The following is a 69660-nucleotide window of genomic DNA, read 5'->3' on the forward strand; positions in this document are numbered from 1 at the left end:
GGATGGTACAGCCTCTACACACCTAGGCCATATGGCTCTAATCTTATGGGGCCACTATCAGATCTGCAGTCGGTTGTTGATTGAAACATTGTCATATGGCACATGACTGTACATTGCTAATAAAGGTGGACATCTGAAGGCATATGTTGAGTTTCCAGGACAAGCTACAGTCAAAGGCAGGTTAAATTTGTTCCCAGAGATGATTGCAGAATCCAGTTTGATGATGGAGATGATGGTGAAGATGCTGAGGAGAACCAGATTGAACTCGACACTTTACATTCCAATTGCCTGGAAGATTGTTGCACAGTTTGGATCACAGCCACAATGACGAAGACTAAAACATCGTTAGCATGAGTGAAGTTTGTTTAGCAGATTGATTTTTGATGCTTCCTTGAATGTATTCTGTTTCTTTAAAAATGTATGATACTGAATAATCTTAAGTCAAGTGTTAAATCCACTATGTTCTTTTGTTGTAATGGAATTTACTTGGGTTAAAAAAAAGCCACATCTTCTGTTTAGGAAAAAAGTGTTAATAGTTTTCCTGCTATGACCACTTCTCTTCGAGTATATGGATGTTTTGAATAAATACTATGCCCTACAATTATCATGGGTTACGTGTAAATCCCTAGTTTTGACTGGCCTGTGCACTGATCAGAGTCTCTCTGTATGCTCCAGCTGTTTTAATGTCCTCATGAGACTGAAAAAATTTAAGGGAGGCAGAAATCTGCATTTGATATCATGATGCATGGCTCTTTTTTCGTATCTTAGTAGCTTGTGGCTTTTTTTTTTTTTACTAATTTTGATCACATACATTATTTTCATACTCTTATGTTGTCAACATAAAGAAATCAACAAAAAGCCGTTTCCAAATACAATTTTGAGAGGTTGGGTTTGAATTTGTAAGATTAGTAGTTGCAGAAATTGAACACTGGGTGGCACCCAACCATCATCAGAACTGACATATCAGGGGCGGCCCAGTGGTTAAGTGCACACTTTCCGCGTCTTGGCAGCTTAGGGTTGGCAGGTTCGGATCCCCAGTGCGGACACGGCACCACTTGGCAAGCCATGCTGTGGCAGGTGTCCCATGTATAAAGTGGAGTAAGATGGGCACAGATGTTAGCTCAGGGCTGATCTTCCTCAAAAAAAAAAAAAAAAAAAAAAAGACACATCCGTTCACTTTTTTTTTTTTTACCTAATGTGAATGGAAAATTTCACAAACAAAAGAAATTTTCTTTATATATTTTGCTAAAAATGGAGGTTTTAAACTTTTTCTTTGGAAATAATTTCAAAGTTATAAAATGTTGCAAATATAAAAACAACACCAAAAACAGTCATACACCCGTCACCTCCATTTACCTATCATTAACATTTTATACCATTCACTTTGACCACTATCTCTTCTTTCTAACTATTTATAATTATTTTCCTGAACCATTTGCAGACAAGTTACATACATCATGAGTTTTCACCTCTAAATATTTTAGTGTGTATTTCCTAATAAGAGGGATATTCAAAGCAGTGTATCTTTTGATGGCAAGCATTTAAAGAATATTTTTACAGTACAGTACAAAAGATTGAGATAAAAATGTCTTCTTTTCAAAAACATCATATGTTGTCAGCTACAATTTTGTGTGCTTTCTGTATACTTAAATTATGATTTAGAAATGAAAATAATTTCATATTATCAAATTATCTTTAAGCCAGGAGGAGAGGAAGGAGCTACACCTTAGTGAAAAGATGGTCTCCAATTTCTGAAATAAAAGAGCCACAGGTAAAAATTATAAAAAAGAAAATGTCATGCTGCTGAGACAGACTTTTTCCTTAAAAAAAACCCAGAAATCTCAAATCTCAATCAATCTAATAGAAGGCAGAAATGGAAGTTAAAAATAAAGCAAAATAATAATAATAAAACACATGGTAAAGAGAAAACAATAAATATGATAGTAGAAATAAATCCAGAAACATCACTAATTATAATACACATAAATGAACTAAAGACAATTTTTTAACTACATAAAAACATAATCAGAATTCAAGTATATGCTATTTAAATAGATATGTAAAAACATAACATAGAAAGATTGAATACAAAGGGATAGAAAAAGACACTACACAAACAGCGTCCAAAAGAAAGGTGCGTATACAAATACATATATATGTATCTCTTCAACGTGAAATATAATAGATTAAGTCAAAAAGCATTATTAGAGATTAAGGTGGATACAATGTAATGAAAAAAAAAAAACCCTATCCAAAAGGTGTCCCTGAATGTGAATACATCTTACATAGCCTCAAAATATTTAAAGCAAAAATGAACGGAAATATTAGAAGAAATTTACAAACCCATAAACTTCTATCAAAAAGTTAAAAAATTAATAAGAATCTAGATTTAAACAACACAATTAGCAATTTGATCAAAGAAACAAACACAGAACTGGCACCAAAAACTAGAAAAGACACACTATTGTCAATCATATATAGCATATTATAAAAAGTAACCACGAGGTACAGTGGCTGGGGAAATATAAAATAGAGCAACTTCAGCGGAAGGGAATTTGATAATACAGATCTTCCTTTATTTATTTATTTATTTATTTATTTATTTATTCTTTTAAGATTGGCACCTGAGCTAACAACTGTTGCAATCTTTTTTTTTTTTCTGCTTTGTATCCCCAAATCCCCCCCGTCATATAGTTGCATATTTCAGTTGTGGGTCCTTCTAGTTGTGGCATGTGGGATGCCGCCTCAACGTGGCCTGACGAGCGCTGCCACGTCCTCGCCCAGGATCCGAACCAGTGAAACCCTGGGCCTCCTCAGCGGAGCGAGCAAACTTAACCACTCGGCCATGGGGCCGGCCCCCTTTCTTGATTTATGATGGGGTTACATCCCAATAAACCCATCGTAAATTGAAAATATCACACATCAAAAATGCATTTAATACGCCTAACCTACCCAACATCCTAGCTCAGCCTCCCTACCAGAAATGTGCCTGGAACACTGACATTGGCCTACAATTGGGCAAAATCATCTAACACAAAGCCTATTTTATAACAAACTGTTGAGTATCTCATGTAATTGACTAAATACTGTACTGAAAGTGAGAAAAAGAATGGCCTCACGGGTGCAGAGGGTTTTGAGTGTGTGGGTTGTTTACCCTTGTGATTGTGGGGCTGACTGGGAGCTGTGGCTGCCCGTGCCCAGCATCACAGGGGAGTACTGTACCGCATGTCACTAGCCTGGGAACAGATCAAAACTCAAAATTCCAGGTACACTTTCTCCCGAACGCTTATCTCTTTTGCATCATCGTAAAGTTGACAAATTGTAAGTCAAACCATCATAAGTTAGTGACCATCTGTACCCACCTGCATTTATCCTTTGACCCAGAAATCTCACAGCTGAGAATTTATCTTAAAATATATGTGCAAACAAATGAAAATGTATATACATAAGGCAATTTATTTCAGTTCAATTTGTAATAGCCAGAGAGACAAAAACAACACGAATGTCCATGAGTAGGTTACTGATTGAATAAATCACGGCACATACTGATCGTGCAGCTGTAAAAGGAAGTGAGGAATATTTATATAGCGATATAGACTGACGTCCAGCATGTATATGTTTTTATTTTATTTTCCAGGATATAGTTTAAGTGAAAAAAAGCAAAGTGAAGAAAAGTATATGTATGCAATGCTACCATTTACCTAAGAAAGTGACGACCTCTGTATCTATGTCTATACTTATGCCTCCATCTGTCCATCTATCTATGGAAGAATTAAAAAAACCTTTTTTCCAAAGATTATCCATAATCGAGCAATTCCACTGCTAAGGGATACCCAAGAGAAAAGAAAACACATATGTCCACACAGAAACTTGAACATGAATGTTGACAGCAGCATTATTCGTAATACCCAAAAAATGGAAACAATTCAAACGTCCATCAACTGATGAAGGAGGAAACAAATTGTGTTATATTCATACAATGGAATATCATCCAGCCATAAACACGAGTGAAGTATTGATTCATGCTGCAAAATGAATGAACCTTGAACACATTACGCAAGTGAAAGAAGTCAGTCACAAAAGACCACATATTGGATTATTCCATTGATATGAAAAGTCCTGAATAGGCAAATCCAGAGAGAAAGAAAGTAGATTAGTGGTTGCCAGGGGCTGGGGAGAATGGAAAATGGGGAGTGATTGCTAACAATATGGGGTTTCTTTTGGGAGAGAAAAAATATTCTGAAATTAGATAGTGATGATGGTTGCAAAACTTTGTAAATATACTAAAAGCCACTGAATTGTACACTTTAAAAGGCGAATGCTATGGTGTATTAACTATATCCCAGTGTAAAAGTCTTGAACCTTATTCCAGAGAAAAGCAATAGAGGAGAAAAGACAGGAATAGGAACTGGGTTTCTCTGAATATACATTGTTTAATAGATTTGATTTTAGAATCATGTAAATATGTTACCTAGTTATGAAATCAAATTAAAAAGCAACCCCTAAGGGTCTATTTCTGGCATGGTAATGTAAGGACTTTTGTAGTCCCATTCCACAGTGAAATTGGTGAAAATCACTTTAAAAATTTCAATTCTCTAGAAATGGTCTTTAGGCCATACAGCAAATGAAGAAACAGTTCTTCAAGAAAATCTGCTAAACCTCAATCAGAACAGTGAGTCTGTGGCATCTGAACCACGACCTGCTCCCTTCCCCTCCGAACTCAAAGTGATGGAAGCTCCACTCCAGATGGATGCAGCCAAGAACACAGGACTCCCCTCTTCCAGCCAGCTCCCGCTCGTGGGACAGAGGCTGTACTTTGGATTTGGCACACTGAGAATACGGGGCTCTGATTCCCCTCACCCCAACTCATTCATAAAGCAGAGTTTCCATGCCCATACAAGAAAGCCAAGAATTTCAGTGGCTACAGAGCAGAAATTTAAAAAATAGAGAATAGAAAAACAACAGAGAAAATTAATAAACCCAAATTTTGGTTCTTTGAAAAGAACAACAAAGTTGACAAACCTATAGCTAGATTGATCAAGAAAAAGAGAGAAGGCTCAAATGTAAGAGGAACACTACTACTCATATTACAGAAATAAAAAGTATTATGAAGGAATATTATGAACTATTCTGTGCCAATACATTTAGATAACTCAGATAAAATGGACAAATTCCTAAAAAAGACACAAACTGAGTCAGGAAGAAATAGAAAATCTAACTAGACCTAACTACATAAAGAGATTGAATTTGTAATTTGAAAAACTATCTACAGAGAAAAGTCCTGACCCAGATGACTTCACTCGTGAATCCTCCCCACCCCCCCAATTTTATTGAGACATAACTGACATATAACATTTTATAAGTTTAAGGTGTACAACATAATGATTTTATATACGTAGATGTTGTGAAATGATTACTGTTCACTAGTGAGTTCTACCAAACATTTAAAGAAGAATTAATACATAAACTCTTCCAAGAAATAAAAGAGGAAGGAACTCTCCCCATTTCAGTCTACGAACCCGTATCACCCTGATACCAGAATCAGACAAATACATCTCAAGATATGACAACCATCCAAAATCTCTTATGAATATGGGTGCAGAAGTCCTCAACAAAATACTTCAAACTAAAAATCTCTACCTGAAAAAAAGGCATCTACAAAAAACACACAGCGCACATCATATTTAATGGTGAAAGACTGAATGCCTTCCTCCTGAGATCAGGAACAAGATGAAGATATCTACCATCGCCACTTGTAGTCATTATTGTACTGGAGGTTCTAGTCAGAGTAATTAGGCAAGGAAAAAAAGGCATTCTGATTGGAAAGAAAAGAAGTAAAACCGTCTTTATTTGCAGACAACATAATCTTGTATGTAGAAAAATCTTAAGGAATCCACTAAAAAACAATTAGAACTAAAAACTGAGCTCACTAAGGTTGCAGGACACAAGGTCAATAGACAGAAACAAATTGTATTTCTGTGTAGTAGCACTGAGCAAACAAAAAGGAAATTAAGAAAACAATTCCATTTACAATGGAATCAAAAAGAATAAAGTACTTAGGAACAAATTTAACAAAAGTGCAAACTATAAAACATTGTTGAAAGAAATAAATGAAAACCTAAATGTGAAAAAGACATCCCATGTTCCTGGATTGGAAGACTCAATATTGTCAAAATGGCAATGCTCCCCAGATCAATCTACAGGTTCAACACCATCCCTATTAGAATGCCAGCCGTGGATCCTAAAATTCATATGGAAACTCAAGGGACTCAGAATAGCCAAAATAATCTTGAAAAAGAAGAAAAGTTGGGTGACTCATACTTCCTGATTTCAAAACTTACTGCAAAAACTTACTACAACTTACTAGCAAGACACTGTGGTACTGGCATACAGCTAGCGATATCAATCAATGGAATAGAATTGAAAGTCTAGAAATAAAACCCATGTTGGGCTGGCCCAGTGGCACAGAGGTTAAGTTCACACGTTCTGCTTCAGCGGCCCGAGTTCGCCAGTTCGGATCCCGGGTGGGAACATGGCACAGCTTGGCACGCCATGCTGTGGTAGGTGTTCCACATATAAAGTAGAGGAGGATGGGCACGGATGTTAGCTCAGGGCCAGTCTTCCTCAGCAAAAAGAGGAGGATTGGCAGCAGTTAGCTCAGGGTTAATCTCCCTCAAAAAAAAAAATATATATATATATATAAAATAAATAAATTAATTAATTAAAAAGAAAACGTATATATGGTCAATTGAGTTTTCAAGGAGGATGCCAAGACAATTCAATGGGAAAACGATAGTCTTTTTAACAAATCATGCTGAAACAACTGGATAGCTACACACAAAAGAATAGAATTGAACCCTTAGCTCATACCATATACAAAAATTAACTCAAAGACCTAAATGTAAGAGCCAAAACTATAAAACCCTTAGAAGAAAACATAGGGGTAAATCTTCACAACCTTGGATTTGGCAGTAGGTTCTTAGATATGACACCAAAGCACAAGCAACAAAAGAAACAGATGAATTGGACTTCATTTAAATTTAAAACTTTTGTGCTTCAGGGGGCCGGCCCCGTGGCCGAGGGGTTAAGTTCACGCGCTCCACTTCCACGGCCCAGGGTTTCGCTGGTTCAGATCCTGGCTGCAGACATGGCACCGCTCATCAAGCCATGCTGAGGTGGCATCCCACATGCCACAACTAGAAGGACCCACAACTAAAAATACATAACTATGTAACTGGGGGCTTTGGGGAGAAAAAGGAAAAATAAAATCTTTAAAAAAAATCTTCTGTGCTTCAAAAGATACTATCAAGTAAGTTAAAAAGACAACCTGTAGACTGGGAAACAATATTTTCAAATCATATATCTGATAAAGGACTTGTATCTAGAATTATATAAAGAGCTCTTACGACTCAATAATAAGAAAAACCTCAATTTTTTTTTCCTGAGGAAGATTCGCCCTGAGCTAACATCTGTGCGAATCTTCTTCTATTTTGTACGTCAATCACTGCCACAGCATGGTCACTGACAAGTGGTGTAGGTCCACGCCCAGGAACTGAACCCAGGCCACAGAAGCAGAGTGTGCCGAACTTAACCACTAGACCATGGGGCCAGCCCCTGGAAATAATCCAAATTTTAAAATAGGCAAAAGAGGTCTTATATTGTGTTCTTACCAAAATAAAATAAAATAAAAGTCAGCAAAGGATCTGCATAGATATCTCATCTAAGAAGATATACACATGGCCAATAAGCACGTGAAAATCATTAGCCGTCAGGGAAATGCAAATTAAAACCACAATAAGATATTGCTTCATACCCACTAGGATGGCTAGAATCAAAAAGATAATAATCACAAATGTTGATAAGGATGTCGAGAAATTGGAACCCTTAGACACCGCAGGTGGGAATGTAAAGTGGGGCAGCTGCTTTGGAAAACAATCTGGCAGGGCTCAAAAAACTTAAACATAGAGTTACCGTTTGAACCAAGCAATTCTACTCCTAGGGACATATCCAAGAGAAATGGAAACATATGTGCACACAAAAACTTGTACACAAATGTTCATAGCAGCATTACTCATAATAGTCAAAGGTAGAAACAACGCAACTCTCTCCATCAACCAATGAGTGGATCCACAAAATGTGGTATATGCATATAGCGGAATATTGTTCAGCCGTAAAAAAGTGTGAAGTACTGACACATGCTACGACATGGATGAAGCCAGTCACAAAATACCACATGTTAAACGAATTCATTTATATGAAATGTCCGTAATAGGCAAATAAATAGAGACAGAAAGCAAATTAGTGGTTGCTTTAGGCCATGGAGTTGGGGAGGTGGGGGGTTGAGAGGTGATAGCCAAAGGGTACTAGGTTTCTTTTTGAGGTGATACAAATGTTGTGATTGTGGTGATGGTTGCATAACTCTGAATATACTAGAAACCATTTAAACGTATACTTTAAATGAGTGAATTGTATGGCATGTGAGTTAGACCTCAATAAAGCTGTTAAAAAAAATTTTTTAAAGCAAATCCTGAAAACCAAAATCATATAGAACAAATGAACCTGACTGTGCATCAAATTAGTGGCATGACCACAGAGAGAAATTTCAGGTGACTTAACAGCCAGTAATTGACTCTATATCCCTCATGAAATATTGCCTAAGGGCAAAAAGAACTGCACAGAAGTATTTTTTAAAAACTGTTTTCAGTAATCATATTGTTAATAATAAAATTGTTATTGTATTTTGAAACTATTGTATGTTTAGTAGGACAAAGCAACTAAAAATTGTATCAATGTTGTTAGGAACTAAAACTTTTAATCTAAGAAGAAAAAGGATACAAATATAAAATAAAAGAACTAAACGAAAACCTGTAATCTTACATTTGAATTGGAAATAGCAATATAAATTCCTGATGTATTTTCTCTTAAAAATACATATTTTCTAGGTTTGGTCACTATAAGTCTTAGAAGCAACGAGAACCCAGTTGCCACGAGCTGCCATATTGCTCAGATGAGCTGGGGCATGTTCATGGTGGTATGGCCGTGGACTCCCACCGACTTCAGGCTGGGACCTCTGCAGACCACATCCTGGTGAAGAGAACCACAGCACTCTGAGCAAATGGCTGACACTGACTCCAAGTCTGGGGACGGGAATGCCTCAGGGCAATCTGGGCATCTCTGTGTGCCAGTCCCTTTTCTATGAGCTCCTTAAGTTGAGAAAACTGAGATTTACATAGATTGCCCAAGGTCACATGGATACAAAGTGACAAAGAACAGATACAAACCCAGCACAGGAAAAAGTTGCTCAACCTTGCCAGTAATCAGAGAAATGTGTATTAAAACAACACGGAGACTTACCTTCCTATTTGAAGGGTAAAAGTTAATGTCTGATAAAATGAAACTTAAGTGAGCTCTTGAGGAAATAGGAACTCTTACGCATTGCTGGTGGAAATTTAATTTTTTGGAACCTTTTTTGGATAGTGATTTCACCATACCCAATACATTTGAAGATGCACAAACCTCATGCCCAGAAATTCCACAGCTAGCCTAGAGAAACTCTATATACATCTACACCAAGAAACAATGTATAAATGTCAACATTCATTACAGCCCAGATTTTGACAAAGAACAAGTAGAAACAGCCTCAACATCTCTCAGAAGGAGTCTAGATGAGTAAACGTGGCTTATTCATAAAGGGTATACTCTTTGTGGCAATTGAAATGAATGAATGAATTGGATCCACTGGAGAAACCTCAAAACAGTGTTGAGTGAAGGTAAAATTGCATATGAAATGTATGCTTGATACTACCTACGTAATTCTTAGAAGTCCACAAAACAAGAATATGTATGGTTTATGACTTTGTATATGTGTAGTAAACGTACAAAAATATATATGAATGGCCTACACTCACTTCAGAAGGCAAAGGAGTGTTTTCTTCATATCTTTAACATTTTATTTATATATATATTTTTTTTTTTTAAAGATTGGCACCTGAGCTAACAACTGTTGCCAATCTTCTTTTTTTCTCCTCAAACCCCCCTGTACATAGTTGTACATCTTAGTTGCAGGTCCTTTTGGTTGTGGGATGTGGGACGCCGCCTCAACATGGCCTGACGAGTGGTGCCATGTCCGTGCCCAGGATCCGAACCCTGGGCCGCCGCAGCAGAGCGCGCGAACTTAACCACTCGGCCACTGAGCCCGCCTCCTGTTTATATTTTAAAAAAAGAGCTTTAAAGCAAATATGGCAAAATGTTAACAACTGTGGCATGTTGACGATGGCATGTAGACATCATGTAATATTTTCTGTACATCTGAAATTTTTTATAATTAAAATATTTAAAAATCCGAAGCACAATATTCTATATTAGGCACAATTTGCTCAATTAAAAAAAAAAAGTGAAAGGTAAATGGCAATGTGCTAGCTTGGACTGGATCCTAAGACAGAAAAAGGACATTAGAGGAAAAACTGGTGAAATCAGAGTCCTAATTTAGTTAATAGCATTGCTCCCGCATTAACTTCTTGGTCTTGACAAGTGGACCATGGCTATATAAGATATTTACATTAGCAGAAACTGAGTGAAGCATATGAAGAAACTTTCTGTACTATCTTTTCTACAACTTTTCTGTGAATCTAAGATTATTTTTAAAATGAGTGAAAGTATCAAATCAAATTCCATATATTTTGTCTAAATGATTTTCTGCTTTCTTTTCATGGGAATTCAAGCCTTTTCAATGGCAAGTTCTACGAGCCTGTATATTTGCCAAGTGCCCTTGTTATGACTGAGGTGGCCTTACCTGCAGGTGACGTTGCCGCACCTCCCCAGTGATGGCCATCTGGATGTGAAGTAATAGGAGGGCGTCACAAGAGCCTCTGAAGCAGGGGTAACCCACGTGGAGAAGAAGTCTTTGAAACCAATCTAATCCCTGGTTTCTCTTCACTTTTCCAAATGCAACAGCTCCTCCATGAGAACCTGGGACGTGCAAAGTATTTCATGGTGGGGGCTAATTAGCTGAGTATGATTCACGGTCCTGTAAGTTTTGAGAAGCCATTCAGAAGGCAAAACTTTGGAAAGGTAAAATTATGGTCCCAGATGCATAAAGAGCAAGCGATCCTAAGAAAGTCAGTGACTTCCTGTCAAGTCAAATGTGGAGGCACCCTTCCTTTTTGTTGTCAGTGAGGAAAGCCCCTCACCCTATCAGAGATCTCTTGGGTTTTGCAGTTCACAAAGTTAGTGGAATCTTATTTGCATAGAACATTTTTAACTTTTCAAAGTGCTTTTACCATCATTAGGTTTCATAACAGTTGCGTGAGACAGTAGGGTGTTTCCTTTTTCTTAGGTGAAGAGAATGAAGCCCAAGGAGGGTGGGCAGGGGGTGGGGGGTGGGGGAGGGTTGTCTAAGGCCAGGAAACCAGAACTCAGAGGCCGCCTCAACAAGCGTCAAAGTTTAATCTGCCGACACAGCACCTGGGGATCCTGTGAAAATGCAAATTCTGGTTCAGCGGGCCACCAGCGGGGCTCGAGATTCTGCCTACTTGACAGGCTTCCAGGTTATGCTGGTCCCCTGGCCACTCTGAGCAGCGGGAGACCGGACGGCTGGCACAGGCTGGGTACTAACTCTGCTGGTCTGCTCTCCCTGTGTGTGCCTGGCGGTGCAGATGGACTGTAAAGCAATGTTTGGCAAAAGAAAGGGATCTCACCTGATGCGGTTCTCAATCAAGCAGAAATGACTTCAAGATTTCGGGATGGTGTCATGCTCTTCGGGTGGCACCGTCCTTCTCCGTGTGACCCATCTGTAATTAACCGGTGCGTGGCACACGAGTCACGGAGGCTGGAGATAGGCAGAAACACGCTTGGACACTCCCAGGATTTACTCACCTTTATGAGTTGGGTTTTGTCCGAAGTTATAATCTGTCTCAATCCCGGATGCATTTGTGCCCTAGAATCTTACAGTTATTCACTAATTGGTGCCCCACGCATCAAACAGAAATAAATGGGCAGCGCCCTGGTGGCTCCCCCACCCCTGCCCCAGCCCATAGAGCTCCTCGGCCTGGAGCTAAGCGCCCTCCCCAAGCTCTGCGCGCTGTGGGCCCTGGGAGTCTCCTTCACCCGACGTATGAGATCTGGTCACATCCTAAATGGTAGTCAATCTCTTGTGGCCTTGTCGTAGGGAATTCCTTTGTGAAGAGAATGAGCTGTCCCTTCTGGGGACTGGATCTGGTTTGGGGGGCACAGAGCCATTCTGGGTTCACTGGCCGGTGTGGAGAGGGGTGCACCCGTGCGGCACCCTTGCCCCTTCCTGTGCCCTAGGATGGGGCTGGGGACAGGGCAGCTGACAGCCCCCAGCACTTGTTCTAAACAGCAAGTGTGGTTGCTGGACTCCTTCCTCGTAACTGGACAGACTGGTGTGGCGAGGTGTCAGCTTTCTTTATAAAGCACTTTTGGTTTCCTTAATGACACTTATTATGAACGGTTCTCAAATATGACTGAAGGACAAATATCACCGTTGATGTATTTACTGACATCAAGCCTATCCTGGGAGAGTTGTGGACTGAATTCTGGTGCTGAGCCAGCCCCTCGCCAGAGTTGCCAGGATTGGAAGTGGTTGGGATGACGGTTACATCACGGGTGGATGATTTGACAAGACACATTCTTACTTTAAAGATTATTCTGATACGATGGGGCATTTGTTGCTCTCTTTCACTTTATCACTCAACTGAAATGTTGAGCTCACCTGTGTGTACAAAGTTTCATACTAGCCTTGGGGGTGGTAAGAGCAGATGAAAAAAGAATGAAAAAGAAGGAAAGATGGCATTTGTTCTTAAGGATTCCATACTCTAGCTGAGAAACTGAGAGAGAAAACTAATAAATATGATAACATAATGGTAACAGGCCCTCCGGGACCAGTTCAACTGACCCCATCTTACCAACAGAGTGATTAAGGGTTGTCAGTCAGAAAATTTGCAAAGTCACACAGCCAGAACATGTGCAAAAATGTCTTGCCCCGAAATGACTGCGGAGCCAAAGATCCGCCTCCCCATGGAGCCAAAGGACCAGGACACAAGTGGAACTTGAAAGTCGGACTCTTATCAGAAGCAGGGGGTCCCTCGTTCAGGAAGACCCGGTGTTAAAATTCCTTCCCCACTTCATCAGAAATGCTTAGGGCCTCATTGTAAATGTTTAGAACTCTGTCATAAACGTTTAGAAGCCCACCAATCAAAACCTGTCCCGCCAGTGTTTCTGCGTGCCAGTCGGTTCTCCCTAAACTCTTAAATTTTGCCCCAAATCCTGAATCGGGGAGATAGATCTGAGGGCACACACCCCCTTGTCTCCCTGCAGATGAATCTGACAGAATAAAGCTGACTTCTTTCCCCAAAGGCTGATGTCATAGTTAATTGGCTTCTTACGCACATCAGGCAGAGAACCGCAATTGTGTGCAGTAACATAATCAATGCTCACTAGTCCAGAGTCATCAATCCCAAAGAGAGTGTTTCTGACTCATATGGCGAGGGAAACCTTCCCAGAGGAGGCGAAATTTAGGCTACACTTTGAAGGATAGACAGTTTTGTAATGTCGGGAAAATGAGCAAAAACACTCAAGGAAAGCACGAGGTATCTGAAAAGGGAAAGTAGACTCTTGGGGCTGGAACAGGGCTATGGAGGGGAGCCGTGGGGGACAAGGGTGGGAAGGTAGGTTGGGCCATGTCGTGAAGCGCCACGAAAATCAAAGCTAAAGAGTGATTTCATCCCAACAGCAGTGGGAAGCCACTGAAGTTGATTAAACCTTCAGATTTTACCTTCACGGAACACTCACAGCGGTTCATGAGATTAATAAACCACCTCCTAAAATGAAATGAGACAGTCCTAAAGAATCTTAATTCCTTAGCACTCAGTATATTAAAGAGCCCGTTTGGTTATGATCACAAGACCAGTTTTCTAATCCTTGCCCCGCTACTGGTTCATCGGTGATGGCAAAGAACTCTTCTAGGCCATGATTTCCTCAGGAGTAAAGTAAAGGTCAATCAGATCATTGCTCAAGTTCCTTGCAGCTCTAAAATCAATTATTCTCATTCCACTGTTTCAGAGACTTTCTCCACAGCAGTGAGAAAAGAATGATATTGAAAATCATAGTTTTAATTATTTAAACTTGCGGATTTGTTTTAATTCCATCTGCATCCCAAAGTAGAACTTTGCACGCTGGAAAAGAAGCCACACAGGGTTTATTCACTGAAACTTAGATATAAAATCTATCTATGAAGGGCACATGACTGCATGTTTTTGACTACTGGACTATCAAATGAGAATTATTTTTCAACATCACAGATGAAAAATTTTAAAACAAAATACAATAAATTATGGCAAAATACTTTTTAAAAATGTACTCGAATATGTTACAGTGGATAACATTATTGATTCAATCTTCATATTTTGGGGCTGTACAGGAAATGCCAAGAGTAAACTTGTCACTTATTCATCTTCAAAAGAAATTGCATCCATAAAAGGACAAGTTCTTTTTTTCTTCTTTGAATTGGCAACATGAAAAAAAAATTTAAGAGCTCTTCTAAAAGCAGAAGCGAAGAGCTCATGAAAACAGAAGTGTTCGTGTGGAAGTTTTGCAATCATTCCTTTGGCTCCCCGAGGGCACCGTGGGTCAAGGAAACTTGCTCTGTTTCTACTCTGCCTGCACTAGCTCCCCAAGGACAGACACCGTTGACCTGGTTTTACTTTTCCTTGGAAATACTTATCACAATTCTGGTCGCTTCATTTTATTGTCTTTCCCCCACTTAAGTGCTGGGATTCTGTATTCACAGCTCTAACTCCACATTTGGCCCATACGTTACTCAATATTCATTGAATAAATGAATTTTTTATTTATCTGCAAACTGAGGCACTTGGACTAAATTTCCCATGTCCTTTCTATCTTTATGATTCTGTGATCTACATGAATTTACTTTGAATTATTTAAGTCCAGACAGTTGAATTTTTCCCTTCAGCTTAATTTCCAGCCTTTGATTGCTCGTTAGTACTCTTTCCAAATTAGGATATTTTTGTCCTGGTTCAACTGACGAGAAAGCAGTACTAGCAGGGAGAGCGGGCTAAGTTCACACAGGAAAGGGTTCTCTGAGGGCTGACGGACGATTTGCAGCTGAACCCAACTCCTACCTCTTAAAGTTGTGGTTTACGTCTAAAACAATAAAAAAAACAACTAAAAAGGTAGGTAAGGACAAATCAAACTTCAGATCAATTTCTAAGTGGAAAATTTGATGATGTTCTAAATTTTACAGATGCTAAAGCACAATGCCATTTTGTTGGCGTGGCTCCCAAGAACATAACTGGGAGCTGCACGGTAATCCTCGGTGCCAGTAAACCTCCAGGAACCTCAGGGAGAAGAGCCAGGGCCTCAGCTGAACCCACAGTTCTTCAGCGTCCTAAGTCCAAGCCCATTACAATGCACTCCATTACAACGAAAATCTTTACTTTCTTTGGAAGCCCACTCTATTTTGAGCAACACTATATACAACCCAACAGATACTATGAAATCACTGACAGCTTCTTGAAATGTTATAGCTAAATTACAAAAAGTAATTGGACAATGTAGACAACCCCAATAAAGTATTTATTCTCATACTGTGATCAACATTTGATGACATATAAAATTCAGTTGGGAAACAGAGATCAAAAGAACTGTGCTTTTCCCTTAAAGCAGACTCAATGCCTTGAGCGTAAATCTTGGATGGGGAAGTATTTAATTCATTGTGCTTTTTATGTATTTTTCTTGCTACCTATTCCCAGTTTTAACCTTAAATCTGTGCCTCTGGGAACTATTTCTTTTAACTCAAATACAACGTACTACTACTCATTCTGTAAAATCATTGTCTATTAACTATAAAAAGTACACTCAGATAAGAACTCTGTAAAATCACTTCCTTTTAGAAGCCATCAAATATTCAGGGAACTTTATTTTTAAAGGATAAATCAAATAAGACATAGCTTTCATTGTTCCAAACATGCATAATCCATCCTTAGTATAAAATGTACTCAATCGGTAAAGTACACATGAAATACAAAGGGAATGCAACTTCACATATGTAGAACGATTGCTAGCTATAGCAATTTAACAGTCAAATTAATACACTGTGCATTAAGACAAAAACAAAAAAACCAACATCTTAAAGCCAATTATAGTACACCAAGGGAAATTCTGCTATGGAATGGTCTGACTCAAAGCAAAGAATAAGGCACCTGCTATGAATTTAGAGTAACTTTCATTTTTAAAGTTACAATGAAACAGAATGTTAACCAGGACACTTGTTTCAAAGAGGGAAACAAGTACAGGGGTTGATTTCCTGGGTGAGAAAGGCAGGTAACAATGTAGATGAAAACCTGCTGGCGCAAGGTTGGCCGATTCCTTTTCTATTCCAGAGTACTCAAGTTCCTACACATCCTTACCAACTCCTCTCCCTCGCTCCCCCCACACTCGGGGGATCAGAGGCGCTCTCTGAGACTCACACCGTGTGTAGACTAGGTAGCACATTTCCCTTCAGGTCCTCTTAAAACAGCTTATTTTAAAAGAGATATCCTGAGGCAATTAAAGCAAACGAGCAGCTTTCTTTCCGATTCATTAATACATAGACACTTCTCAGGCTTTTTTCATCAAGTTATGGGTAAGTATTTAAATAGCCAATGCTTGCAATTTTCAATAGTACCAAGAAACCCAAAACCTGCCTTATCACTCACCCTTACCGTTAGTAAAAAGAAAGTTTGATCAATCATAACCTATAAAGTCAAACAAAGGGAAGACTAAAGACTGATCCTTGTCAGTAAATCCATTTAATTGCAGATGACACTTTAGTCTACCTAATACCCTAACAGAATTCTAATCATAAATCTAGAAAAAGCATTCCCAAACTAAGTCTAACTTTTTAGTTGATGTGCCCTTTTTGGTATTGAAAGTGCTGTTAACATGCTAACATCTTACGGCACACTGGACTCAACAGTATGTCCTGACGAGGCATCCATTTTTAGTAGTATTTTCCCTTAAAACGTTGTCTAGCATAGTAGACCCCGCTTTGATACATTAAAGTAATTCCGGTGCCATCGATGGTGACACAAGCAAACCTTCTCTGACTCTCCCCCACCACGGCAGCTTGCAGTGAGACTGAAGTGACTGAAGAAGTTGCAAAACGCTAACCCACGTTTTCTTACGGCAACTTAGGTTAGCATGTTCCCTCATGCAAAATCCAAGGTCGTGTCATAGAAATAATATTGTTAACACAGACATTGTGGTTGTTAGCATCTGCCTTTATATTAGGCATTTACAAGCTTTTAAAATTTTTTAGGTGCTAAAGATTGTGGGAAAACTAGACTGCCTAGTTGTTCCGTTTATCAGCACTTTATTACAGGACAGTTAGAAGACCCTGTATGGGAGTGTGCTTTCAATTCAAGAAACAGTAATAAAGTGCCTAGCTATATGAAAACCATGAGATTCCGAATTTTAAATTAAGCTAATTGCATTTACACATCAGGATTAACAAAATCTAGACCCTGTCTACACAGATTTAATCTAATTATCTATACGGTATACTGTTTCAATAGCCACATTAAAAAAAAACTTACTCTTTACTGACTGAATAAGTAGGGTCCACTACTGTAGCTTAACAATCAAATTTTATTGCTTTATTCATGTGGTGCTTTTGCAAGGCACTGTGGTATGGACTAGAAAATTGGAATGACTCGTGAAGAAACCTTGGAATGACACACGAAGGATGGTATGAAAAGTCATTCTGAGGCAGGATGCTTTACTGAATTGTTTTTAACCAGGGTATCAAACATTGGGAATGAGTTCAAGTTAAAATTCACAGGAGAATGGAAACATCTCAAGGTCAGCCACTTCACATGCCCATCCTGATACTTTGAATAATCTGGAAAATTGCTGTAAAGAGAAAGAGCAAATATTAAAACATGCTTTGAATAAAACAGATCTTGCAACTGACAAATATTTATTAAGGTAGTTCAAGACTCCAAGAGCACCCTTACAGTTACTGGCAAATGCTACGTAACTTCATTGTAATAAGAAGTGAAAACAGGCTGGCCTGCATTAATAAAACAATTAAATGTCCGGAAGTTATTTTTCTTCAATCTCAGCTTCTCTGAATTTTGTCTAACTGTCCAAGAGAGTTGACAAATAAGCAATCATTTTAGAAAGAACTTTTAAAGCATCAAAGCAAACAGCTTTTTCTAGCATACAATTATTTTGGTTTATCCCTAAATATTAAATGTCCTTTCAAGGCCTGGCCTACAATGTATGCATGTTTCCTCATTCTCACAAAGCTGAAACTCAATAATCTTTAGGTTACATAAATTGCTTGGCTCTTGGCCATTTATCAGGGAAAGCTTCCAACTGGTAAGTTTAGGAGACAGGCAAGTGCACAGTTTGAGAAATCTCAGTAACCTGAGAATGTCAGAACGTGGAAAACAGAAACACGGACTTCCACATCGACAACTCGCACGTTAAAATAACAAACGGAGAGAGGAAAGACATTTTGTAATCCATCTGCCGAGACACGAGTCTGTTCCTCTAACAGCAAGCTGCTCTGATAACTAATTTTTCCTACCATATGTCAAACGTTTCTTTCATCAATCTCAAAACACTGGTCTCATACATTAAATTCCCAAGCAGGTACATTTCCTCTGGAGTGGATCAATCCTTTGTACTAGCTTTACTCTATAGAATAAACCCAACTTTGACATAAAGACATCAGATCCTGGGTTGTATTAATAAGTCCGAACACCCATATGGACACGATACTCACAGGCTTCTGTTCTGCAAAGGCACTGATAATGGGGCTACAAAACACTCTCGACTCTCACCCCCGGGGGTATTTTTGTGTCGGTCTGGACTTCTCCCAAGTCGACCATTCCTAAGGACCCGACCTCCTTTTCCTGGTCTCCCGTGGGCACAAACCAAGCCGGGAGAAGTTTCTGGAGCACATATGTGGGACAAGCAATTTGGTTCAGAGGGAACCGAATCATGTGGCGCTCCCGGCAGGTGGGTTGAGGACCACGCGGGGAGGATCCACCACTGATGGGTCACCACGTCATCCCAACCCGTCCCCACCACCCTCCCGCAGGGAAGCCCCCCGAACACTCACCAGAACCACAAACGACGAAAATAAAGAGAGCCAGCAGCCAGGGTCCCACGGACGCCTTCTCTTCGGGAGCATTTCTCTGCAAAAGGAAAGGCCGCGGGTTCACACGCGGGGCGCCCCGCGGCCCGGCCCCCGCGCCGCCCCCCGGCCCCCGGCCCGCTCCCGGGGCTGCGGCGGCGCGCGGCTCACCGAGGTCTTGGCGACGTTGCCGCGCTGCGTGATGTTCTTGCTGTGCTTCTCGTTGGCCATCCGGATCCGCTGCTTGGCGACCATCTTCGCGGCGCCTCGCCCGCCCGCCCGCGCGGCCGCTGCGGCGCTGCGCTCGGCTCCCGGGCCGCGCCGCCGGGCAGGAGCTCCCGGGCGGGCGCTGGCTGCGGCGGTGGGCCTGGGCGCGGGGGGCGCGGGGGGCGCGGGCCGCCGACCGACCGACGACGCCGACCGGCCGCCGAGCGAGGCCGGCGCGCGGGAGCAGAGGACGGGCCGCCGGAGTCCCGCGCCGCCGCCGGGAGCGTGGAGGGAAGAGGAAGGCGACGAACGCAACAACCGGACGATGCAGCCCGGCGCCGCGAGCTCCTTCGGGTTCGGCTGCCAACGTCAGCACCGGCCGGGCCCCGCCCCGCGGAAGGGCGGGCTCCGCCTGCCCGGGGGGAGGGAGAGCGCCCGCCCCCGCTCTGTGGAGCGTCGCCCTGGAGTTGCGCGTGCGCGGCCGGGCTCCTTCTCCGCGGCGCTCTGCAGCCGGAAGTGGATTGGCCCCGAGGCTGGTGGCCCCGGAAACGCCAATCCGCCGTCTCCGCGCCTGAGGAGACGTGTAGGGGCCGGGTTCGGCCCTCGTGAACTCTGACCCGAGCGGACGGGTTTCTCTTTCCGGGACAAGATGGCGCCGTCCACGCCGCTGCTGACAGGTAAGTTGTGAACGGGCAGGGGACTGTTTCTTCAGAGCAGTTTCTGTTTGTGTCTCTGCCCGTGGGGGCTACCCGAGAAGCCTTGGAATCTGATGCGCCCTGTCTTGCGCGCTGCGGCAGAGGCTTAGGGCCTTCGGGTTTCTCGGTGTAGCGTGGCCATCGGAAGTGAGGCCCCCGCCTCTGGCTCCTCCGTTCCCCCTCCCTTTTGCCCATCCATCATTCTTCCCGGCCGCTTCCCGTTCTGCGAGAATGGAGGAGGCGGGGTGCGAACAGCAAGTGCTGGCTGACTTTGTTCCCCTGGGCCTGCAGTCTTGGGGTTACACGAACCCTTGTCTGGTGACAGGCCTTTCGCTCTGTAATAAGCTGCTGACCTAGTCCTCTAGAATGACCGACCACACGTTAAATACGCCTGAATTTAGGGAATGCCGAATTCTGTACTCCTTGCTTTAATGAAATGTGTAGGACTTAATGGGGAGAGTGGAGCTGTGGAGGTGTAGGTTTCAAGTGATCAAAGTGAGGTCTGAGGTGGTAGCTGTGGGCATTATAAGGTAATCTAGCAACGTTTGATGGTGAAATGGTTATGAGCATTTTAGAATTAGAACAGTAGAGGATTCCTGAGGTTTTGAAGCTGAGGCTGTGGGAGAAGATAATAGACTTCGTCTCGAGCAGTGTCAGGGAAGGCTTAATTAGGGCGATGGCTGGGAGTCTTATATAGGAGTATCAAGTAAGGAGAGGGAAGTAAGGGAGGGAAAAGAATGGAAGGCTTTGGTTGTTACCAATAACTTATATAGAAGAAAAAGAAGTCAGCATGAGAAAGGTTGTCTGCTTTCGAGGACGGGGCTTATTTCCCGAGACTTGAGCCTTAACAAGCTTTTGTACCTTTTGCCACTGTACATTTTAAGATCTTTGTTATCAAGCATCATGCCCACTCGTATTCAATCCGGCTGCGACAGTTCATTCATCAAACATTTATCAAATACTGAGTATATTTTGTTAGATAATATGCCAGGCAGATACTGTTTAAAAGGCATAATTACATAATTAAATGAATTTTTTCTCTAGCTTCATAAGGTAGCTCGTATGTTATTCATAATTTTGAAATACTAAATGCCTATTTGAACTCTAATTTTAAAAATTAGAACATTTTGAAGTCCGATTAATTTTCTCCCTTTTAAAAATCATGACAGTGGCTCCTCACTGCTTGCAGGGTAAATTCCATCCTGTTCAGCTTAGCAGGTGGAACCCGTTGTAGTCCTTGAACAGCTCCTGCGTTCGTTTATTTCCTTCCCACCCCATTCTAGTTTGTGTTCCATCAGTACTGAGCTGCTTATAGAGCCGTTAAACAACCTGCTTCTTCAGTCTGGAGCTATTCCTCTTGATGGCTAGTTGCTTTACATCTTTTAAAGTTCATTTCAGACATTATTGGTTTGTGAAGCCTTTTCTCGCTTCCCAGATAGCCAGTCACTCCCTAGGCTATTTTTGTACCTCATATATACTTGGCTTTTTTTCGCTTACCACATAGGATAATTACCTAGTTGTTTACAGCTTTTCTCCCCCACTAGGCTGTACTTCTTGATGGCGGGGGCAGGGTCTTGGTCATCCCCACCTTCTGGAGGAATAAATTGATGAAAGATAACCACTTCTTATAAAGTCTGAGTACACCACATTAAGCTATCTCCACATTCTTTCTATTCACTCGTTCACATTCAGTCACTTCTAATTAAAATGAATCCCTCATTAGAAAGTTGTACGTAGAAGAAATTGTTGCAGTTATTGAAACGAGTTTGTTTTGAGTCCACATTTTTGCTTTTTATTAACTTGTGATACAGTTTATCTTCTGTTATGAACCTGATTTTGTGTTTCTTCTAATAAACTTTATATGTCCATTTATTCGAATTTTCATAAGAAGTTGCTCAAACTGATTAAATTCAGTAGAGCATCTTAGTGGTTCCAAAATGCCTTGCAGCACTTTCTCATAGTACGCTTCTGTGTAGGGAGGTGTGAAATAAAATATGTTTTAAATAGTGGTTTATTTGTATGGACAAAAGTATAATGAGTTAATATGATTTTTATGATGACTTCAGTTGATAAAAATAGACCCATCTATTGTAAAGCATCATTGCAAAGAAGCATATTGCAAAGAAGATTTTCTGATTTAATGGGATGAACAGTGTCATCAGTCTTTAAAGTAGCTTTGATGTGTACTTTTGTCCGATGGAATGTGTTTTTAACTTAGTGCAAAAATCTTGATCTATTCAACTTTTTATTTTAATTTAACACTTTTGTCCAGTATTCCCAAACAACTCCCTTCTTGAGAAATGTTGAAAAGCTTTTGACTGTTTTAATTTCTTGCCATATTGTGAACAAAGCATTACCAAAAACGATGGGCTTTTTAAAAGCCTTTTATTTTGATAGAATTTAAGACTGAGAAGTTGTGAGAACAGTGAGGAGAGTTCTCGTGTACTCTTTGCCTAGCTTTCCCCGTGATAATACGTAGCTTATATACCCATAGCCCATGATCAGAACCAGGAAATTGACAATGGTGCAGTAGTATTTACTAAACGGCAGTCTTTATGTGGATTTCACCAGTTTGTCTATGTGTGTATAGCACTAAAGAAATTTTATCACATGTGTACATTCATGTAACCACCACTATCAGAACTGCTAGTAGGGGGTATAGAATTGCTCCATCCAATACAGAACTGCTCCCTCACCACACAGAAGATTCTCCCCTTTCATAGTCAGACCCTCCCTCCATCTCTAACCTTTGGCAACCACTGATCTGTCCTCCATCATGATAATTTTGTCTTTTCAGGAGTGCTATGTAAACAGAATCATAGAGTGTGCAACCTTTGGATTTTTGTTTTGAAAGTTCTTTTTTAGAATGTGAACATGTGCTTGTTGAAAAGCAGTCAGTTAATTTGACTCAAGACTTTGCTTCTCCAGAAACATACTAAAACCAGAAATTGAAAACCACATGAGATTGAATGCTACTTGAGCAGGAGAGACATGGCACTTTTCACCCTGACTTTTCTGCGAAGTGTTGCCTTCTAAGATTTTGGATTAATAATCTGCATGAATGAGGATGGGTTAAGTGGAGATTTTTTCCCCCTATTCCTGTCGTAGTCCGTTCTGGCTCCTATAACAAAAGTACCATAGACTGAGTGACTTAATAAACATTTTTATTTATTTCTCGCAGTTCTGGAGATTGGGAAATTCAAGATCAAGGCACTGGCAGATTGAGTGTCTGGTGAGCACCCACTTCCTGGTTCACAGACAGTGGTCCTCTGCCATGTCCTCATGTGGCGGAAGGGACAAGGGAGCTCTCTGGGATCTCTTTCATAAGGGCACTAATCTTACTGATGAGGGCTCTGCCTTATGACCTGATTACCTGCCAAAGGTCCCACCTCCAAATACCATCACATTAGGGATTAAGTTTCAACATAGGAGTTGGGGGGCAAGTACATGTGCAGTTTATAGCAACTCCTTTGAAGTCTTCCACCTCAAAGGTATGAAATAGAAATTTTAGAAAAGGAAGACCCTGTGCTAGTTGCCCTGAGTACACTGAGAGTTCCCACTGCTGTGGCCAGAAGGCTCCCTTCATGGGTTCTGAGGTACAGCTCCATTGTAGTATAATGTACAAACTCTTTGAAATTTTCCCAAGTAAACATTGTGGTTGGTGATGACAGCAAAATCAATCAATGTGGAGGACCAGGGTTACTAGCTGCAAGTGTCATGAGAACACAGGAAGCTGAGTTGAGCTGGGAAGGTTTTTGCTTTTTCTTTTTTGCCAGTCACTTCAGGCATATGTTCTTGGGGGCAGCAACGGCAAGAGTGTGGTTTGATTGCATCACATTTTCTAATTACAGCTGCACCTTCATGGGACTAGGCTAACAATGTGCTGTTTTGTTTTCCTAGGCCTGTGTGTGAATTCTGAAAGAGAGCTCTTCGTGTGTTAAATTGCCACTGCAGTTTGTGGGAGGGACCTCATTAGGCTGATAAAATTTCATGTGATCTAGGAATAAAGTGTAATCTGCTAACTAAACTCCCTAGTTTGGGAAACTCATTTTTGATTAATCCCTCAAATAAATGTTTGTTAAAACTTTGATTACAGTGTTAAGAAAAGAATGGTCTCTTCTAATCATAGTGCATCATACATGATATTGCAGCAGATGATTGATGTGATGAGAGACAGCACTGCTTTGTCTGTGTAGTAAGAGAATTGTGATGTACACTTGCTCTTAGCCAAAAGGACAAGAAGTGATTGACAATTTTGATGCTAAAGAATTAAACTTAAACTTTATAGGGACCGGCCCCGTGGCCGAGTGGTTAAGTTCTCACGCTCTGCTGTGGCGGCCCAGGGTTTCACTGGTTTGGATCCTGGACGTGGACATGGCACCGCTCATCAGGCCACATTAAGGCGGCGTCCCACATGCCACAACTAGAAGGACCCACAACTAAAATATACAACTGTGTACCGGGGGGGATTTGGGGAGAAAAAGCAGAAAGGAAAAAAAAAGATTGGCAACAGGTTTTAGCTCAGGTGCCAATCTTTAAAAAAAAGAATTAAACTTCATAGTTTTTAAATCTTCTAGGAAAACATTTTTTAGCACAAAATGATTTCTAAATGTTATTAGAGATTTTTAGAATAGATATGTTCGGTGTTTCATTCAAGAAGTGGCAAGACTGAGCTCCTTTGAAATCATTATGTTGAGCGCAGTGATGGATTCATTTCTTTAAATCCCTAGTGCCTAGCACATGGAGCTATGCAGGAGCCAGATCATATAGAGCCTTGTAGGCTGTGGTGTAAGGAGTTTAGATTTTGATATATGCAGAACACCTTGCTTGGCTCCAGAATATTCAAGGGCAAACTACCCACAGCAGTTTAGCAGCGCTGTCTAGTGCTCTGTTTCTGGTGAGACGTATCCAGTTGTGTACTTGTGGATGTCTAACAAACTCATCATTCACTTGTGTATTTATTTTCCATTCTTCCACTAGAAAGGAAGCTCTATGAGGACATAGATTTTTATCTTGTTCATCAGTGGTTCTTTAGTTTCATTCTAACTTTACATGTTTTGTTTTTGTTTTTTGTTTTTTGCTGAGGACGATTAGCCGTGCGCTAGCATCTGTTGCCAGTCTTCCTCTTTTGCTTGAGGAAGATTAGCTCTGAGCTAACATCTGTGCCAATCTTCCTCCACTTTTTTGTTTTTTAAAGATTGGCACCTGAGCTAACATCTGTTGCCAGTCTTTTTTTTTTTTCTTTCTCCTCAAAGCGCCCCAGTACACAGTTGTATATTCTAGTTCTGGGTCCTTCTAGTTGTGGCATGTGGGACACCACCTCAGCGTGGCCTGATGAGCAGTGCCATGTCCACGCCCAGGATCCAAACCGTGGAAACCCTGGGCCACCAAAGTGGAGCATGCGAACTTAACCACTCAGCCACGGGGCTGGTGCCCACTTTTTTTATATGTGGGTTGCTGCCGAGCGTGGCTGATAAGTGGTATAGGTCGGCGCCTGGGATCTGAACCCGTGAACCTGGTCCACCAAAGTGGAGCATATCACACTTAACCAGTAGGCCACGGGGCTGGCTCCTTCATTCTAACTTTAAATTATTTACTTTAGGACTGAGAATTATACTATTTTCAATATCTGAAAAGTGAGCTAGTTAATTCTGAGGTAGGAAATCAGTGTTCTGGGAACTGTGCCTTGAGAAGGGAAAGGAAATAGGCATCAGAGTTGGAGCCAAGAGTGGCCTCTATCTACCAACTTTGTTGCTTTCCCAGTAACCATGAGAAGAGTGGGAGATTTGTGATTAGCTGGCAGAAAAGGAAGCAGATGGAATTGTAGCCATGGACCTCAGTAGAACTTTTTCTTCTCTTCAGCTCTTGTACTGTTGCTGCTAGCACGAATTCCAGCTGATAAAGTGGTAACTCCTCACCAAGTCCTGTCAGTTTTATCTTCTAGATTTTGAACATTCGTTCTCCACTTTCCATTTGCACTGCCCCGGCCTAGTCCACGTTTCCATAATCTCTCCTGTGGGACTACTGCAGAGCCATGTTGAATAGTCTCTTCACGTCCACTCTTACCTCCTTTCAGTTCATTCTCTACTCTGTAACAGATTGACCTTTTCTTTTTTTTTTTTTTTTTAAGATTTCTATTTTTTTCCTTTTTCTCCCCAAAGCTCCCTGGTACATAGTTGTGTATTTTTAGTTGTGGGTCCTTCTAGTTGTGGCATGTGGGATGCCACCTCAGCATGGCCTGATGAGCAGTCCCATGTCCGCCTGCACCCAGGATTTGAACTGGCAAAACCCTGGGCCACCGCAGCGGAGTGTGAGAACTTAACCACTCAGCCACGGGGCTGGCCCCCAGATTGACCTTTTCAAAATGCAAATCTGGCTTTAAAAATCTGCCTAAAACCCTTTTGAAGTTTCTTAGGCTGTAGACCAACATTGCCTAACTTACACCACAAGATCCTGCTGAGCCTGAGCCCTGCTTTCTTGTCCAGCTCCAGATCCTTCCAGCCACCCAGCCTTTCCATTCTGCTGATGCTCCGTCGTCTCTCTTGCCGTGGAGTTACGCACTTGCTGCTTCTCTCTTTGCTTGTTAACTGCTATTCCTCCTTCACATCTCAGCACACTAATCCCTTACTCAAGGATGCTTTCCCTAACCTTCCATTTTTAGATTAAAGCTTCCTGTTATTCACTCTGTTAGCCTCATATATCTTTCTTTTGTAGCACTAAACACAGTTCTAGAATTCCATATATTTGACTTATTATTTATTAATGAGATCAGGGACAAGGCTGATTTTCCTTCCTCTTGTATCTTCAGTACTCAACATAGGATCTGGGAAGTAGGTTTTTGCCCAATAAGCATTTGTTGAATGAGTGATCAATTTATTTGGTTCAGCTTTAGATGCTTCTAATTGAGTCATTTAAAAAACTATAATCTAGTTCTATAGGTGATTTTGCTTATTTAATCTTTAACTTTGTTCCCACATAATTTTTTAGGCTATTACTCTCATTGGGGGCTTAGTAAATGAATGTTTCTTTCTCATCCCACTTGGTCTCTTCCTTTGGGAAATTGTAAATATCTTAGTAATGCCTTACATGTTTTAAGAACTTTGAGTATGCGCTGTATTTCCCTTTATTGTCTTCTGTGAAGCACACAGCCACCCCGTGTTCTAAGATTTCCGTTTTTACACTGAGGGCTCAGAGTCAGAGGTGGTGATGTATCCAGGCTTCCACAGCCAGACGCGAGCAGAAGGCTGCCTTTGAGTTCATGTCCCGCTGCCACAGCACACCTGCTTTTCACTGGTGACGGTTAAAGTTAGGAGTTCTTATTTATAAAAGTTACTTGAGAGAGTAAGCTAATACAAAGAAGATTGAACTTTGACTCAGCTTCTAATTGTTTCTAACATCCATACATTTTGAAAATGATCTTAGAAAAAAATGTGAAAACTTAGTACTAAGATGACTTTTTTCCATTTGAATAAAGAAACATAGTATGAATGTTGCACATGCATAGATTTCCTGTAAAAGATAAAAGTGGATTGATTGGAGTAGTCTCCTTAGAGACTAAATGAGTATGATTTATAGGAAGAGAAATAAGAGGGATCTCACCTGCCTTAGGCGGTTAGGACTGCTATAACAAAGTACTGCAGACTGGGTAGCTTATAAAGTGCAGAAATTTATTTCCTGCAGTTCTAGAGGCTGCAAGTCTGAGATTAGAGTGCCAGCACGGTCAGGTTCTGGGGAGGGCCCTCTTGCAGTTGTGGACTGCCGACTTACTGTATCCTTACATGGCAGAGAGAGAGCTGGCGAGCTCTCTGGGACTCTTCTTATAAGGACACTAATCCCCTTCCTGGGGCCTCCACCCTCAGGATCTAGTTACTTCTCAAAGGCCCCACCTCCAAATACCATCACAATAGGATTAGGGTTTCGACTTGAGGATTTTGGAGAGACAAACATTCAGTCTTTGCATTACCTATTTATTTCTCAGCAGTTACATGATTTCATGCAATAAGTAAGAAAAATGTGCCCATTTAATGCTAACATTCTATAGTTCTATGAAATGTTTAATAATTTCATTAATATTTTGACTGAAGGCTTCTTGTTTTTTAAAACATTTGTGATAACTGAGTATTGTTAACAAAGCCATGGTGGTTCTTTCCATTTTATTTCTTTAGTCCGAGGATCAGAAGGACTGTACATGGTGAACGGACCACCACATTTTACAGAAAGCACAGTGTTGCCAAGGTATGGTTTATTTTGTTGGGTGGTGTTATAGGGAACTATACAATACATTCTAAATTGTTTTTGTGGTTTTATTCTGAATAAGAAAGAAAAAAGACAGATAAGCTAGTTTCTTTGGGTGTATTGTATAATATTAACAGAAGACGGAAAGAATGCATGTTCTCTATCAAGAAAAATGATCTTTAGATTTGAAAATACATGCAGTTGGCCCTTCGTTTCTGCAGGTTCCACATCCTTAGATTCGACCAACCACGGTTTGAAAGGCCTACGATGGTTGCGTTTGTATTGAACACGTACAGACTTTTTTTCTTGTCATTATTCCCTAAACAATACAGCGTAACAACTATTTATATAGCATTTACATTGTTTTAGGTATTATAAGTAATCTAGGGATGACTTAAAGCATATGGGAAGATGTACGTAGGTTATATGCAAATACTACGCCATTTTATATGAGAGACTTGAGCATCGGCAGATTTTGATATCCCCAGTGGGGGGTCCTGGCACCAATCTCCCGCAGATACTGAGGGACGACTGTAATAGCTTCAGAAGGTTTAAAAGAGAAAGTGTAGACCATAGTGTAATTGAGGTCAAGCCTTTAGCTCAGAATTTTATCTTAGAGAATGAGGAAATCTTCCAGACTGATCACCAAACCACTGCCTATAATCGTCATGAAATCAGAGAATGAGACAGATATAAGAAAGGAAGGAAATACTAAAATATATATATAATATATAGCTAGATAGATATAGATATATTTTTCCCAAAAAGAAACAATGAAAGGGTAAGCCAAAAACTAATAAAAGTGATTATCTGTAGGGGGAGAGAGAGTTGCAGGATGCAGGGGGCATGTCTGTGAATGAATTTTGGTATATATAGTTTTGACTTTGGATCATGTAGTTGTTTTAAATTAAAAAAGTTAAAATGGAAAACAGAAACAAGTGAACCTAGCTTTATAATAAGTTGGTGGTATAACCTTATGATGACCTGCAAAATTCTTAAATGCATTCAATAGTTTTGTTGTTAACTGAAAGTTGATACTGTCATTTTAAATCTGTTGTAGGATAAAACAAATAGTTACAGTAATGTCATTAGGAAACAAGATTTTCTGTGTAAGAGTAAAGGGATGGACTTGCATATATCAATATGAACTCATGATTTCTTTTCATAAAATCGTTTGTATTTTCTGGTTCTGCCCATTGAGAAGGTCTAGAAGCAGCAATGACCTAGTAGCAGTGAATCCCGCTGCCTCACAGATTGTGATCTTCTCAACACCGTTCTTCTCCAAAAGGAGCCAGTTCCTTGGGGAAGTGGCCGACTCCAGGTCTGAGACATAAAATGTAGGAGCTGAGCTAGAGACGTCTAAGCCAGAAAACAAGGGAGCTATAAAAGACGGCTGGGGCTCTGTTCAAGGGTCACGGGAGTCAGTTTGAAGGGGTCACACGAACCTAAGAGGGATAGTTTGAGCATTAAGAAGAACTGTGACTAAGAGGATTAAGACATGTCAAGTATATATAATCACTCCCCCAAATCCCCTCCCTCCAGATCTTACTGGTCAGCACTGGAGGTTGATGGGGTCCTTGCTGAGCACCTTGAAAACTGATAGAGAGAAGGAATCAAGCATTTATCTCGCCTTTCCTGTACAGACTGTTTTTCAGAGTAACCAGATTGTTGATGAGGAATACTTCTTTATGAAGAATTCCAGTTAATAAATGCATAAAGAATGATGGGATTAGATAATCAGCATTTTGTAATCCTAAAGAAATCACATATCAGTGGTTCTCAAACTTTAGCATGCATCTGAATCATCCCTCCCCAGATTTTCCGATTCATGAGATCTGGGGTGGGGCCCAAGAATTGGAATTCGGAACAAGTTCCCGGGTAATGCTGATACTGCAAGTCTGGAAACCCCACTTTGAGAACCGCTAATGTCAAAAGATGCTGAAACTATTAAATGAACTGTTGATGAGGAACTTGATAATCAGGTTGGCATCACCTGAATCTGTTGACCAACTTTTATTAGACCTTGTCCTCTAGAACCTTGTTAGAGGAAATGTGGGCCCAAGACCAGCCATATTGGCATCACCTTGAACCAGTGCAGAAATGTAACATCTAGGCCCTACCCAGCTTACTGAATCAGAATCTTTATTTTAACCAGATTCTCAGGTGATTTGTATGCATGCTAGTATTTGAAAAGCACTGCTCTAGAAAACAAGAGTCTGTGTTAAAGCTTTTTGCTGCATTGCATTGGAGTGTGGGATCCCAAGGCAGCAGAAATGAGAGGAAAAGGGAAAGAGGCAAGGAAGAAGTGAAAGCAAATATAACATGGGGTGCCCTGAACTGGGCACAGATTTGCAAAACACAGCCAGGTTGCTTTGTCATGCAGTGTGTCTCCAGAGGGGCTCTGGGGAGCCGCAGTGCCTCAGAACAGTCTGTTGTGGAGAGGGACGGTAAGAAATGTGCATGCAGCCGGAGCCTCTCTTGGTCTGTCTGGGTTGAATCTGAGTGCTGAGCTCCTCTTCCTGCTACTGCAGCAGGCATAAGGGAGGCTGCGCTGGAAGGTGGCCCTCACTCCTGGCGAATCTTGAGACAACCAGTGGTGTTAGGAGGTGAGGTGGCCAGGTGTCTGCATTGAATAGCTGTCCCCTGGCAGCAGGAAGGGTTAGATGAAGCTGAGGAGGCACATAATGAGTGCAGTACAATGGCAGCATCTCTAAGAGTAGAACTGGAAGACATTACATGTCTCCTGGGGAAGTGCAGTAGGAACTACATGGTACTAACCTTCTGTGAAGGTTAAGAAAACTTGATTCTAATCAAGCTTTTAGATGAATGGTTCTCAAATTTGGAGGCATATTAGAATGACCTGGGCCTCTTTTAAAAACCGAGATATCCAAGTACTAGGTATTAAATGATAGTAAGGAGTTGGTAATTTTGCAAGATGAAGTGGCATAGTAGTGATTGTGTTTTTCAAAAACGTCCTCATCAGTCTGAGATGCATACTGAAGTATAGAGTAAAATGATATGACATCTGGTTTTGCTTTAAAATATTCTGGCATTAAATATGAAAGTAGAGAGTAGAGTAAACAAAATGGGCCATGAGTTAATAGTTATTTAAACTTGGTGATAGGTGCATGGGTGGGTTATCATACTTTTTCTCTATTTTTGTCTATATTTGAAGTTTTTTATTTGAAAGATCGTACTAGAAGGAAATAGACAAAATTTCCCAGTTGCCAAGATTAAGAAAAGAATTGAATTCTGGATAGTCTATTAAGCTTGCCTTCAGTCTTAAACATAATGCTTAGAATGGCATATTAAAAGGACACTTTATAATCATTGAGATAAATGGGGTGATTATTAGAGTCAAAATGAGCTTGCTGAGAACAAATTGTTTCAAGCTTATCTCATTTCCTTTCTGAGTACAATTTCCAGACATCAAGAAAGAACTGTAGACGTGATTTTAGCAAAGTATCTGAAAAATGAGAAAGTCTTTTGGTTGGATGATGGTAATGACAGTTGTCGTTGGTTAAGAGCTGTGAAGTCAGCTGATTAATGAGTTGATTTTAGTTTGAGGGAAGGACTGTTAAGGATCTTGTTCAGAGCTCATTCAACATTCTTAGAGTTAATTCAGATGATAGTTTAGGATGATATTTTATAGTTTATCCATTACATAAATCTGTACAGAATGACTAATATTTTAAAAGAGAAAATCAAACTGTAAATAGATCTCAGTAGGCTAGAATAATAGGCCAAACCTGGGTGGAATTTTATATGATAATTGTAAATTATCTGCCTTAAGGTTCAGAAATGAGTTGACAAGTATAGGATGGAGGACATCTTGATCATAGCTGTTTATGTGAGAGAGAGAAAAAAATGTTTCAGTAACTACAAACTGAGTATAAGCTTCTATTGTTGTGTGATTTCAGAAACACAAATGTCATCTGCAGATAAATTAACGCAAAGATAGTATCCAGTTTAAGGGGGATGCACTGGTCAGCTCTCAGTGCACTATTTAATAGTTCAAATATTTATTGTCCACAAAGTTCTCATCTGTTGTGACCACATGTATGGATATCTGTGTGTACACACATCCACGCTTCTCTTTGCGTCTTCATTATCACTGGGAGAGGGACTCATAGTAGCCATCTCCAGTTGAGAGATACAGTACTTAGAGTTTTGATCATTTGATAGCGTATTGCCAGGAAGTCCAGTTTCCACAGGTCTGTTTTTGTACAGAATCCTGCATCTGCATTTATTTAATGTGAAGATCCTCTTGTTGTTATGCTTTCTGTCTCTACTCATGAGAAATTGGTAGAAGGTCTTTATCCTTCAAATCCAGGGGCACTTGTTGGCCACTCGAGGATATTCTATCCATCATTGTTTTGTTACGCAGGTGGTCTGGGACATTCTTCACAAAGTCTCTATGTTGAAATCCTTCGGCCCTCTCAAGATCAGGGCTGACAGCTGGTAACTTGCACATTTCCTTAAATTTTGGGATTTTCACACCAACTGGTTATTCACCCAAAAGGGCTCTCTTTCTTTCTTTCTTTCTTTTTTAAAAGATTGGCACCTGAGCTAACATCTGTTACCAACCTTCTTTTTTTTTTCTGCTTTTTCTCCCCAAATCCCCCCAGCACATAGTTGTATATTTTAATTGTGGGTCCTTGTAGTTGTGGCATGTGGGACGGTGCCTCAGTATGGCCTGGAAAGCAATGCCATGTCTGTGCCCAGGATGGGAACATGTGAAACCCTGGGCTGCCGAAGCAGAGCGCGGGAACTTAACCACTCGGCCCCGGGGCCGGCCCTCTTTCTTTCTTGAGATTGATCTGTTGGTGTGAAATCAGTTTCCAGCTTACTTTACAGTGGTTGTTGGCACTGCAGTTTAAGAGAGAAAGTATTTGGTAGACTAAAGCATTTTGGAATTAATTTCCGAAATTTATGTAAGTTCTTGGTCATTAAATTAGTAGTAAGATTGTGGATTTTTAATAAGATTTTTTGAAAAGTATTAATGCTTATTAATGTAAACTTTTTTTCTTGTCATTTTCAGGGAATCTGGGAAAAATTGCAAAGTCTATACCTTTAGTAAGGATGGGACCTTGTTTGCCTGGGGCGACGGAGAAAAGTTAGTGTTCATTTATATAAAATTTTGTGTGTCTCATGAATCTAAAGCATAACTTCATTATTTGAGTAATATGTGTTTGGGTGTCATTAATAAACTCTGTCTTTTAATGTCGTGATGCAGATAGATATAATCTCCAACAAAACATCCATGGAACACTTCAAGGTTGTTCATTTCTTTTTATGTGTAATGACTTATCTAGTTACTTAAGAGTTTAAAAATAACATATGAAAAAGGACAATTTAATGCTGAAGAAGCTGAGAGGTGGTTTTCAATAGTGCTCTAAATGCCTGGTTAGGGTTTCTTAAATTCTGTGTTAACACTTAGAGAATAATTCTCTTTGCTTGTTTACCTTCGATTTAGATACATTGTAGCCTTGCAGTTAAATTAGTAACAACTGCCTGCAGTTATTACTATAAGTTTTATTGTATATAAAGTATATCATCTTAGTATAAGTTATTCAGAAGTATGTTTAGTATCCTCTATATTACATAAAATAATCAGATTACAAAATGGTCTCACAAAAAATGCTAGCGTTTTGATTTAATGCTCATAATTTCACTGAGAAAACCAATCCATTTTAATTTTTCCATAGTCACTACAACATTTCAGTTCACAGAATGAGGAAAATGCCCAAATATTTGTTGCTTGGTTTAAAGTTATTTTGTTGTTTTTAACCAGATACACTATCTTAGGTTTTTTAAAAGGGAGAAAATGCATACATTAGTTTGAAAAGTACATTTTAAATGTTTTTTACACAGTGGTAATATATTCTGAAGTCTTCAACTCTCAGGTCAGATTGGATTAAACATATGATTTTTAAAAATTAATGCTAAAAAGATTGTATTGAATTAGTTGATTCACTTTTTATGACTTTAGCTGACAGAATTAGCTTTTATAATTAAAGTATTAATCAGTTTTGTATTTTTTTAAAGTTACTGAATCCAACTGCTCTCATATTGTTAAGAATATAGTCATATTGAGTCTTATCCACAATGCTAAGATAACAGTCTTAATCTCAGCCTCAAAGAGAGGATACTCATGTTTTCTTCTTTTGGTGTAAGCTATTGTGAGTATTTGGGTTTTGTTTTCTTAAATCCACATTTTACTTGTTTTCTATTTGAGTAATGAGTTAATAGAAATTTACTATCTAATGGGACATACCATACCTCTTTCCATTGTTTATTGTCTTTTTGAGGTATCCCTTATTCTACTGGCTTAGAGTTTGTTGCGTAAGTCTTTTTTCACCTTGGCAGTTAGAATTAATTATTTTACATATTTATTCATATTCCCACTTGGCTTTCTGTTGGATTCAACTCTGAATCCTTTTAATATATCCCCATATGCAGTGCCCATCTTTTTAAAAGGTATTTTCTATACCTGGTTCTAGCATTTATTTCCTTAAAATGCTGGGGCCACAATGATGTATAATATTCCTGGGGCAAGAGAAACAGATGTAGCATATTGATTGTGGTCTTTGCTGAGTTCATGGTTAACTAAGCTGGAAACTAGAACTGATTTTTCCTTAAATATGTGTGGAGTTTTTTTCATTAAGATAAACACCTTTTGTTACACTAAGAATAACTATTAAAGGTTATCAACAACAGCAAAAAAGAAAGCTTCATGCAATTCTAAAATATGTAATTTATAGTAAGTTGTAAAGAATCTCATGTGTGTGTGTTTGAACAATATGCAATAATCATTTATTCTTACCAATTTCTTCTTATCTAATCCAGTGTCCTCAAACTTGAGTAGGACAAAGTAATTTTAAGCAAGTTCTAGAATCAGATGGAGTATAATTTTTTTTACCCAAAAGAGTACATAAGAGCAAGTCAGGCCAAACTAGTGTAAAGTTTGGCTGTGGCCTTTATCGTTTGTATGATCTTGGGCAAATCATCACACCGTTTAATTTTTCTAAGCCTCACCGTTAGTGAAATGGAGATGATAATACCTATCTTATAAGACTGTTGTGAGGATTAAATGAGAAAATGTACGTAAAGTGTTAAGACCAGAACATGGTATATAGGAAGCATCCAAAAAATGGAAATTGCTTTTATTATTACTATTGTAATCTTTGTCATTATCTTAGCACAATCATTCTTACAGTCCCAGCTTTTGGAGACTGCTTCTGAGATTTTTATAGACATCGCAAGTCTCCTTGCTGATTTCCCCGGCTGCTGCAGGTCACATTTATTCAAGCTGGAAAGTATGCTTTTGCTTTAGCATGTCTGTTTCTTTCTGATTTTCTATACCTCAGCTTGTCTAGCTCTGTGTTCACTTAAAGGCATGTTGTTCGTGGAACGTGAATCATCTCTTGTGTCTTTCTGCTGATTCTGTATTATTCCCCAACACCAGCCTTATCCTTGTATAGGGGTGTTTTGGTAAAATGTGCACTTTTTTTTAGTTAAGGTGTTTATTGAATATTTTCTAGAACTAACTGAAAATTGAGTTTTATGAAAAATGAACAGTTAGAGTGATCTGTATTTGAAAAGAAGTATGAATGTTTTGGATAATGCTGGCTATTATAAAACAGTATTTCATTGCTGAAGTAATTTCTTTTGAAACCAGAATAAATATTATCAATGTCACTAACAAGAGACTCCTGCACTCCTTCAACCTCCCAAAGGCAGTTTGCCTTGAGTTCTCGCCAAAAAACTCTGTCCTGGCAACGTGGCAGCCTTATACTAGTAAGTATTTTCCAATTGTAAAAATATTCTGACAGGACCAGTTCAACTCAGTGTGGAAAAAGAGAATGTTTATAACCTTATAGGAAAGTAGTTAATCTTTATGGTAGTAAATAGTATTTGTAAATGTTTTTAATCAGCCGTGAATCTTGTGTTCCCCAAGTACAATGAGCTTTAGGTAATATCAAGGTATAGTAAGTTAGTGAAAAGACCCATCATGAGATGGAGGAAGAGAAGGAGCTAAGGGAAAATTTAGAAAGTAAATAACCACTAGATAGAGAAGGTCTCAAACATTAAGGATGCTAGTGACCTTTAACGTGAAGAAAGGTGGGGCCGGCCCGGTGGCGTAGGGGTTAAGTGCGCACGTTCTGCTTCTCCACGGCCCGGGGTTCACCAGTTCAGATCCCAGGTGTGGACATGGCCCCGCTTGGCAAAAGCCGTGCTGTGGTAGGCGTCCCACGTATAAAGTAGAGGAAGATGGGCACGATGTTAGCTCAGGGCCAGCCTTCCTCAGCAAAAAGAGGAGGATTGGCAGTAGTTAGCTCAGGGCTAATCTTCCTCAAAAAAAAAATGTAAAATGAAAAAAGGCTTTCAATAATCATTATAAATGAAAGAGGAAGTACAGTAGACACAACATCTAAGAAATGTGAGTGGTCCAACAGAGAGGAGGGAATGGTGTGCTGATTTCTAACACATTTAAAGATATATAATACGTGAACATTTCACGTGCTTCAGAGATGAGTAGGAAAATATTGAGAACTGGTCTAGGGGCTTATTTATTTATTTTGAGGAAGATTAGCCCTGAGCTAACATCTGCTGCCAATCCTTTTGCTGAGGAAGACTGGCCCTGAGCTCACATCCATGCCCATCTTCCTCTACTTTCTATGTGGGATGCCTCCCACAGCATGGTGTGCGAAGCCGTGCCATGTTCACACCTGGGATCTGAACCGGGGAACCCCGGGCCACCGAAGTGGAACGTGCGAGCTTGACGGCTGTGCCACCGGGCCAGCCCTAGGGGGTTATTTTAAGAATCATTTTCTAAAAATGTGGATATTGTTCGGTAAATAGAAGAAAATAGTTCCTTTTTGGGTTATAAATTTTCTGAGTTTGTTCTTTCAAGAGGCTTGGACTCTAATGAGTCTTACTTTTCCAAGTAAATAAAAGAGCAATTGAGAATCCGTTGAGAATCATGGATGGTTTTACATAACTTTTGTGTGTGTGTGACTTATAGATATAAGCTTTCATAATAGGACAGTTTAAGCCATTTAACAGCAAACACGTCAAACTTAAATAAGAAATCTCTTAAGTACTTTTTTAAGGATTGGCACCTCAGCTAACAACTGTTGCCAATCGTTTTTTTTTTTTTTTTTTTCCTGCTTTGTCTCCCCAGATCCTCCGGTACATAGTTGTATATCTTAGTTTCAGGTCCTTCTAGTTGTGGTTAAGTATTCTTAAAATCTATAGTAATTAGCTCATTTCAGAAATGCTGAACTTTGGTCAAACAGCTGTCATGTCGCCATGGCTTTAGGAATGGATGAGTAAATCTATAATTAAAGCTAGAGGGGAAAGTCGATTTAAAGCAACTCTTCATTTTTTTAAGAAGGAAATCTTTTTACTAGTACTAGGAGACAATTACTACAACAAATCTTGTTTTTATTGCAGCTTCTAAGGATGGCACAGCTGGGATACCCAACCTACAACTTTATGATGTGAAAACTGGGACATGTTTAAAGTCTTTCAACCAGAAAAAAATGCAAAATTGGTAAATAAGTGCTTTAAAATGCTAGTTATTTACAAAATATTTTCAATATCTTCATTGTATAATACTTGTTTCTCTGGTATTGACTTAGAAAATAACTTGTCAGACCAAAATCTAGATTTTTAAGGATTTTGTATGTAGGAATGTAATAGAGTAAAAACTTGTTCTTTCTTTTGTTTAGTATTTGAATGAAAAGGGACACTATTTTCCTATTACATACGCTAAAACTATTAGCAACTGACTTGACATCATTTATAAGTATTTTTCCTTAAATGGTAAACAATATCACAAACTTGACATGTTATGTGATGTTATATTTTGTCTAAATTATTTTTGTATTCTTTCTTTTCAATATAGGTGTCCATCCTGGTCAGAAGATGAAACTATTTGTGCCCGAAATGTCAACAATGAAGTTCACTTCTTTGAAAGCAACAATTTTAGTATGGAAAGATTTATGAAACAATATTATTTAGTATAAATGTATACAGTGTTGATTGCCTTATATGGCATTATATTACTTACTATAAATGGATCCAGTTTTGATTGCTTTATATCCCATCCTAAATACTGTTACTATATTAATCAACAATTGCTGTTATAGTAATTCATTTGATTAACTCTTAGAAATCTTAAAAGCTAATGAAATTTTATAGCACAAAGATTTTTTTAATAATAACTTTTGTTATCTGGTAATTGCTGTTAAGACATTTGAATACGTTTTTCTGAGTTTAGTTGCTATTGAAATTCCGGTACAAGTTTTTAAAATGTTTTATTGTGTAGAATTTCAAACTCAAAAATAGACACCTAGTCCCAATAACCACCAACCCGTTACCAACCCTGCCTCGTCCATACATCTGTCCATCCCTCGTCCGTCTCTCTCACTCTGCCAAAGGCAGTGCTAGATATCATGTAATTTTACCTGTAAATATTTCAGTATGTATCTCTGGAGATTAGGGCTCTTGACTTTTTTTTAAGTTAGCCACCATATCATTATCACAGTGTTCGAATTTCTAATAATTGCAAATGGTATAATTTTTTTAAAACTCAGGATGCAAATAAAGTCCCTCACATTGCAATTGATTGATATATCTTCTAAGTTTCTTTTAAGCTATAGATGCTCTCTCCATCTCCTTTTTTCTTCCTTTGCAGTTTATCATTTAAGAAAGAAGGTTATTGTCCTATATATTTTCCCGTGGTTTGAATTTTGCTACTGTATCTCATCCTATAATTTAACAAGTTCATCTGTCCCCTGTAAATAGGTGTTTGGATCTAGAGTCGGTCAGCTTCAGGTTCTTCTTTTTTGGGGAGATGAGGGCAAGACGACATCATAAGGTGATATTAAGTTCTTTTATCAAGAAGCACGTAATGTCTTGTCTTTAATTTTGTGGAGTTAGTTGACATTAATGTTCAACGCCTAGATCCATTTTTATGTGAGTGGTTACAAGTTGATGATGTTCTAATCCACCCTTCCCTCTCATTTATTAGCTGTAGTACTTCTATAAAGAGAAATTCCCTCATCTACTATTTGGTTTCCTAGAGGTACTATTTATATAGGAAAGGCAGGATAGGTGTTCTTTCCCTTTATCACTTTTACTATAATGAGTTCTTTCTCTAGCAGTCTCCATCACAACCAGTTAGTTCCCCCCCATCCTTCTGAACTGTGGATTTAAATATATATGATGTGTTTCAATCAATTGCAATTATTATCATTATTGATGCACAAATTGTCTCATCCTTGGTCAATTAGTCTTTAATGACTTCTTTGCTATACGGTAAGACAAGCCGTTCAGGGATTATCTTGTGTATTTCCTGCTATACACCTGGAATTGGCCAATGCTCTAAAATACTCTGGTTCCTTTTAGTAGAAAATTGTGTTTAGAAACCACAGTCTGGGTGTAAGGAATTCTCATTGCTACTGTGTTGATCATCGCTTCTAGGTCTCTTTTTCTTTTTCTTTTTTATCTTATATCTGTATTTCCTTTTGTTTACAACAAGAATCCTGATTCTCTAGGACACTAGGGGAGATAGTTTGAGAATGTCACATTCACATACAGTCATGCGTCACTTAACAACGAGGATATGTTCTGAGAACTGCGTCGTTAGGCGCTTCTGTCATTGTGTGAACATCAGAGTGTACTTACACACACCTAGATGGCATAGCACCTAAGCTATGTAGTACTAATCTTTTAGTTGTATATGCAGTCTGTCATTGACCAAAACATCATTTTGCAGCACACGACTATCATTATTCATTTGCTTTGTTCCACATTAACTATATAGTATTCTTAGAATGGCAATACCAACAATAACACCAATAACTTGATTACTGAAAATAATTTAAAGAAAAAAAGTTTTGCAGTTCGTTTTATCCTTAGAGTGACTGTACACTTTCAGGTGTATTAAAGTAGAAAGGGAATTGGTAACTGTTTACGTGTACCAAAGATGGACTGCAGGTTGATTTTGAGCACCGTGCACACAATCTTAGCCATGCACTTCATTTTCTTGTTTTCAAGACTCATTCCTGCCCCACTGATTTTGGATTAGTTTGCTTGCTTATCTTACTGGCCTCTGTGAGCATTCCAAAAGAAGGGGGCTGCCAGTTTTTGCTCCCATTAACTTGGGGAGCTGCATTGTTTATAACATGGCTTCTGACTGCCTGGCACAGAGGAGGCACTCAATAAATATGAGCCATTGTTACTGTTGTGATCATCATTATCATGTATCTGTTTATCACATTCGTTACAGAATTTCTGTATCCACATTCTACAGTAGCAGGCTAGAGTCATCTTTCCCACTTCACGAGCTCTAAGACTGCTTTATTGCAGAGGTTGAAGAGAAGAGAACTGACATTTATTGAATACATACTGTGTACCTGGCACTGTGCTCTTAAAATCAGTCACTTGGGCCAGCCCTGTGGCCTAGTGGTTAAGTTCTGTGCACTCCACTTCGGCAGCCTGGGTTTGGTTCCCGGGCACGTACCTACAACGTACCTACACCACTCCTTGGTGGCCATGCTGTGGCAGTGACCCACATAGAAAATAGAGGAAGATTGATACAGATGTTAGCTCAGGGTGAATCTTCCTTAACAACAAAAAAATCATCATTAAAAAAAATTTGTCACTGGGAGTTGGATATGTAATTCCATTACTTGTCCAATGTCACAGCTAGTAAGTGGCTGAGTAGGAATTCAAGGGCAGGTCTGTCTTGTGCCCAGCCCATGCTTTTTCCACTGTGTTGCTCTACCTTACCTACATGAGACCACAGTGAGCAGTATTAGTATACAGTTGCATTAACCTTTTATAAGGCATTCAGAATTTAACATATTCCTGTTAGCTTCTCTCATGAATCTAACACCATTTACTTTTTTTTAGATACAATCACAAATAAATTGCATTTGCAAAAAATTAGTGATTTTGTGTTATCACCTGGACCCCAGCCATACAAGGTAATTGCTACATTGTTTTTGTTTATTTATGTGGGATATTGGGATTAAACCTTTTCCTTGTTTTTAGTAACTGTAAAAACATGTCCATCTTAGTTTACATGCTTCAAAAAATTAAGTAATGACTTATGTCTGTGTATCGTAGGTGGCTGTCTATGTTCCAGGAAGTAAGGGTGCACCTTCATTTGTTAGATTATATCAGTACCCCAACTTTGATGGACCTCATGCAGCTTTAGCCAATAAAAGTTTCTTTAAGGCTGATAAGGTTACAATGCTATGGAATAAAAAAGGTATGATAAATACATTTATCTCTCATTTTGTTTATCAAGTATTAATTTAGACTTATATTTTTGCATATATAGAAAAAAAGGGTATCAGTACTTATTTAATGAAAATTTGCATGTGCTCTGTTATACTTTTTAATATTTTTCTTACCACCATTAGGCTAATTTGTGTTTTAAACCTAATTAAAGTTTTTACTGTCTAGCTACTGCTGTGTTGGTAATAGCTAGCACCGATGTTGACAAGACAGGAGCTTCCTACTACGGGGAACAGACACTGCACTACATTGCGACAAACGGAGAAAGCGCCGTGGTGCAGCTACGTGAGTACCCCAGCAGGCCTCCTGTGATGAAAACAAGGAGAGTAAAACATGTTGTGCCTTAAAGATGATATCCTCTAAATTCTTGAGCAAGTGATAAAACTCACATTTTATAACCTTTAAGATAAAACGCCTCTTACGTAAGAAACTTAACATCTCCCCATACATACCTTATTTTGACAGAATCCGATTAGGTAATTTAGTCATGCCAGCGTTTCAGTAGGGAACTTGCTTATTGAGGTAATCGCCTTGTAGTAGCTCTTTTGGGACTTATTTACCTTATTAGGACAGCAAGTTGATCTAGTGAGTTTAGCACTGTCTTCAGAACTAAAGAATGTTACTACTTCATCTTTTTGTTTGGTTTTGTTTTTTGAGAAAGATTAGCCCTGAACTAACATCTGCTGCCAATCCTCCTCTTTTTGTTGAGGAAGACTGGCCCTGAGCTACATCTGCTGCCAATCCTCCTCTTTTTTGCTGAGGAAGACTGGCCCTGAGGTAACATCCATGCCCATCTTCCTCTACTTTATACGTGGGACACCTACCACAGCATGGCTTGCCAAGTGGTGCCGTGTCCCCAGCTGGGATCCAAACCAGTGAACCCCAGGCCGCTGAAGCGGAATGTGCGAACTTAAGCCACTGCACCACCATGCCGGCCCCCATCTTTTGTTTTGATGAGCTAAATTAACTGTAAAATAATACAATTTTAAAATTCTGGCAACTCTCTTAATTTTTTCATTTTTAATTGGACATGTAAAAGTAAGGTAGCCTTCCTTACAAAAAACTATGTATTCCCATTGAAGTCAGAAACAGAACAAGGATGACTCCCCACTCCACTATTATTTAACATTCTGAAAGAACTAATCAGTGTAACTGGTCAAAAGAATTAAGTATACAGTTTTGAAGGAGAAAATAGAATCATCTCTGCTCATATAGATGAAGTCACAGTATAAATAACAGCCACTGGGGCTGGCCCGGTGGTACAGTGGTTAAGTTCGCACATTTCGCTTCGGTGGCTTGGGGTTCACCAGTTTGGATCCCGGGTGCCGTCATAGCACAGCATGGTAAGCCATGCTATGGCAGGCGTCCCCTGTATAAAGTATAGGAAGGTGGACATGGATGTTAGCTCAGGGCCAGTCTTCCTCAGCAAAAAGAGGAGGATTGGCAGCAGATGTTAGCTCAGGGCTAATCTTCCTCAAAAAACCAAACAAACTACCACTTAAAAAACAGTGGTAGGAAAGATTCCATGTACAGCAACAAAAACTAGAAATATATAGGACTGATGGGAGGAAAATTAAAACTTCTGAGGGACAAACTATGACCCTTAATAGGAAGAATTTTATAAAGCTGTCATTTCTCAGGGCCAGCCTGGTGGCATAGTGGTTAAGTTTGTGCATTCCACTTCATCAGCCCAGGGTTCACAGGTTCAGATCCCAGGTATGGACCTAGCACTGCTTGTCAAGCCATGCTGTGGCAGCATCCCACATAAAATAGAGGAAGATTGGCAACAGATGTTAGCTCAGGGCCAATCTTCTTCACAAAAAATTTTCTCCCCATATTGGTCTAAAAATTATTAAAACGCCAGTACATTTTTTTGGCTTACGGAGAGGCAGATAGCTCAGTGGACCAGAACAGAGTCCAGAAGGAGATCCATACTGCCATAGCCATTGATATATATTAATGTCAGCATTTGAATCAGTGGAGGAAATGTTGATCGTTTAATACATGGTTGGAGGACAGCTGGCTAGCTATTTGGAACAAAAAATTAATATTACTACCTCTTCATCCAAATAAATTGCAGTTGGGCCAAAAGATTATACCTAAAACTACAGAACTAGAAGAAAATATGGGAGAAATTTTTTTCTAATGTTAAAGTGGAAAAAGACTTTCTAAACAAGGCTGAATGCATAAGGGAAAAATGACAAATTTGAATATATAAAACTATAGATTTCTACATTGGGGGAAGAAGAGACCACAGATTAAGCAAAACAAACAAAAATTGGGGAAAAAAATCTTTTTTGATAGACTTAGGGTAAGTATGGGAAAAGGTGAATTTTGTTAATATATCAAGTAAGTCAATAAAAGACCAATAATGGGAGAGAAAAATAGGCATGGGACAGTAAAGAATAGTCCACAATAAAAGAAGTGAAATTATGTATAAATATATTAAAAGGCGCTTAGCTTATAATAAAAGAAATAGAAAGGAAAACAAGATACAGTTTTTCACTTAGTTGTTGGCAAAGATAAAAATCTGAAACCACGCAGTATGAATGAGAGTGAGGGGGAGAAACTGTTGCTGGTGTAAATTGATACAATTGCTTTGAAGGGCTTTTTGGTTGTGTGTTATCAAGTAAATGTATGTGCCCTTTGACCTAGCAATGTCATTCCCACGCGTGTATTTGTGTACACTCACAGTGGAAAACATACAGCAAGGTTTATAATGGAACGCAGTTCAACTGACAAAGAATGAGCCAGATCTTCAGGTGCTTGCACAGAAAAATCTCCATGATAGAGTATTAAATGAAACAACAAAAGTTTAGAACTGTGTGTGTGTGTGTGTGTGTGTGTGTGTGTTTAAGAGAGAGAGGCTTAATTTCAATAAAAATATTCTGAAACGCTATGCAAGAAATAAATGGAGGGTTGCCTTTGTATAGAGGGACTTATTTTTGTGGCATATCTTTTTATATAGTTTGTATTTTTATTACTATGTGCACATATTACCTCTTCCAATAAAAACTAGTTTTTTATTAATAGTGATAATAACCTATGCCTCTATGAGCCCACATTGCCAAAATGTTTAAAAGAAATTAAGATTCTTTAGGGGTTTTTACATAAATTTGTAATCATCTATTAATCCCCATAGTATGTCATGTAAAATATTTTAATTTTAACATACCTTGAAATTTTCTTTTTTAGTACTTGACATGTTTGTGAGTGTTATATGATTATGACTTATGTTAATAAATGTTATATTCATTTAATTCTTTATTGCTAATTTGGATTTTATATTCTTTTTCTAGCAAAAAATGGCCCCATTTATGATGTAGTTTGGAATTCTAGTTCTACTGAGTTTTGTGCTGTTTATGGTTTTATGCCTGCCAAAGCAACAATTTTCAACTTAAAATGTGACCCTGTGTTTGACTTTGGAACTGGTCCTCGTAATGCAGCCTACTATAGCCCTCATGGACATATTTTAGTACTAGCTGGATTTGGAAATCTGAGGGGACAAATGGAAGTGTGGGATGTTAAAAACTACAAACTTATTTCTAAACCGGTGGCCTCTGATTCTACCTATTTTGCTTGGTGCCCAGATGGTGAGCATATTTTAACAGCCACATGTGCTCCCAGATTACGTGTTAATAATGGGTACAAGATTTGGCATTATACTGGCTCTGTCTTGCACAAGTATGATGTGCCATCAAATGGAGAACTGTGGCAGGTTTCTTGGCAGCCATTTTTAGATGGAATATTTCCAGCAAAAACAATAACTTACCAAGCAGTTCCAAGTGATGTACCCAGTGAAGAACCTAAAGTTGCAACAGCTTATAGACCCCCAGCTTTAAGAAATAAACCAATCACCAATTCCAAACTGGTAAGTACACTTTTACTACTTTGGGAGAAAAAGGTTTTTCAGTGTCTGGACCTTTTACTCATGCATGTTCTTGTGTTACTTAGCACCTGATCGGAATAGAAACTCTAGGGTAGAAATCATGGGGGAGCTACTGCTGAAGATGGCGAACAGTTCATATTGTTAAGCTGACAAAGGAGTTAGTTTGAAATCTCTGGGAAAGATAACTGCCTATGACATATTGCCTTTGTAGATCATGGGCTCAAGTTCAAATGCTTGTCAGGCGAGGCTGGTGATGTCAGGCAGTGGTGACGGGAAGAGAATGGTGAAAGGGAGAGGGCCTGCCCTCTTTAAAGGCAGGGCAGCTACACAGCAGGAGCTGATTGTTCCCGTAGATTCAAGGCCCCATTTGCCAAAATGTTTGATTTTTCAAGACAAAGCAAGTCTGGGTGCTCATATGAAATTTCTCAATTTTTAGAACACTTTTGGTCAGACAAAACACATTTGTTGTCCTTAGGCCATCAGTTCCCTACTTCTATTGTAAAGTTATGACCAGAGTATTGGTCAGTTTCCTTTTTTTTTTTTAACGATTGGCACCTGAGCTAATAACTGTTGCCAACATTTTTTTGTGTTTTTTTTTCCTGCTTTTTCTCCCCAAATCCTCTCAGTGCATAGTTGAATCTGAACTGGCGAAAGCCTGGGCCGCCGAAGCAGAGTGCACGAACTTAACCACTCAGCCACAGGGCCGGCCCCATCAGTTCTGATCTGCTTTAAAATGTTAGTGTTTCAGAGCTCAGGGGAGAGCGTTTACGTATTCATGCCCTGAGTTTCAGTGATGATGTTAAGGAATAAAGGTGCTCTGTAAGAGGAACAGCAGTATTGTTGGTGTTATTAGAAAGGGCCGTACCGCAGGCGTCGGCTGGGACTGTTCCAAGTACATGGAGACATATGGTCACTCAATGATTAGACTCTCAGGGAAGTAAATCCTTTTCCACAGGATGAGTATTCTTGTGCCTCCCTTTGCCACTCTTAACCTTCTCGAAAGCAAAAACAAAAGGAACAACTCTTCCTCCTTCACAAAATGTAGCAGTGGCCTGTAACTTCTTGACTTCGTTGAAATGTTCCGTTTAAACATTTTTGTGGTATTAACTTGTTTTGTAAAAATATATAAAAACTTGGGGCCGGCCCAGTGGCACAGCGGTTAAGTTCACATGTTCTGCTTTGGTGGCCCCAGGTTTGCCAGCTTAGATCCCAGGTGTGGACCTGCACACCACTTGTCAAGCCATGCCTTGGCAGGTGTCCCACATGTAGAGTAGAGGAAGCTGGGCACGGGCCAGCTCAGGGCCAGTCTTCCTCAGCAAAAAGAGGAGGATTGGCAGTAGATGTTAGCTCAGGGCTAATCTTCCTCAAAAAAAAAAAAAAAAATATGTATATATATATAAAAACTTATATCACAAATTAAGCCCTATTTATGATATTTGTATTTGAATCAAAAAAGAAAGGATATAGTAGTCATTGGATTTGTCCTTTCTCCATATTGAAATTTTCCTTAGCTAAAATAAAAACAGAATAACATCAACCCATGCTGCTTTCCAAATCTGTGTAAGATAGCACAAGAGGAGGAAATTCTGAATTAATGTGTGTTTTTCTTTTCCGATCCATAAAACTAGTTTGTCTTGGTGGGGGCAGGGAGAGAAATTAATGTAGAAAGATAATACTTTGAAAATGCTGATAAAAGTAGGTAAGAACTTCTTAAAACCCCAATTTTTTTAACATTTAAGATTTCCACAAAATGTTTGCTTTTGTATGTGACATGGTGATTATGTGATCCTGTCAAATCATTTTGGCTGAAGGAACCACATGCCCACTACTGAGAACTTTTTGTTTGTATCTAATTCCGGAAATGAGGTAAACGGCAAAGAAAATACTGTCAAGAAGTTGCTGGAAACAAAGACGTTCTAGTTGCTAACTTCACGCAGGAGGAGGGTTAGGTAGCAGAAGGGAAATAAAAGGTGGTAGAATTCTTCTCCCTGAAGAAAAAGGCACTTTTGTTATAAGTAAAAATTCATGTATAAATTATACTTGAAGAAGTATTTCTTGGCTCTCCAAAAAACCTTCACTTTTATAATGTGTTCATCAAAACATAATATTGATACAACTGAAGAAACAAATTTCATTAATGATGAAATTGTGTACAGTGGATGCAGCGGTAAAGCCAGGACTCGTGTCCGTAGCAGCTGTGTGGGGTTTCTTTGTCTAAAGTGAACGTCTGTCAGTAGCTACGTGATGCTCGTAGTGTGGAAGAGACTTGTGATTCATCCTTTTTTCTTGCCTCATTTTTAATTGCTTTATCAGTTTTTGAAGTTCTCCTGAGTAGAAACTTTTTCAGTCAAAGCAAGATGCTATAGAAGAACCCACTATTGAAAGAATTTTTTTTTTTTTTAAGATTGGCACCTGAGCTAACAACTGTTGCCAATCTGTTTTTTTTCTTTCTTTCTGCTTTTTCTCCTCAAATCCCCCAGTACATAGTTGTATATTTTAGTTGTGGGCCCTTCTAGTTGTGGCACGTGGGACGCCACCTCACCGTGGCCTGATGAGCGGTGCCATGTTCGTGCCCAGGATCCAAACTGGCGAAACCCTGGGCCGCCATAGCAGAGCACGTGAACTTAACCACTCTGCCACAGGGCCGGCCCCTATTGAAAGAATTTTGATGTATAGAACAAACTGTTCAGCAAATATTAGTCTATCTTAAATAACACTGTATGCAGTTGGGATAAAAAAGAAGGGAAAGGGGCTTGCCATCCAGATTTGTCTCTTCTACAAATGTGGGTTCTCGTATATTCAGTTGCGTCAAGTAGGGTATGTACATAGAACTTTGATGACCTGAAATAGTTACGTAGCTGCTGAGATAAAGCCACTTTATGGTTTCTTATTTATCCTTCTGTGACTTAAATGTTTGAGCCCTGCCCATTTCCATAAAGCACTTCTAAGTACAGCATAGTTCTGAGATCTAGTGCTCAAGAAACTTCATGGAGATCTGGTCCTTTTGATGTGCTGAGTATGATAGAGTCTAAGAGAGAGTTAATGTTCAGACGATAGCAAGGTGGAGAGAAACCAGTAAGTAGATGAATCTGGTGAGAGGTTGTAGTGCTGTCACTTATACTGGGTGTTGCCTGCAGCCACTCTGGAGATACTGGAACCTCTATAAATTTTTTATTTTCAGCTTTATTGAAGTATACTTGTCCTATAGAATTGTAAAATATTTAAAGTGTACATCATGGTGATTTGACACATGTTCATTGTGAAAAGATCCCTCCCATCCAGTTAATTAACATGTCCATCACTTCACATATTTATCTTTTTTTTGGTGAGAACATTTGCGTTCTACTCTCTTAGCAAATTTCAATTATACAAAACGGGGTTACCAACTATAGTCATCATGTTTTATGTTAGATCCTCCTTGGTCCTATGCTCAATTCACCCTCTTTCTGTTGTGGAATATACTTGATAGATGGTTTTATAAATATCTGATGATGGAAATGATTTTCTGTTTTCATTGTATAGTCTGATAAGTCATTTAAGTTTTTTGTCAGCCTCTTCATTATGTTACCCCTAGATTTGTAATTCTGCAGTTACTTACCCCTTCCTATTTAATTTATTTTCTTATGGTCTGTTTTAGTTTTTCTATTTGCCTTTATTTTTAATCTTCTAATCTCTGATTTTGCAAGTAAAGAGCTAGCAAGTAATTCTTTGTGCAAAGAAAACAAATGAGGCAACTGGGTTTCTGTTGACAGTGGTCAGATCTAGAAAGACTGCAGAAGAAGCTATTGTCAGTGTCTGATTTCATAGGAATCATGGGTCAGTAGTAGTACTAAGAAAAATTCCATTGTTTAAAGAAAACTAAAGTGAATTTCACCAGCCCTTACATAACTGAGAGATATCCTATATGAACTGATAGGAAGGTCCTCATTAAATCCACCTTGACAGTTGGGGTGTGCCTGCTGCTAATAAGAGGTTTGAAATATTCTTTGCCAGTGATCTTAAAATAAATTTGATAAATTTACTAGCAAATTTGTATAATTTGTTGTATATGTTTTTAAAAACATGGACTCCATTTCAAAATTGTTTATTTTATGTTTTCCATAGCATGAGGACGAACCACCTCAGAATATGAAACCACAGCCAGGAAATGATAAGCCATTATCAAAAACAGCCCTTAAAAATCAAAGGAAGCATGAGGCTAAGAAAGCTGCAAAGCAGGTATTGGGGGCACTAATCTCTTCAAAACAAAACAAAACAAAATCAGTTAAATTAGCTTTAAGCCTTAAAGTTTAAAGAAGTGTAGTCTTAAAGTCTTGACTGTTATGTTATAAAATGTAGTTGGAGTTAGCTGGCTTTAAGCAGCCAGAATGCCTTTCTTTTGCGTTTGCCTATGAATTTCTAAGTAGTCCTATATATATAATGGAGGATTCAAGAAGCTGAACCTGACCTTAAAGCCTGACACCCTAATGGGATTTTATAGTATGTCACTTGCTATAGACTTGCGTTTGCTGGAGCCGTGTGAAGTGGTATACTTTGCTTTCTTGAAAGCATGTGTTTGTTAAGAGAGAATAGAAATTACATGACTATAAGGCTGTTTTGTCACTCCATATTACATTACTATAGGAAATTATTCAACTGGGAATCTAAACTCCAGAAGTTCCCAAACAACGGAATTGTTCTACAGTAATCCTTCTTTTTGCTGAGGAAGATTAGCCCTGAGCTAACATCTGTGTCAGTCTTCCTCTATTTTGTATGTGAGTCACCGTCCCAGCATGGCCGCTGATGAGTGGTGTAGCTCTGTGCCCAGGAACTGAACCTGGGCTGGAGAAGTGGTGCACACTGAACTGAACCAGTAGGCCACGGGGTCAGCCCCTAAAGTAATTTTCTATGATGCTGTAGTTGAAAGACCACACCAGTGTAATGCTTGATAAATAAATTGTGATCGTATGTGGTTTATGGTGACTGAGACCAGCTGGGCTGGGACTGTCTGGTTAGTGAAGTTGTGATGACCATATTTTTGAGATTTAGACAATGCAGTCTTGCTGGTAATGCTTGAATTTTGACAGTTCTAGGTTACTTAGGTGTTTTGGTAGGCACTTGCTATTTTAAGGGGTAGAATTGCACTATGCAACCATATTCTGCTAAAATCTGGGCTTTTAATAAAAAAATGAGTGTGCTCTTTGGTAGTTAATATATTTCATCTCCAGAAATATCTTTATATAGCTCAGGTTTAGGTCATTTCAAGTAAAATTATCTGCTGCATGTATTAGACTTGTATAAAAGCAGGGCTTGTCCTTTCATCAGTGTGGGTGGAGACCTCTGCTGGCCCTAAATGTTACAAATTAGTAGTATCCTTATAGCTACGGGTAGGGAAGATTCCTTCTCCCCGCCCCTCCCCCCAGCTAATATTTTCAGATATGACAAATAAAATTTTTACAGTGTACAAAGTAGTGATTTGATATAGATATGCAATGTGAAAGGATTCCCACATTGAGTTAATTAACACATCCCTCACTTCACATATTTACCCTTTGTTTTTTTTGTTGAGAGCACTTAAATTCTACTCTCAGCAAATTTCACTTATATGAAACAGTATTATCGACTATAGTCACCATGTTATATGTTAGATCCTCAGACCTTATTCATCTTACAACTGAAAGTTTGTACCCTTTAGCAACCTCTCCCTATTTTGTATTTTCCCCACTCCCCAGCCCCTGGCAACCACCATTCTACTTTCTGTTTCTATGAGTTTGACTTTTTTTTTAGGTTCCAAATATAAGTGATACCATGCAGTGTTTATCCTCTGTCTGGCTTATTTTACTTAGCATAATACCTGCCAGGTTCGTTATTTACTAAAGATGATACTACTAATCCATCATTACAGAGTTGCGCTCTGCTGTTTTCCCAGTTGATGACAGAGTTTTCTACTTGCAAGATAATCCTTTCAGTATGCATTTTTGAGGACAGGCTGCAGTTGGTAAAAATTATGGCTGTGTGATAGAACAAAGGTAAATGATCCATGACAGGATCTTACCTTGACCAGACCTTTCCAGCCCTGCCTCTGAATTAAGTACCAAAGATAAAGGAGGCAGATGTGTGTAATCTAACCAAGTGCTTTCATAAACTGGTGATGATTTTTAAGCTTATTAACTTCACCAAAGAGAATTGAAACTAAGAGTTTGATCTTACCATATACACATACTTTCCAAAGAATGACCAGAATTTAAGTATAATAATGCAGACATTTTAACTTATTCTTGGTTAATATATGATAGAAAATTAAATTTCATATTTCACTTAATTTAATAGTTTTTCACATTTATAACATTAACCTTCCTTCCTAGAAGAATAATTACAAACTAAAGTTTTACGTTTTTTTATCTGAAGTCAAAAGTGAATTTTGATGAACAAAGTGTCTCTCTTCTCCTTTTGTCCTCTTTTCTTCCTTAATTTTATATTATGAAAAATACCAAACTGCATATTAATAGAACTTATAGGCTCCTTAAGAGTAGTAAATAGTTTCTTTTTGAATAATCTGTTAAAGTGCTCAGTAATCTTTTTTCACATAGAAAGTTAGGAATTAATGTTTGTTGCATTGGAGTGTACAAAAAAGTGCAACCAACATGACTTTAAAAAGAAAAAATGACTCTCATTCTGTACTCTCTGAAAGCCCTCAGGCAGACATTTTTAGATTTGGAGATCCAGGAGTGACTCCCTGTGCCCCGGGATGCTTTAGGAGTTCAGAGCATTCCACCCAGGACTCTGATAAGGGCTTTTAGAGTCTGGGGCTCTGTGTATTCCACTGGGAACTCTCTAAAGAAGAAGTCAAAGCCCTACCTTAGGGCCAAGAAGACTTAAATAACTTTTTTCCCCTCTTGTCAGAACATACATCTTGTCATAATTACCAAAGGAGAGTCATACTTTTGCCCTTTCACCTATTTAGCGTGTGCAGTAAAGCACATATTTTGCTGGGGGCACAGGTAGAGCAGTGAACCAGGATCCTTAGGTGCAGTGTAGTTGGGGATAGTACAGGAGGGATACGGGCCACATTTGTGTGGCCAGTCTGGTCTCTCTTGGGGGTCAGGGGATTTTTCAGGAGGCCTAAAGGATAAGTAGGGTCAGCCAGGGACATGAAGCTGTTCTAGGCACAAGGAACACTACATGCAAAAGCTGGGAAACAAGAGTGTACCCCACCCCAGAGGAAATAAAGTGGTTCAGAATCAGCACTTCCTCGAGGAGGAGGGATGAGGCTAGAAAGGCCATCCGGGTCCAAGCACAGTGGGAGCGATGTAGTACCCCTTTCCGGGGAAAGGTTTTCCATGGCACTTTGCTGTGGAGCTGAACTGGTCTCATTGTAAATAAATCTCTCTAGAACTTGTTCTGTAGCACCATCCATTACATCTCCTCGATCATGTGTACTCAGAGTTTTAGAGGACATCATAAGAGTGAAACTTCAAATACCTTAGTTTAAAAAGCCCTCTCACATTTTCAAAACATCCGTATAATATCCAAACATCTGGAGTGCTTGTTGGCTGATACAGAAACCCCCTAGTTTACGCTCCTAGGGTCATTTCATTTCTTTCGTTTATCCTTATATTACTAACAAAATATTATTTTTTATTTAATATTATGTTACTTTAACTCTAAATTCTAGATCTAGCAAAGTGTTCCCTATGACAATTATATAGTTAAAACCTTTTGGGTGTCTCCTTATACTGTGATTTTTTTTAAGTTACAGTGTATCTATTATGGGACAATCTAGCATACTTCATGAGACCTTCAATTCAGATCCTTTCTTTATATAAAATGTAGTATAAAGGATAAAATCACATTTTGGTTTCTGCATTTTATATACCAAGCCTATGTTGGTTGAAATACTTTAATGTTTTCATTTTAGAAAATTGAATTTTTGAAAATATTTCCTGCAGGAAGCGAGAAGTGACAAGAGTCCAGATTTGGCACCAACTCCTGCCCCGCAGAGCACACCACGAAATACTCTCTCTCACTCAACTTCTGGAGACCCTGAGATAGACAGAAAAATCAAGAACCTAAGGAAGGTGAGAAACTTAAATGAAAAACAGACGTGTTTATTGAAAGAAATGCATGAAAATTATCTGAAGCCAGGCGTCTCGGAAGTTTGTAGCAGCTTTTGTTTTCTCGCTATGAAATACTGTAACTTAGGAATGGCGCTGATTTTAGTGCTATTCACAAATGTCTAAAGACTGTTCGTCTTTTTACTATTGATTTTTGGAGTGGTAGGATAATAAACATTTGTACAGAAATATGCAGAACACTTTTATACTAAGTATTTCATTAGACATTTGTGAGATAGGTAGGAACAGATATTTATCCCAGTTTTAAACATGAAGAAACAGAAACAAAAGGAAGTTTACTAGCTTGTCAAGTTGGGGCCAGTTTGTGGTGGTGGCCTGGAGTAAGAGCGGGTCCCTGGAGCCCTTCCCAGGCTGTGCTAGGAGGGTTCTCTTAAAGCCGCAGACATGGTCCAGGTATAACGAGGTGCTGAAATAAACAGTGAAATGGGTGAGATGTTTACATACATACACATGTACATATATACATACATGTACATATATAACATTAGTTAAAAGCTTGAAAAATATTTTGCCAAATCCCATGTTCTTAACATACCCAATTTTACATTTAATTTTAAAAAGTAGTTTACCGTAGCATTTTACCAAACTATTCTCGATACAAATGTAAGGTGATTCTCCTTATTCAGGTTTCATATTCGTATGATTGAGTTGTTAATGAGAAAATTTGCATTCTAAAATGACTTATTCTTCCTTACTCTTGACTCGTAATGTATTTTATGTTTGCAGAAACTGAAAGCAATTGAACAACTGAAAGAGCAAGCAGCAACTGGGAAACAGCTAGAAAAAAATCAGGTCTTTTCTGCATTTTTTACCTGGGCTTGTAGTCACTACCACCCTTCCTAGTTTTATTGTGAGCAATAGTTAATCAGGTGAAAGAGCACATAGATTTAAAAACTTGCTTTGAAAACCAGTACGATATATATTTGTTTATTTTAATGTTTTTACTCTTAAACAAAGAAGGATGGGGGAAGACATGGGATAGATCATTGTGAATGGGAGTCACCATTCATGCCATTGCTGCTCAGAATAAAAGCAATTTATCATGTTATACAATTCTCTTCCAGCCTGCATCTCGGGTTGTGCTGCCCTGTCCCTCCTTCTTTCCTTAGCACTTGTGAGCCTAGGTGCAGAATGGAAATTTATTGGACCTAAAGGGATGCAGTAAGACGACTTCAGTCCTTTGCCCCTTTGAGTCATACCAAATAACACATTACAAGTTGTTTCTCATCTGTGTTTTTCAGTCTGTGTTTACCAGGGGATCTGATAAAGTGTCAGAAATATTCTTTCTCTAAATTTTTTCTCCTTTGCTATTTTGGCTCTAGATCCAATAATTATTTTGTTTTATTTCATTTCCTATTTAATAACTCTATTGTTTTAAACTTTTCTAGTTGGAGAAAATTCAGAAAGAGAAAGCCCTTCTCCAGGAGCTAGAAGATTTGGAATTGGGTATTTAAAGATTCATAGAAAGCAAGTTGGTTACCAGAAATCATTGCAGACACGTTTTCTGTTAAACTCATTGCTGTACACTGCATATCCATGTGCCCACATTTAATGTTTATCTATAATTTTAACCATCTATTCAAGATTATACACATATGTGTGAAATTATTTAATAATGTCTATTAAATTGATTTTTACATCCTGCATCCTATATCATGTCAACACATGATATAGAAAAGAAATACATGAATTGTTTAGCTAAGCTTAACAGATTGAAAGATGAATGTCATTGTTTTGTAGTAGCGGGCAGTATTTATCATTTAAATGAATAAAGTCATTTTAAATTTAATCATTGTTGGTTTTGTTATAAGTTCCTTAGTTAACAAATCCTTTATTAATTTACAGGGCAAGTTTGGGAAATTTTTCCTTTGAATATATAATATGACTTTCTTGATCCTAAAACATTATTATATTGTCAAAACTTTGAAGAAAAGTCTTAAAAAGCAAGTTGTACTACTAACTATATTATTTATATTATTTGTGGTATTTGAAGTAAGTTTTTCTGATTAGTTCTAAAATAAATATAGAAAATAGCAAAACACTTTATTTTGATGTTTCAAATAATAAACCTAGTGATTTAAGGATGAGATAATATTTTCTTCCCAAACATGAACTATGATTATTTTGCTATAGTTGTCTTGATTGTTTTGGTTGTCTGTTCTTTTGATGAAAAAAGATCTAATGATAATCGAAGATACTCAACTATCAAAACTAACTTATATTTGGTTTTAGAATCTATCTATTACAGTTAAGTTTTTTCATCAGTTTTACATTTGAAATTATATTTATTTCATTTGCATTGATAGAGGTTTTCATTTTCTAGAGCTAATATTTAAACCAATAGATAAAAGAAAAGATTCCAGAAACACCTTGAGAGAGACACACAAACAGATAACTGAGTTTCCGGTGCCGCAAAGCTTCTAATAAGATTTGGTAAAGATCTAGTGCATTAACATTTGAATGATATTTTAAATATTTTTTGTGTGCTCTGTGTGTGCACACTCATGTACGTATAATTGCTTTCAACATTAATTCATTTCTGATAGGAAAAACATAAGCAGATAGATTACTTTTATAATATATTGCTTTAAAAATTGTTTTTCTAATAAAATTGTTAAATAGTGCATCCTGAGACAGTGTAATTTTTTTGGCATGGTAGCCTAACAATTTTTTTAATTAATTACCATTTATAGCAGAGTTTACAGTAAACATATAATTTTTAAAATGTGTATCTCAGAGGTAGTATCATTGAACCTTTTCTTTTAGTCAGATGCTTTTTAATTGCTCCAGGGTGACTGTTTCTACCAAAATTCTTAGACTCATATTTTAGAATCGTCTTTATTTCTGTAATAATTTAATCCATTTAATTTTTTCCAAAGATGTGTTTTATTTCTAAGCACACATCAATGTAAAAAAACCACTGAGGTGTTCTTTGACTACATATTTTATTTGATTTTGATTGTAAACATCCTCTGGGAGTAAGAAGAGTCAATTTATAGAAAGAAAAAAGTGTACAGTGATGAAAGTTGGCTTGAAAATCACATTTTGAGGGGAGTTTTGAAGATGGCAGTATAGGAGGATCCTGAACTCGCCTCCTCCCACAGACTATCACCACCTGTGGAGCGATTTGCTCAGAGAGATCTGGAAACTGGATAAAAAGGACCTTCACAACAAAGGACAACACAGACAGGGGTTGAAGAGGCAGAGAAACAGCTCCGCTGAGGTAAAACCACACCCTGTGGGCTGGCCCAGTGGCATAGTGGTTAAGTTTGTGCGCTCTGCTTTGGCAGCCCCAGCTTTGCAGGTTTGGATCCTGGGCGCAGACCTACACACCTGTGGCGGCATCCCACATATGAAACAGAGGAAGATGGGCACCAGTGTTAGCTCAGGGACCATCTTCCTCACCAAAAAAAAAACAAAACAAAAAACCCCACACCCAGGGCTGGCCCCGTGGCCGAATGGTTAAGTTTGCGCACTCCGCTGCAGGTGGCCCAGTGTTTCATTGGTTCAAATCCTGGGCACGGACATGACACCACTCATCAAACCACGCTGAGGTAGCGTCCCACATGCCACAACTAGAAGGACCCACAACGAAGAATATGCAACTGTGTACCGGGGGGCTTTGGGGAGAAAAAGGAAAAAAATAAAATCTTTAAAAAAAAAAACAACCCTAGCTGTGGCACTTCATGGCTGGGAGCGATCTCAAAGGTACAGAGGTTTTCCTGAAGGAGTGGGGGTTTGGAGCTCAACATTAGGCACCCCAGCCCTTAGATCCAGTACAAGAGAGATGAGATTCCATAATACCTGGCTTTGCTGGCTTTGAAAACCAATAGGGAATATGCCTAGGAAAACTCTCGAACTTCAGGGAAAGAAAACCCTGTTCTTAAAGGGCCCACACACAAACTTACTCGACCCATAAACCACAAAAATAACAGACAGAAAAGTGCATAGTCCATTGGTAAAAGAGATTCACTAAACTCACAACACATCCCAGAGAGGCAGGAGGGGGCTGGGCCCATCCCCCAGGGACTGAAAGACTAGTGGCAGCCATTCATGTGACCCAGTTCTATTGTGCTGACACAGAGACTGGCAGGTGCCTTTGGAATCCTCCCTCTAGCCTGACAGTGCAGAGGTCTTGACCCCTACCCACTAGAGCAACTGAGGCAGTTGAGCACAGCCAGGCAGCAGGCAGCCTGACCCAGGGACTGCCACTGCCCACCAGCAAGCCCTTGGCAGCCATATGGACCCATGGTGGCCTTGTGGGGCCTGCAACAGGCTTGTGCTGTCAGTCATTGCAAACTACCACACAGGGGATCCGCCCCACCTTCCAACACCTGAAACCATTGTGCACTGCCTCACCTGATGCCTGCCCCATCCCTCACCCTGCAAAGTACAAACAGTTGAGACTTGCAGGAAGCCTCACCAGGGGGCCTGTAGCATTTGTGTGTCCCAGGGTCTAGAAGCCAGCCACACTGGGGGCCTGACTCACTTATAGCAAAACTACAGTAGTTGTGTGCTACTGAACTCAGCAAACCATCCTGGGGGCTTGCCCATAGAAGCCACATGCAGCTGAGCCTCACAAACAGCTAGCCTGGGGGCCAATCTAGTCTGTGTGCCCACAGCAATAGCAACCCTACCCCAATAGGGGGGCACACAGCCCATAGAGGGGACACTCCTGGAGTGTTTGCTATGAGTGAAGAGAGCGGAGCAAGCTGCTAGGCCCGATAAGGCATCTCTTAGATAAGACCACACTTTCAAGTTCAGGAGACATAGCCAACCTACCTTATACATAGAAATAAGCACAGAGAAATGCTGTGGCAAAATGAGGACAGAAAGGAATATGTTCCAAAAAAGGGAACAGGACAAATCCTCAGAAAAGAATTAAATGAAACAGATAATCTATTGCATAAAGAGTACAAATAATCATAAGAATGCTCACTGATCTGGGGAGAAGAAAAGATGGACATGGTGAGAACTTCAACAAAGAATTGGAAAATATAAAAACCAATCAAAGCTGAAGAATACAATAATAGAATTGAAAATTTGCTAGAGGGAATCAACAGAATAGATAAAGAATGGATCAGCAAGCTGGATGGAAGAGCAGAGGAAATCACCCAAGCTAAGCAGAAGAAAGAATTAAAAAGAACAAGGATAGTCTAAGGGACCTCTGGGACAACATCAGACATACTAACATCTGTATTATAGATGTCCCAAAAGGAGAAGAGAGAGAGAAAGGGGTAGAGAACCTATTTGAAGAAATAGTACCTGAAAACTTTCCTAACCTGAGGAAAGAAACAGACATCCAGGTACAGGAAGCACAGACAGCACCAAATAACATACACCCAGAGGGCCACACCAAGACACATTATAATTAAAATGCCAGGAATTAAAGAGAGAATCCAAAAAGCTGCAAGGAAACCCCATAAGGCTATCAGCTGACTTCTCAGCAGAAATCTTACAGGCTAGAAGGGAGTGGCATGAAAAATCCAAAGTGCTGAAAGGAAAAACCTACAATGAAGAATACCCAGCAAGGTTATCATTCAGAATGGAAGGAGAGATAAAGAGGTTTCCAAACAAGCAAAAACTAAAGGAGTTCATCACCAATAAACCAGCCTTACAAGAAATGTCAAAGGGACTTACTTAAGTGGAAAAGACCACGAATAAGAATAAGAGAATTATCAAAGAAAAGTTATCACTTTAAAGGCAAAATATGGGTAAGGTAGTGGATCAAACACCTATAAAGCTAGTATGAAGGTCAAAAGACAAAAGTACTAAAATCGCCATCTATGATAAGGGGTTAAGGGATACAAAAAAGAACATAAAATGTGATATCAAAAACATAAAACATGGGAGGGAGGAGTAAAAGTGTAGGCTTTTTACTAAGAGGTAAAACTTAAGAGATCATCAACTTAATATAGATTGCTGTTTACATAGGATATTATATATGAACCTCATGGTAACTACAAACTGAAAAAACTTAATAAATACATTAGAAATAAAGAGAAATGAGCCTAAACTTAACACTCAAGATAGCCATCAAACAGTAAGGGAAGAGAACAAGAGGAGAAACTACAAAAACATCCATACTTATCAATAGTTACTTTAAATGTAAATGGACTAAATGCTCCAATCAAAAGACATAGAGTGGCTGAATGGATAAAAAGTAAGACATAGGGGCCGGCTCTGTGGCCTAGTGGTTAAGTTCACGCGCTCCGCTGCGGCGGCCCAGGGTTCGGATCCTGGGCACAGACATGGCACCACTCGTTGAGGCAGCATCCCACATCCCACAACTAGAAGGACATGCAACTAAGATATACAACTGTGTACGGGGGGTGGTTTGGGGAGATAAAACAGAAAAAATATTGGCAACAGTTGTTAGCCCAGGTGCTGATCTTTAAAAAAAAAAAAAAAAGTAAGACATATATATGTTGCATACAAGAGACACACTTCAGGCCTAAAGACACAAACTGAAAGGGAAGGGATGGAAAAGGATACTCCATGCAAATGGAAACGAAAAGTGGGGTAGCAATACTTGGGTCAGACAAAATAGACTTTAAAACAAAAACTGTAACAAGAGACAAAGAAGGGCACTACATAATGATAAAGGGAACAGTCCAACAAGAGGACATAACACTTGTAAATATCTATGTGCCTAACATAGGAGCACCTAAATACATAAAGCAAATATTAGCAGACATAAAAGGAGAAATTGACAGTAATACAATAATAGTAGCGGACTTTAACACTCCACTTACATCAATGGATAGATACCCAAACAGAAGATCAATAAGGAAACATTGGTCTTAAATGACACATTAGACAAGATGCACTTCATAGATATATACAGAACATTCCTTCCAAAAACTGCACAATGCACATTCTTTTTGAATGCACATGGACCATTCTCCTAGACTGTCGCATATTAGGCCACAAAACAAGTCTCAATAAATTTAAGAAGATTGAAATACCAAGCCTCTTTTCTGACCAAGAAGAAAACTGGAAAAGTCACACATATGTGGAGATTAAACAAAATGCTACTGAACAACTATTGGGTCAATGAAGAAATCAAAAGAGAAATCAGAAAATACCTGGAGATGGGCTGGCCCAGTGGCACAACAGTTAAGTTCGCATGTTCTGTTTCGGTGGCCTGGGGTTCGTCAGTTCAGATCCTGGGTGCGGACATGGTACCGCTTGGCAAGCCATGCTGTGGTAGGTGTCCCACATATAAAGTAGAGGAAGATGGGCACAGATGTTAGCTCAGGGCCAGTCTTCCTCAAGAAAAAGAGGAGGATTGGCAGCAGATGTTAGCTCAGGGCTAATCTTCCTGAAAAAAAAAAAAGATACCTGGAGACAAATGAAAATGAAAATATGACATACCAAAGTTTATGGGATACAGCAAAAGTGGTCCTAACAGGGAAGTTTATAGCAATGCACGCCTATCTCAAGAAACAAGAAAATTTCAATCTAACAATACACTTAAAGGAAATGGAAAAAGAAAAGCTAACAAAGCCCAAAATCAGTAGAAGGAAAGAAATAATAAAAATCAGAGCAGAAATAAATGAAATAGTGACTTAAAAGACAATAGAAAAGATCAATGAAACTAAGCCAGTTCTTTGAAAAGATAAACAAAATTGACAAAACTTTAGCTAGGCTCTCTAAGAAAAAAAGAGAAGGTTCAAATAAATAAAATCAGAAATGAAAGAGGAGAAATTACAACAAATACCACAGAAATACAAAGGATTATAAGAGAGTACTATGAAAAGCTGTATGCCAACAAATTGGATAATCTAGAAGAAATTAATAAAGTCTTAGAATCATACCATCTTCCAAAACTGAATCAACAAGAAATAGAGAATCTGAATACGCTGATCACTAGTAAGGAGATCAAAACAATAATCAGAAACCTCCCAAAAACCGAAAGTCCAGGACCAGATGGCTTTCCCGGTGAGTTCTACCAAACATTGAAAGAAGATTTAGTACTTATCCTTCTCAAACTCTTCCAAAAAATTGAAGAGGAGGGGAAGCTTCCTAACTCATTCTACAAGGCCAACATTATGTTGATACCAATCAGACAGGGACAACACAAAAAAAGAAAACTAGGCCAATATCACTGGTGAACATAGATGCAAAAATCCTCCATAATGTATTAGCAAATCGAATACAACAATACTTTAAAAGGATCATACACCATGATTAAGTGGGATTTACTCCAGGGATTCAAAGATGGTTCAACATCCACAAATCAATCAACAATACACCACATTAACAAAATGAATAAAAATCACATGATCATCTCAATTGATTTAGAGAAAGCATTTGACAAGATACAGCATCCATTTATGATAAAAAAAAAAACTCTGAATAAAATGGATATAGAAGCAAAGTACCTCAACATAATAAAGGCCAAATATGGCAAATCTGCAGCTAATAACATACTCAAAGATGAAAAACTGAAAGCTATCCCAGTAGGAACAGGAACAAGACAAGGATGCCCACTTTTGCCACCCTTATTTGACAGAGTATTGGAAGTCCTAACCAGAGCGATCAGGCAAGAAAAATAAAGGGATCCACATTAGCAAGAAGTAAAGCTTCACTATTTGCAGATGATGTGATTTTATATGTAGAAAACTCTAAAGTCCACCAAAACACTATTAGAAATAATAAACAAATACAGTAAAGTTGCCGGATACAAAATCAACAGACAAAAATCAGCCACATTTCTATACTCTAACAAGGAACTAGCAGAAATAGAAATCAATACAACCTCGTTTACAATCACAACAAAATAATAAAATACCTAGGAATAAATTTAACCAAGGAGGCGAAAGACCTGTACATGGAAAACTATAAACGTTGAAAAAAATCAAAGAAGACACAAAGAAATGGAAAGATACTCTGTGCTCTTGGATTGGACAAATTAGCATAGTTAAAATGTCCATCCTTCCTAAAGCAATCTAAAGATTCAGTGCAATCCCTATCAAAGGCCCAATGACATTTTTTATGGAAGTAGAACAAAGCATCCTAAAATTTATATGTAACAACGAAAGTCCCCAAATAGCCAGAGGAATCCTGAGAAAAAAACAACAAAGCCGGAGGCATCACACTCCCTGATTTCAAAATATACTACAAAACTATAGTAATCAAAACAGCATGGTTCTAGCACAAAAACAGACATTCAGATAAATGGAACAGAATTGACAACCCAGAAATAAACCCACACATCTATGGACAGCTAATTTTTATTTTGAGGAAGATTAGTCCTGAGCTGACATCTGCAGCCAATCCTCCTCTTTTTGCTGAGGAAAACTGGCCCTGAGCTAACATCTGTGCCCATCTTCCTCTGCTTTATATGTGGGACGCCTACCACAGTGTGGCTTGCCAAGCAGTGCCATGTTGGCCCCTGGGATCCGAACCAGCGAATCCCGGCTGCCAAAGGGGAACGTGCGCACTTAACCGCTGTGCCTCCGGGCCGGCCCTGGACAGCTAACGTTTGACAAAGGAGCTGAGAACATACAATGGAGAAAGGAAAGTCTCTTCAATAAATGGTGTTGGGAAAACTGGACAGCTACTTAGAAAATATAAAAGTCGACCATTATCTTACACAAAAATTAATTCAAAATGGATTAAAGACTTGAATGTAAGACCTGAAACCATGTAACTTCTAGAAGAAAACATAGTTTGCTCTTCGATATCAGCCTTAGCAGCATCTTTTTGAATATCATATCTCCTCAGGCAAGAGAAACAAAATATAAACAAATAGGACTACATCAAACTAAAAAGCTTCTGCACAGCAAAGGAAACCATCAATAAAACTAAAAGACAACCTAACAATTGGGAGAAGATATTTGCAAATCATATATCTAAGAGGTTAATATCCAAAATATATAAAGAACTCATACAACTCAACAACAAAAAAAACCCAATTGAAAAATGGGCAGAGGATCTGAACAGACATTTTTCCAAAGAAGATATATCTTTTCATGTGAAAAGATGTTCAATGTCACTAATTATTAGGGAAATGCAAATCAAAACCACAATGTAGTATCATCTCATGCTTGTCAGAATGGCTATTGTTAAAAAGACAAGAAATGACAAGTGTTGGAGAGGATATGGAGAAAAGGGAACCCTGTACACTGCTGGTGGGAATGTAAATTGGTGCAGTCACTATGGAAAACAGTATGGAGATTCCTCAAAACCTAAGAATAGGACTGCTATATGATCCAGCTATACCACTTCTGGGTATTTATCCAAAGAATACAAAAACACTAATTCAAAAAGATGTGTACCCGTATGTTCATTGCAGCATTATTCACAGTAGCAAGACTTGTGCCCATCCACAGACGAATGGATAAAGAAGATTTATATATATGTATATATATATATACACACATATGTGTATATACACACACACAATGGAATACTACTCAGCCATAAAAAAAGATAATATCTTGCCATTTGCGATGACAGGGATGGCATTTGAGGGCATTTTGCTAAGTGAAATAAGATAGAGAAAGCCAAATACCATATGCTTTCACTCATATGGAAGAAAAGAAAACAACAAACAACAACAAACAAACACATAGACACAGGGAATAGATTGGTAGTTACCAGAGAGGAGGAGGGGACCGGGGAGGGCAAAAGTTGGGTAAAAGGGCACATGTGTGCAGTGACAGATGGCAATTATACTTTGGGTGGTGGAAAAACAACATTTTAAATACATTGCTGTATTCGTTATAAATCTTGGATTCTCATAAAAATCTCCCTCCTTAATCATCTCAGTAATGTATTTGGCATTTACCATTTGTGTCTCTGAAGGGCGTTATAAGCTTGAGGGCATGCACTTCAGTAGCCACAAAGGCTCTGCTTACCTTTGATGAGTTAAGGAGCTTCCCAGTGAGGGCAGAGAAAAAGGAGAAAACCCAACTCTCTTACCCAAAAGAAAGGAAGTCTCCTCTGAGAAAAGAAATAGAGATATAATGTATGTCAAAACATGCTTATGTATGTTGCCAAATAAAATAAGACTGAATATTTTCAAACAAACTGTCTTTTCTGTGGGTACATTTAAGTATGTAAACTTATAGAAAAAAGCCAGGTAAGGGTATACACTAAATGGATGACATTGCCTACTAGAGTGGGAAGTGGTCAAAAGGAACTTTAGATTTATTTGCAATGTTTAATTTTTTAATATAAAGGATAATATAGTTTTGCACAATTTAAAAATTATAATTGACTGAGACTAGGCTTCAGAATAGGAAATGTCTGCTTCCAGTTCAGATTTATGACTTCCATACACTTCTTTTTTTTCTTTTTAAGATTTTTAAATGTTTTTCCTTTTTCTCCCCAAAGCCCCCCGGTAAATAGTTGTGTATTCTTCGTTGTGGGTCCTTCTAGTTGTGGCATGTGGGATACCACCTCAGTGTGGCCTGATGAGTGGCACACGTGGCACACGTCCCTGCCCAGGATTCGAATGGGTGAAACCCTAGGCTGCCAAAGTACAGCACACAAACTTAACCACTCTGCCACGGGGCAGGCCCCAATAATAAACCCTAGCGCCTGGACAGGGACTTGAACCCTGGACCCTCAGATTAAAAGTCTGATGCTCTACCAACTGAGCTACCCAGGCTCTATATACTTCTAATGTCTAAGATAAGGATGAAATGTTATGGATATTGGGTGGAATTCATTTACTCTTTGCAACATATCACCTAATATCTGAGGCAGCATGAGAGGGAGGTAAATGTCTGCAAAAATGTCTGTGATTTTTTTTTTAAGGAACTTTGACAGGTAGATTTGGAAAATATGCTGTGTTTGCTTATAACTGCCTAGTAAGTTTGATTTCCACATTTTATGCTGGCATATTACCTAATATAAAAACAAAATGAGTTTGACTCCTACTTCACACCCTCATTGATTCACTTACAATTATTTTTATTATTAATAGGTACCTGTATGATCTTTCTATAATATGTAATATGATAATATATGCAATACAAAGGCCATAAAATTAGGAAATGTGTCAATATCACAAGGCCAGGATGTGGGATTTGAACCCAGGCAGTCTGACGCCAGGGCCTGTGCTCTAGGTCTCTGATAACCGTGCTTCTGTATCCTTAGCTAATACATCCTTGTGCCCTTGCCTTGAAGGATGGATTTCTATGAGCAGGACTGCCAGATCGTGGACTGTGCACATAAAAATTATCGTGGATACTGCCAAATTGCCCTCTGTAAAGGCTTATACTTCCACCAGGGAAAGTTTCCCATACTCTTCTCAGATCTATAAAGGTTTTGAATTTCTTTTTCTTTTTTTGAGGAAGATTAGCCCTGAGCTAACATCTACCATGAATCCTCCTCTTTTTGCTGAGGAAGACGCCCTGAGCTAACATCCGTGCCCATCTTCCTCCAGTTTATAGGTGGGATGCATGCCACAGCATGGCTTGAAGAGCGGTGGGTAGGTCCGCTCTCAGGATCTGAACTGGTGAACTCTGGGCCACCGAAGCAGAACGTGTGAACTTAACCGCTGTGCCACCAGGCCGGCCCCAAGACTTTTGAATTTTTGCCAGATTGAGAGAGGGGAAATGATACTGTTTGTTTTCATTTGTTTTTATTAGGGATGTGTTATGTACTTTTTCACATTTGATGGTTGTTTGTATTTCTTTAGTGAAGTGATTCTCCTTTTCCTTTGCCCATTTCTCTGTCTTGCAGTTTGGCTTTCTTCTTATTGATTTGTAAGAGTGTCCTATGTGGAAATACATAAAATCCTTTTTTTAAAAAGTTTTAAGTAGGAAGTACATGCATGAGATTTTTTTAAAAATTCAAGCAGTACAAAAAAGGCATTCAATGAAAAGTACTTCTGTTCTAGAGGCAAGAATTACAGTTTCCTGTGTACGTTTCTAAAGATAGATAGCATATACTGAAGAATACATACACATATTTTAAAAAAGGTAGCATATATGCACTATGTTTTCCTTTTTTCCCCTTAACATATCTTGGAGATCATTCCATATCAGTACATTGCCTTTTTTAAAAAATAGACATGTAACTTCATAATGACCCATTATGTGGAAATAGGGTTATTTAGCCAGCTCACTCAGATGCACATTTAGGTTATAAAACCTCAGTTAAACACACATATACATGAGCTTAAAAACAAAAACAAAGTATAGATGTATCTGTATTCTGGGATTAAGTTGCATGTTTTGATAAATTAATTCCATGGATGCTCATTTTAACTGGTGGTCATTTTTTTTTTTTTTAAAGATTTTATTTTTTCCTTTTTTTCCCCAAAGCCCCCCAGTACATAGCTGTATATTCTAGTTGTGGATCCTTCTAGTTGTGGCATGTGGGACGCCGCCTCAGCGTGGTTTGATGAGCAGTGCCATGTCCGCGCCCAGGATTCGAACCAACGAAACACTGGCCGCCTGCAGCGGAGCGCATGAACTTAACCACTCGGCCACGGGGCCAGCCCCCAAACTGGTGGTCATTTTTGCAGTGTATTTCTTTGAGTTAACGAGATACTAAAAAAGACAGGAATATTAAGAATTTTTATTTTATTAAAGTGAGGTTTCAAATCAGTTCTTGGGTTCATCCACTTGTGTAAATACATTAATGTCCAGAGCAGGGCAAACTAGCAAGAATTTATAAGTAGTAAAATGACAGGAATGACCGTGACATCCTTGTTGTTCCAGTCTTGCCAAAATTAAGTGTTTTATTTTGTTCTGGAAGACGGAGGAGTAGTGGAATAGGCCCACACCCGGTGCCTGCTTCTCGGGGTCATCCTTGGCTACTGAGACCATAAAATCAAAACTAGATTTAGAAAGAATAACCTTCACACTTTTTTTTAAGCTACCTAGATCAATTAATCAAGTGTTTACTGGGAACAGTGCAGGTTACAAATGAAATACTGTGTATCATTTAGAAATGTCAAATTAAGATTGGTTCATGAAATGAAGTAGAAGACAACTGAAGATTCAAGACTTGGTCCCAAAAAATGTGGCCGGGGGTCTTAATCCATTTGGGCTGCTATAACAAAGTACCATAGACTGGGTTGCTTATAAACAAGAGAAACTTGTCTCTCACAGATCTGGAGTCTGGAAAGTCTGAGATCTGGGCGCCGGGAGATTTGGTGTCTTGTCAGAGCCCGCTTCCTGGTTCATAGGCAGACATCTTCTTACCGTGTTCGCATGTGGCTGGAGAGGCAAGGGGGCTCTCAGGCCTCTTTTATAAGGGCACTAATCACTTCCCAGAGGCCTCAGCTCCAAATACTATCACACTGGGCCTGAGGTTTCAACATATGAATTTTGGAGGGACACAAACATTCAGTCTAGCACCAGGCAAATCATAAAAACAAGTATTCAATGTATACGGATATAAAAAGATGGAAGATATCACTGTGGTTACCAGTATTGTTCTCATCTCCTGGGCATTTGGGAGAATTACACGTCCCCATCCTCTTGAAGTGAGGCATGGCTTAGTGACTTGCTTCAGCCAATGAAATGTTAGGGGCAAGTAAGGTGTGTCGTTTCTGAGCAAAAACATTTAAGAGCCAGTGCACGATTCTTGATGCCTGTCCTCCTGCTGTAGGGGACCCTGAGACCTGGGATTGTGACAGCAGTGTCATAGACGGCGGGTCTCTTCAGTGACTAGGATAAGCAGGCTCCGTGCTGACTCATTGTGGACTTTAGCATGACTGAGAAATAAACTTCTGTTTTTTAAGCCATTGAGAATTTGGAGATTATTTTATTCCCAGGATAACTTAATCCAGTGATTCCCAAATTTTCTTGCACACTAAAATCGCCTGGGGAGCTTTTAAAACTCTCAGTGCCCGTGTCTCCCTTCGTACCAGTTAAATAACAATGTCTGCTGGTGGAAATCAGGCATCAGTATTCTTTAAAGATTCCCCAGTGGTTCCAGTGTGTTAGCAAAGTTTGGAAACCACAGACCCAGCCTATGCCATTCCGTCTCCTACAGTATTAATACAGTCCTGGAAATCTGGGTGAAAGTCAAGTGAGTTTTTTTCTGTTGTAGGGTGTGTTCATCCCTATAGAATTTCAAATATAAATATTTGACATCTTGCCTTAAGAACATACGATTTGCAATATTTCATATGATTTTAATGTTCTGTTTTATTTACATTTGAGCACATCAACAATCCAGTGGAGACCTAGTGCTAAATATTTCCCACTTTGGGCACACCTAATGAATTCCATCTTTTCTCAGTTTTAAGTTTATAAGACTAAAGATTCTTATTCTAAGCATCAGCACTTTTTTTTCTCATTCTTCAATCATTTGAGTAAAATGTAATGAGATCTTAGATACAAATAATAGATAATTACATACACACTGGTGAGTAGACTGAGAAGGCAACAAATATTGATTGTTAGGGAGCAGCCCCACGTGACTGTTCAAAATGTTCATTCATCCATCAGGGCACTTCAAAGGAAATTGGCATAAGAAAGGTAAATTGGGCTGTTTTGAACTGAATGTATGTGTCCCCCCAAGTTCGTGTGGAAGCTCCTAACCCCCAATGTGATGGCATTGGGAGATGGGGCCTTTGGGAAGTCACTAGGGTTAGATGAGGTCATGAGGGTGAGGACTCGGCCAGAAGGCGGCCGTCTGCAAGCTAGGAGGAGAGCTCTCACCAGAACCTCACCATGCTGGCACCCTAATTTTGGACTTCCAGCCTTCAGAACTGTGAGAAAATGAATCTCTGTTGTTTAAGCCCCCCAGCCTATGACATTTTGTTATGGTAGCCCAAGTAGACTCATACAGGGCAGGTGTATAATTTTCAGGTTGTTTAAAAGTCAAAGACAATCACGGAAGACTTCATGCAAAAAAACACTTGAGATTTAATATATATCTGTTAGGAGTGCGCTATGGACAGAAAAAGTTTGCTCAATTTAAGGTTATCACGTTTACCATTATGTTTATGATGGTTCACACCTAAAGAGAGGATGGGCCAAATTGAGACAGAAGCCAACGTTTGGACTTCCTCCCACGTAAGCAGTAACGGGAACGTTCACAGCCCCGGTCCTTTCCCTGTCG

The 69660-nt window shown here is 39.1% G+C and overlaps 2 protein-coding genes and 1 non-coding gene across 6 annotated transcripts; 1 reads left to right on the plus strand and 2 right to left on the minus strand.

Moving 5' to 3' along the window:
- Positions 1-15937: 15937 nt before the first annotated feature.
- SERP1 (stress associated endoplasmic reticulum protein 1) lies at positions 15938-19737 on the minus strand. The gene is made up of 3 exons (XM_070576336.1): positions 19334-19737; positions 19148-19223; positions 15938-17928 (listed from the first exon to the last, which is right to left on the minus strand). Exons 1-3 carry the CDS (start codon positions 19415-19417, stop codon positions 17888-17890), a joined length of 201 nt encoding a protein of 66 aa, XP_070432437.1. The 5' UTR covers positions 19418-19737; the 3' UTR covers positions 15938-17887.
- A 35-nt stretch (positions 19738-19772) lies between these two features.
- EIF2A (eukaryotic translation initiation factor 2A) lies at positions 19773-55408 on the plus strand. Of its 4 annotated transcripts, none has more exons than XM_070576333.1 (15): positions 19993-20046; positions 23246-23296; positions 28230-28299; positions 33341-33415; positions 35981-36099; positions 37759-37858; positions 38213-38295; positions 41227-41300; positions 41443-41587; positions 41785-41901; positions 44916-45487; positions 49610-49723; positions 53434-53562; positions 54346-54411; positions 55008-55408. In XM_070576333.1, the coding sequence occupies exons 3-15, from the start codon at positions 28253-28255 to the stop codon at positions 55071-55073; spliced, it is 1707 nt and encodes a 568-aa protein (XP_070432434.1). In that variant the 5' UTR covers positions 19993-20046; positions 23246-23296; positions 28230-28252; the 3' UTR covers positions 55074-55408. The 4 variants fall into 4 exon arrangements, with proteins under 4 accessions (XP_008519147.1, XP_070432436.1, XP_070432434.1 ...); XM_070576334.1 differs by lacking the exon at positions 19993-20046 and adding an exon at positions 22914-23135; XM_008520925.2 differs by lacking the exon at positions 23246-23296 and having other exon boundaries at positions 19773-20046.
- Positions 55409-65169: 9761 nt separating this feature from the next.
- On the minus strand, positions 65170-65242 carry TRNAK-UUU (transfer RNA lysine (anticodon UUU)). The gene has a single exon. It is a non-coding gene; the product is annotated as a tRNA-Lys (tRNA).
- Between the last annotated feature and the right edge of the window lie 4418 nt (positions 65243-69660).

The sequence above is a fragment of the Equus przewalskii genome, chromosome 15 (assembly GCF_037783145.1).
Source record: "Equus przewalskii isolate Varuska chromosome 15, EquPr2, whole genome shotgun sequence".
Taxonomy (NCBI): Eukaryota; Metazoa; Chordata; class Mammalia; order Perissodactyla; family Equidae; genus Equus; species Equus przewalskii.

Excerpts from the sequence above, each read along its gene's own strand:
- SERP1 (XM_070576336.1), bottom strand. The coding sequence starts at position 19,417 with ATGGTCGCCAAGCAGCGGATCCGGATGGCCAACGAGAAGCACAGCAAG. Across the intron at positions 19,224-19,333 it reads GCAACGTCGCCAAGACCTCG|AGAAATGCTCCCGAAGAGAA; the intron begins GTGAGCCGCGCG and ends TTCCTTTTGCAG. Across the intron at positions 17,929-19,147 it reads TTTCGTCGTTTGTGGTTCTG|CAATTTTCCAGATTATTCAA; the intron begins GTGAGTGTTCGG and ends TTCTCTTTACAG.
- EIF2A (XM_008520925.2), top strand. The coding sequence starts at position 20,019 with ATGGCGCCGTCCACGCCGCTGCTGACAG. Across the intron at positions 38,296-41,226 it reads CTTTGAAAGCAACAATTTTA|ATACAATCACAAATAAATTG; the intron begins GTATGGAAAGAT and ends ACTTTTTTTTAG. Across the intron at positions 54,412-55,007 it reads AACAGCTAGAAAAAAATCAG|TTGGAGAAAATTCAGAAAGA; the intron begins GTCTTTTCTGCA and ends AAACTTTTCTAG.